Consider the following 72,089-nt stretch of genomic DNA (forward strand, 5'->3'; position numbering starts at 1 on the left):
TTTAATGTTCGCTCGCCAGGACGCTGAAATTTTGGTGATTCTCAAAAGTTTTGGTGCTTCAAAATTCTATCGAGTGTGTTTTAAAATTCCGACGCAAAAATATTTCGTTAAAAAAATTTGAGATAAAAAATATAAACAATAGTTTGAAAAGGTCCATTCATTGAAATTAATAGGTTAACATATTCAAAACATAAAATTCCTTGGCCAGATTGCGTAATATTTGAAATTTATATCCAGAGCTTAAAGCAGTGAGCGCTACAACTCTATCTTTTAGGTATTTCACATCACATTCATGTGAAACAATGGTACTTAAATATTGACAAATCAGAATTGAGGTTATCCTTTATTCAATTTGTTGAAATAATTTTTTAACTCTCAAGAATATAAATAGAAAATACAGTAAAAGAGAAGAAAGACAAGCTTAAAACATAGTATGCAGAGAAATGTCTTCTTCTTTTCTCAATTTTCTTTTCTTCCTTTATGGTTTTGTATTTGCTTTAATTTGAAGTAGTCGCTTGAAAAGATTAAGTATATGCATGCAATAAGGAAAAGTTAGAAGAAAATAAGTTAATTTTGTTACAAAAAACAGAACAAAATAAGATAACACACGAAGAGCAAACTTGTTCATTTCTAGGTTATAGAATAATTTTGCCCCTGTAAATACGTTAAAGAGATGATTTGCAGTACTGGAAATTAGTCGAGAAATATACTCCATGTTTCAAGCGGAAGTTTTTTGAAATTTTCTTAAACTGCCATTTTTTACATTATTTCTTTTCGTGCTATAATAAGAGAGAGAGAAATTTATCTAGGTAAGCTATAAGCTAAAATTAAATTTGACAGCAATTTTTTCCCAACACCAGCCTCGATGTTTTCAATCAAATGACTATCACCCCCCTCCCCTCCCCCCTCTTTATTGATCTTTCATTATTGATCATCATTAGAACCGTCAATATAGGCTTGGCCCGTGATTTAACAGGATTGGACTACAACTTTTGGAACCCATTTAAAAATGAGGTTTTTAAGCCCGACCCGAGTAAGTCCGTGGCCCGTAAGGCTTGACTGAAGATGGGTCGGGCCGGCCCGTGAGCCTAATAAAAATACATATTAATATATAAAATATAAAAAGTATATGACACAAAAAATAAGAAGAAGGGTATCCCAAGCTTAAAGTTTATTAAGCTCATCATATTAAAATATCAAAGTCTTAAAACGTTAATTAGTTTTAAAAATTTAATTATTCTTAATATTTAACTAATTAATATTGGATACGTATTGTAGATGTAGATGAAAGTGAAGATATTAAGACAACCTTCTCACAAGCGGATTCAAATGTGTTTGATGAAAATGATATGTTGGATATCCCATAAGCGTCATGGACGTTCTCTTGAATAATTTGTTTTGAGTTTTGAGTTTTGATTTTTAGTGAATGAAATAAAGTCATGTCTTTTACTTTTTTAGTATTTATTGTGATATATTGGAACAGTATAAAAAGTTATTAAATTTTGTGAAATTTTTCCAATAAGATTTTTTTAACTTTTAAATTTTTATCTTTTTTAGGTTAGAACTTAAATAAAAATATAAAATTATATTTTTTAAAAATGATGGGCCGGGTCGTGGGGGCCCACAGCCCACATAGGGCTGGGGTGAGCTAACCATTATAAGGCCCATCAAAATGGTGGGCTAGCCCAGCCCAGCCCGTCAATTGCTAAAACCTACGTGGGATGGGTTGGGCTAGCCCGACCCCGCCCATATTGACAGCTCTAACCATCATAAAAAATTCATGAATATTATATCAATTGTTTTACTTTATGTTAGTATAATAGCATTTTATTATTTAAATAAAATATGCCATAATTCTCACTACTCCATGATATAGAAAATGGCCATAACTCTTTTGTAACTCTTCTCCCATGTTTTACCACTAATTACATAATAATTTAACCATTATCCCATATTCTCCATGATTTCATAACTTATTACCCCACTTTCTTCCAATTTAATTCAAGAAGAATTCCTACACCTATAAATAGGAGTTTTTCTTCCATAATTTGGTGTGAAAAACAATTGTAGAGTGTTTCAATAAAGTGAGGTCAAAGTTGTGAAAGGAGAACAAGAGAGTTTTTTACTTTTGTTGAAGTAAGGTGTTCATCTTGGTGGAGCTTTGGACTCAACAACTTGTCCATAATTTGTTCGAGTCATACGACGTGATCGGGCTGTTGTATCCTGGGGGAGACAAGTCAAGAGGATTATTGCTCGACCAGTGAAGACTTTGTTGCAGTTGTGAATCTCCTTAAAAAGAACGAGATTTCCATACCTTCACCAACAATTTTAAGGAGATTCATTGTGGCTACAGTTGAAATATCTGCGGATATCAAGGTGGGAGATCTCAACAAGTCATTCCTTTTCAACGGTACTCATTTCAAGAGATGGAAGGGTAAAGTACTTATTTATTTGGATCCAAGCAAAGTAGACAACTCCTCTATGAATGATGATGAGCTAATTGCCCTTCAAGAAAAAATTGACAAATACAACGATGATTCATACAAGTGTCGATATTATCTTCTTAATTGTCTATCTGATAATTTTTATGATTATTATGATACAACTTACTCTACTGCAAAGAAAATTTGAAAAGTATTGCAGGGTAAGTATGATACCGAGGAGACAGGTGCGAAAAAATATGCTGCAAGCAGATTTTTTCGTTTTCTAATTTTTTCATTTTCAAATGGTGGACAACAAATCTATAGTAGACCAAGCTCAAGACTTCATAATAATCGTTGGAGAGTTCAGGTCCGAGGATATTAAAATTGGAGACAACCTTATTGTTTGTGGCATAATAGATAAACTTTCACCTTCATGGACGGAATTTCAAAAAACTATATATGCGCCACAAACAAAAGAAAACTTCACTTGAGACGTTGATAATGCAGATTCGCATGGAAGAAGAGGCAAGAGGCCAAGATGTACTTATGAAATCGGAAGAGAGCACTCTACAACCCGTCACTACTAAGGTAAATTTAATTATTTCAAATAATATTACTTCTGAAACTCACAAAAATACTTCTTTGAAGCCGAAGAAGAAGACTTTTAAGAAAAATTATCTTAGACCTCCCAAGAAGAATAATGGTGCAAACAACCAAGCACAGAATCAACAAGTTCAAATTGCGAAACCATACTTTGTCTGTGGCAAGAGTGGACATATTACTCGATTTTGCAAATTTCGGAAACGTGGTCCTACACCACAGGCAAATGTACATGAAGAGCCACTTGTGGTGGTGATAACAAATATTAACATGGTAGAAAATATTGATAGATGATGGGCTAATTCTGGAGCAAACCGTCATGTTTGCTATGATAGAGATTGGTTTAAAGTATACACTCCATTTGAGGAGCCCAAAACCATCATGCTTGGTGATTTTCACACAACCCAGGTCCTTGAAAAGGGAGAAGTCGAGTTGAAGTTTATTTCAAAAAGAGTATTAACGTTGAAAGACGTACTTTATACTCCTTCAATGAGAAAAAATTTGATGTCTAGTTTTCTTCTTAACAAGGCATGCTTCAAACAAATTATTGAGAGTGATCAATATGTAATAGTAAAAAAAGGTATTTTTGAGATGAATAAAACTTCTTCTAGTTATGTTTATATGCTTTCTTCTACTAATTTTTGGCATGCTCGTTTTTGTCATATTAATAATCATTATGTGGGAATCATGAGTAGTTTAGGATTAATCCCAATGATAAAAAAAAAAATTAAAAAATGTGAGGCTTGTAGTAAAGCTAAAATAAATAAAAGGCCTCATTTTCAAGTTGAAAAAAAAACTGAATTGTTAGAATTAGTTCACACTGATATTTGTGAACTTGGAGGAATTTTAACTCGTGGAGGAAATAGATATTTTATCACTTTTATTGATGATTTATCTAAGTACACATATGTTTACTTGGATGAAAAATAAAAGTGATGCGTTTAAAATTTTTAAAAATTATCTCCATGAGGTTGAAATCAATTCGGTAGAAAAAAAAAAGAATTAGAAGTGATAGAGGCCGTGAATATGAATCTAATGAATTTAATTCTTTTGTTAGATTATTGGAAATAATTCATGAAACTACTCCACCTTATTCTCATGCATCAAACGGTGTGGGTGGATGAAAAAATAAAACTTTGGTAGAGTTCACTAATGTCATGCTTATTTAGTCAAATACATATTTAAATTTGTGGGGTGAAGCTATTTTGGCTGCATGTTATGTGTTGAATAGGGTGCCTCATAAGAAAATAAAATTGACACCATTTGAGTTGTGAAAAAATCACAAGCCAAATTTGGGTTATCTTAGAGTTTGGGGTAAAAAAGTTATCACTTGTACTTTTCTTGGTTATGCTTCTATTAGTACAACCTATAGATTTTTAAATCTTGAAGAGAATATAATTATAGAATCAGGTGATGCTATTTTTCATGAAAATAAATTTTTATTTGAGTCTAAAAATAGTGGGGGTCAAAGAGATAAAGATAATTTTTTGTCTATGCCTAGTTCTTCTACTTCTAGTTTGCAAAATAAAGAAAATGATGCTTTTGAGTTAAGAAAAAGTAAAAGAGCTAGAATAGAAAAAGATTTTGGTCCTGATTTTTATGTTTTTAATATTGAAAATGACCATATTACTTTACAAGAAGCTTTATTGTCACCTGATGCTATTTTTTGGAAAGAGGCTGTACATGATGAAATGGAGTTACTAATTTCTAATAAAACTTGAAAGTTGGTTGATTTACCACCAGGTTGTAAAACAATTGGGTGCAAATGGGTCCTAAAAAAAAGTTAAAAACCGGATGGATCCGTTGATACGTATAAGGCTAGGTTAGTTGTTAAAGGTTTTAAGCAACTAAAAGGCCTAGAATATTTTGATACTTTTTCTCTAGTAATTAGAATTACACCCATTAGACTTTTAATTACTATTGCTGTAATTTTTTATTTGCATATTTATCAAATGGAAGTAAAAACTACTTTTTTAAATGAGGACCTAAATGAAGAAATTTATATGGATCAAACTGAGGGTTTTATAGAAGCAGGCCAATAAAGTAAAGTGTGTAAACTTACTAAATCCCTATATGGATTGAAATAGACACCTAAAAAATGGCATGAAAAGTTTAATTCCTGCATGATTGAAAATGGTTTTAAATCAAATGAGTGTGATAAGTGCATCTATCATAAGTCTTGGAATAATTCACATGTAATTGGCTGCCTCTATGTTGATGATTTGTTAATATTTAGATCTAACATGAATGTTATTGGAGAAACTAAAAGCATGCTTAGTAGCCATTTTGACGTAAAAGATTTGGGTGAGGCAAATTTCATTCTTGGAATGAAAATTACTAGAACATGTGATGGAATGTTTCTTGACCAGTCACATTATGTTGAGAAAATTTTGAAAAAATATAATTTTATTGATTGCAAGCATGTTGTAACCCCTTTTGATTTAAGTGTTCACTTATTTCCTGTACAAAGTGACAATGATGTGATAAATCAAAAGGAATATGCTAGCTTAATTGGAAGCTTAAGATATGTGGCTGATTGTACTCGACCTGATATTGCATACGCAGTAGGAGTACTTAGCAGGTTTACAAGCAAGCCAAGTATTGAACATTGGCATGCCATAACAAGAGTTATGAGGTATTTACTTTGTACAAAAACCTATGATTTATTTTATAAAAAATATCTTGTTGTATTCGAAGGCTTTTCTGATGCAGATTGGAACACTTTATATGGTGATTCCTGTTCTACTACATGTTATATTTTTTTACTTTGGGAGGTGGTGGTATTTGTTGGAAATCGAAAACGCAAACAATAATTGGTAACTCTACCATGGAGGCTGAGCTAATTGCTTTAGCTTCAGCTAGTGAGGAAGAGAATTGGTTGAGAAATTTATTATTTTAAATTTTTTATTTTAAAAAATTTAAAATAATATTTTAATTCATTGTGATAGCACCGCTACAATTGGTAGAGTACAAAACCGTTATTACAATGGTAAATTCAGACATATAAGGAGAAAACACAGTATTATGAGATCATATTTGACAAGTGGTACCATACATGTCGATTATGTTAAATCTTGTGATAATTTTGCAGATCCACTGACTAAGGCCTTAGCAAAAGAAAGGGCCTGGAGCACATCGAGGGGCGTGGGATTAAAGCCCATAAACTCATAAGTAGTATATGGGAAAACCCAACATGAGGACTAGAAATCATATAACGAGGTTCAATGGGAAGAACGAATCATATGATGACTTGGTTTGAAATGCACTATTTTTATTATTGTTCCGTCCCTTTAATGTGAGTGCATTTATCCTGTAATGGTTTGCGAGGTTGAGTTTTATTAACTCTTAATGAAAATCTGTAGATCGTATGAGTGGAGTATTAGAGTTACAGGAGCACCCTTGACAGATTTCACCTATGCGAGTGTGGAAGTAGGCCGCTTCCTATGAGAATTGGGCTTGTTCTCAAAAACACCCATGAAAACCGGGATAGCACAAAGCCGTAATGTGCTGATTAATAAAACTCATGTCAACACCTTCATTATTATGTGTAAGCAGTGATAATATATTTTTCTAAAGCAGTCATAGTTCAAGTCTGAGTCCACTACTGACTCTAGAGTAAAGATCATTGTTTTGCTAAATGGAGGTTCAATGCAGAGCACACCTTCATTATGCATGATAGTTTTCCTTCAACTAGTAAACTCTCTTATTTTAATATTAAAATGAGCGGGGGAATGTTAGTATAATACAATTTTATTATTAAAATAAAATATGCCATAACTCTCATTACTCCATGATATAGAAAATGGTCATAACTCTTTTGTAACTCTTCTCATATGTTCTACCACTAATTACATAATACTGTAACCATTATCCCATGTTCTCCATAATTTCATAACTTATTACCCCACTTTCTTTCAATTTAATTCAAGGAAGAATTCCTACACCTATAAATAGGAGTCTTTCTTCCATAATGTGGTGTGAAAAATAATTATAGTGTAACGACCCGGCCGGTTATTTTGGGAGTATTAGCCCCGATCCCCTATTTATTTCTCCCTCTATTTCATTATGAGGTTACGTGACTTGCCGGGATGGTTGGTTTTGGTTTCGGGTGAGTTCGGAGTGAAGTGGGACACATAGTCCCTAAATTGGAAGTTTAAGTCGTAAGAGTTGACCGTAGTCTGACTTGTATGAAGACGACTCCGGAATGGAGTATTGAAGGTTCTAATAAATCTATATGGTAATTTTGGTCTTAGAAGCATATCCAGACGTTGATTTGGAGGTCCGTAGGTCATTTCAATGTGTTTTGGCGAAAGTTAGAAACTGGTGGAATTTTGAGAAATTTGACCGAGAGTGAAATTTTTGATATCGGGGTCGGATCCTGATTCTAGAAGTTGGAATAGGTCTGTAATGTCAATTATGACTTGTGTGCAAAATTTGGTGTCCATCGGAGTAGTTTTGGTATGATTCGGCGTCGGTTTCGGAATTTGAAACTTCATAAGTCCATTAGGCTTGAATTAGGGTGCGATTCATATTTTTGATGTTGTTTGATGTGATTTGTGGCCTCGAGTCGATCCGTTATGTATTTTGGAACTTGTTGGTATGTTAGTACGGGGTCCCGGGGGCTCCGGATGTGAATCAAATCATTTTTGGACTTAGGGAATTTACTGATGTTGGTTGGTTCTGGTGTCTTCGCACCTGCAGAGGGATTGGCCACAGGTGCAGGCTCGCAAATGCGAGCCATTGGTTGCAGGATCGGATTTGGTCTAGCCTAATTAAGATCGCAGGTGCGATCATGTGTCCGCATGAGCGGACTCGCGGATGCGGAAGTCCCTTCGCAGAAGCAGAATTGGGGAAACAACCTTGTGCTTGATCGCATGTGCGATCCATTTCCCGCAGAAGCGAGTCCTCATCCGCAGAAGCGAAAGCCCTGGATTTAAGTTGGGACCGCACCTGTGATGGTTTTTCCGCAGGTGCGGCGACGCAGAAGCGACCCAAAAGGTCGCAGTTGTGGAAGTCGCTTGGCAAAAAAGGGAAAAACCGAGGGTTTGATTTCATTTTCACTTTGGGACTTTGAGAGCTCGGATTGGGGCGAAATTTTGAGGGATTTTCAGAGGAAGGATTTGGGTAAGGATGCTTGACTCGTTTTTGATTAATTCTCATGTATCTACTGTTAATTATACCTTTTAATTATGATTTTTGAGTTTAAAATTTGGGAAAAAGTATAGAAATTCTTAGACCAAGTTTTTGGGTTTTGAAAGGCTACATGAGGCCGGATTTGAATAATTCTTGTATGGTTGGATTCAATATCGAATGGTCATTCAGAGTTTATAATTTTGGTCGGGTTCCGAGACGTGGGCTCGGGTCGACTTTTTGGAGCGATTTTTTCAATTCTTGCAAAAATCATTATTTTATTATTTAAACTAGTTTCCTATAGTTATATTTATAGTATGAAATTATTTTGGCTAGATTCGAGACGTTTGGAGTTAGAAAATCGAGTGAAAGGCTTTCTAATTGATTGATTGAGCGTGGTTTGAGGTAAGTGACTTGTCTAACCTTGTGTGAGGGAAATTCCCCTTAGGATTTGGTATTTTGGTGATAAATTGTCATATGTGAAGGCCATGTACGCGAGGTGACGAGTGCGTACACGAGCTAAATATTGAAATTCTGGGTTTTTCTACGTGATTTCCTTTTCAAGCCTTAATTGAGTTACTTTAGCACGTTATAGTCATCATGTTTAGCCTAATTTCACATGTCTACTTGTCTTAACTATTAATTGCAACTTGTATCACATGTTTAGTTGAATTACTTGCTTTTCTTGATTTTCGTATTCATTACTTAATTGTGGAACTCCTTACTTGAAATTGTTGTCCTTGAAATATCTTGTTGTTGAGTTTGGTGTTGAATTGCAAGGTCGTGGTTCTTTTAAGGCAAGGTGTAAGTTGTGAAATATCATTTACTTAGTTGTTGTGTCTTGGCTTTTGTATTATTGTTGAGGTGATTGTTTGGTTGTTTGCACGAGGTTTCTGCCGAGCTGTTGTTATTGTTGCACGAGATTTTTGCCGTGCGGTTGTTATTGTTGCACGAGTTTTCTGTTGTACCGTTGTGATTATTGATACGAATGCGGTGGTATAAGGTCTGGGTGTTGAAACGTATGCGGTGAGATAAGATGCGCTTGATTGTTTGATTATTGTCGTTTCCTTAACATGTAAATTTTTTGTTTTTCTTTCATGTCGAATTAGCTTTCCTTGATTCCGTGCTGTTACTTTCCGTAAATTCTTTAGTGTTTCACTTCCTTGTTATTTCATTATGTCATTATATTATCTGTCTTGTTTCTTATTATCTCTAGTAGGGCCTTAACCTGACCTCGTCACTACTCTACCTAGGTTAGGCTTGGTACTTACCGGGTACCATTGTGGTGTACTCATACTACGCTTCTGCATATGTTTTGTGCAGATCCAGGTACATCATATCAACCTAGATATTAGTGCATTGTGTTGCTACTTTAGAGACTTCAAGGTACATTTTTCCGCGTACGCAGGCCTCAAAATCCCCTTCCACCATGTTTCCTTATTTCTTTATGTTTTTGATAGACAGTGATGTATAGGATATTTCTACATTGTATCTAGAGCTTGTGACTTATATCTCACCGGTTTTTAGGAAATTGTACGTATTGAGCTTATAGTCTATTGATGAAATTGTTGAAGTTTTGAAATTTTAAGTTTTTATTTGATGTTTCCGCATATTGTTAGGCTTACATAGTCTTAGAGACTAGGTGCCGTCACGATATCATACGGAGGGGATTTGGGGTCGTGACATGTTGGTATCAGAGTTATAGGTTCATATGTGTTATGAGTTACAAGCAGGTTTAATAGAGTCTCACGGATCGATACGGAAACGTCTGTACTTCTCTTCAGGAGGCTATGGAACTGTTAGGAAAAGCTTCACTTATTTGATTTCTTATCGTGCGAAATCTTTGACTTCAGATTCTAAATTTTTTTCTTTCTATTCTCTCACATATGGTGAGGACACGTACATCCGGATCAGATGACTAGAGACCCGCACCCCCTACTAGAGCCACGAGAGGCTGGGGCTGGGGTAGAGGCTGATGACGCCCACGTGGTGCAGCCAGAGCACCCGCACGAGATGCTACAGAGGAGCCACCAGAGCTCCAGTTGGAGGGCAGACACCTGAGATGCCTGTTACTGCACCAGCTCTCCAGGAGACTCTCGCTTAATTTCCGAGCATGTTCGACACTTTAGCTCAGGTAGGGTTGATACCACTTGCTCTTGCTACATCTCAGGCTGTGGGAGGAGCACAGACTCCCGCTGCCCATACCCAAGAGCAGCAGATCAAGGTTGACCAGATCCCAGAGGTCATACCAGTGTCGCCGGTCGCCCCAGTTCAGCCTGAGGTTAGGGCATCAGTTTCTGAGGAGGACCAACTCAGGATCGAGAGGTACAAGAAGTACCACCCTCCTACTTTCAGTGGCTTGGCGTCAGAGGATGCCCAGGTTTTTCTTGAGGAGTGACACCGTATCCTCCGTACTATGGGTATTATGGAGTCTAGTGGGGTTGCTTTCACTACGTTCCATCTTAGGGGAGCGACTTATCGGTGGTGGCGAGCATACAAGTTGGGTAGTCCGGCCGAAGCAGCTTCACTCACTTGGACTCAGTTCTCGAATATGTTCTTGATGGAGTATGTTCCCCAGAGTCTTAGAGATGCATGGCGCACAAAGTTTGAGTAGTTGCGCCACGGTTCTATGCCTGTGTCGGAGTATGCAGTTCGGTTCAGTAATTTGGCTAGGCATGCACCAACCTTGGTTGCTACTGTTAGAGAGCGGGTCAGTCGATTTATCGAGGGGCTCAACCCCAGTATCGAATTTAGCATGGCCCGAGAGTTGGAGATGGACATCGCATACCAGCAGGTAGTGGGGATTGCTAGAAGATTGGAGGGTATGCTGACTCGGGAGAGAGAGGAGAGGGAGGCCAAGAGGTCTCGAGATTCTGGCACATACAGTGGTACTCGTGCCCCATTTGCAGCTCGTCGGGGTAAGGGCTATATGAGTCACTCTGTTCAATTCGCACTTCCAACTTCCAGCGGTATTTCGACCACTCCTAGGCATTAGGCTCCCTATTATGCACTGTCATTGTCTAGTGCACCTCCTGCATGGGGTGCTTTCAGCGGTCAGTTTAGCCGGTCAGGCCCGAGCCAGCCACAATAGCCACGTCCCCCAATGTCTTATTTTGAGTGTGGTAACACTTGTAGTGTAACGACCCGACCGGTCATTTTGAGAGTATTAGTTTTGATCCCCTATTTATTGTTCCCTTTATTTCATTATGTGATTACGTGACTTTCCGGGATGGTTGGTTTTGGGTTCGGGTGGGTTCAGAGTAAAAACGGACACATAGTCCCTAAATTAGAAGTTTAAGTCGTAGGAGTTGACCGTAGTCTGACTTGTATGAAGACGAATCCAAAATATAATTTTGATGGTTCCAATAGCTCCGTATGGTGATTTTGATCTTAAGAGCGTGTTCGGACGTTGATTTGGAGGTCCGTAGATCGTTTCGGTGTGTTTTGGCAAAAGTTAGAGATTGGTGAAATTTTGGGAAATTTGACCGGGAGTGGACTTTTTGATATCGGGGTTAGATCTCAATTTCAGAAGTTGAAATAGGCCCGTAATGTCAATTATGACTTGTGTGCAAAATTTAGTGTCAATCGGAGTTGTTTTGGTATGAATCGGCGTCAGTTTCAGAATTTGGAAGTTTATAAGTTCATTAGACTTGAATTGGGGTGCGATTCGTATTTTTGATGTTGTTTAATGTGATTTGTGGCCTCAAATCGGTCCGTCATGTATTTTGGAACTTTTTGTATATTCGAACGGGGTCCCGGGGTCCCCGGATGTGAATCAGATGAAAATCGGATCATTTTTGGACTGAGGAAATTTGCTTATGCTGGGCTGGTTCTGGTGTCTTCGCACCTGCATAGGGATTGGCCGCAGGTGCACGCTCGCAAATGCGAGTCATTGGTCGCAGGAGCAGATTTGGTCTAGCCTAGTTGGGATTGCAGTTGCGATCATGTGTCCGCAAGAGCGGACTCGCGGATGCGGAAGTCCCCTCGCAGAAGCGGAACTGGGGAAACGACCTTGGGGCTTGATCGCATGTGCGATCCTTTTCCCACAGAAGCGGTCTCGCAGAAAAGAGCCCCCATTCGCAGAAGCGGAAGCCCTGGATTTAAGTTGGGACCGCACCTGTGATGGTTTTTCCGCAGGTGCAGCACCGTAGAAGTGACCCAAAATATCGTAGATGCGGAAGTCGCTGGGCAGAAAAGGAAAAAATCGAGGGTTTGATTTTATTTTCACTTTGGGACTTTAACAACTCGGATTGAGGCGAGATTTTGAGGTATTTTCAGAGGAAGCATTTGGGTAAGGATTCTTGATTTGTTTTTGATAACTTCCCATGTATCTACTGTTAATTACATCTTTTAATTATTGTTTTGGAGTTTAAAATTTGGGGAAAAAGTGTAGAAATTCTTAGACTAGGTTTTTGGGTTTTGAAATGCTAAATGAGGTCGGATTTGGATAATTCTTGTATGGTTGGATTCGATATCGAATGGGCGTTCGAATTTTATAATTTTGGTCGGGTTCCGAGACGTGGGCTCGGGTCGACTTTTTGGAGTAATTTTTCCAATTCTTGCAAAAATTATTATTTCATTATTTAAACTAGTTTCCTATAGTTATATTTATAGTATGAAGTTGTTTTGGCTAGATTCGAGCCGTTCGGAGTTGGAAAATCGAGGGAAAGGCCTTCTAATTGATTGATTGAGCGTGGTTTGAGGTAAGTGACTTGTCTAACCTTGTGTGGGAAAAATTCCCCTTAGGATTTGGTATTTTGGTGATAATTTGTTATATGTGAAGGCCGTATACGCGAGGTGACGAGTGCGTACATGAGCTAAATGTTGAAATTCTGGGTTTTTTACGTGATTTCCTTTTCATGCCTTAATTGAGTTACTTTAGCACGTTATAGTCATCATGTTTAGCCTAATTTCACATGTCTACTTGTCTTAACTATTAATTACAACATGTATCACATGCTTAGTTGAATTACTTGCTTTTCTTGATTTTCGTATTCATTACTTAACTGTGGAACTCCTTACTTGAAATTGTTGTCCTTGAAATATCTTGTTGTTGAGTTTTGGTGTTGAATTGCAAGGTCGTGGTTATTTTGAGGCAAGGTATAAGTTGTGAAATATCATTTACTTAGTTGTTGTGTCTTGGCTTTCATGTTATTATTGAGGTGATTGTGTTGATTGTTTGCACGAGGTTTCTGCCGAGCTTTTGTTATTGTTGCACGAGGTTTATGCCGTGCGTTTGTTATTGTTGCATGAGTTTTCTGTCGTACCGTTATGATTATTGATACGCATGCGGTGGTATAAGGTCTGGGTGTTGAAACGCATGCGGTAAAATAAGGTGGGCTTGATACGCATGGCTAGTAGGGGAACTACTAGAAGCCATGCGGTGTGATAAGGTGAGCTAAAATGCGGGGTGCTATTTCGAAAAAATAATTTTCAAAACTAAATGTAACGGCCCCCCGGTGATATATGGAAAATGAGTTATTTTATGATTTGGGACTACGAGGCGGTATCTCGGGAGTTTCCCTGTTGATCTTACTTATTTGTTGTATTGTTGGTTGTTGTTTCCTTAACATGTAAAATTCTTATTTTCCTTTCGTGTCGAATTAGTTTTCCTTGATTCCATGCTGTTACTTTCCGTAAATTCTTTACTGTTTTACTTCCATGTTATTTCATTATGTCATTATATTATTTATCTTGTTATCTCTAGTAGGGCCTTGACCTGACCTCGTCATTATTCTACCGATGTTATGTTTGGCACTTATTGGATACTGTTGTGGTGTACTCATACTACACTTCTGCACATGTTTTGTGCAGATCATTATATTATTTATCTTGTTTCTTGTTATCTCTAGTAGGGCCTTGACCTGACCTTGTCACTACTCTACCGAGGTTAGGCTTGGCACTTACTGGGTACTGTTGTGGTGTACTCATACTACACTTCTGCACATATTTTGTGTAGATCTAGGTACTTCCTATCAGCTTCGGTAGTAGTGCGCTGTGTTGCTACTTTGGAAACTTTAAGGTACACCTGTCCGCGCCCGCAGGCCTCGGAGTCCCCTTCTACCATGTTTCCTTATTTCTTTATGTTTTTTATAGACAGTGAAGTATATGATTGTTTAGCATTGTATCTAAAGCTTGTGACTTATATCTCACCGGGTTTTGGGAAATTGTACGTATTGAGCTTATAGTCTATTGATGAAATTGTTGAAATTTTGAAATTTTAAGTTTTTATTTGATGTTTCCGCATATTGTTAGGCTTACCTAGTGTTAGAGACTAGGTGCCATCACGACATCCTACAGAGGAGATTTCGGGTCGTGACATTTAGAGTGTTTCAATAAAGTGAGGTTAAAGTTATGAAAGAAGAAGAAGAGAGTTTTTTACTTTTGTTGAAGGAAGGTGTTCATCTTGGTGGAGCTTTGGACTCAATAACTTGTCTAGAGTTTGTTCGAGCCATACGACGTGATCGGGCTGTTGTATCCTGGGGAAAACAAGTCAAGAAGATCACTGCTGGACTAGTGAAGACTTTGCTGCAGTGAGCTGGAATCTCCTTAAAGAGGGCGAGATATCCGCGCCTCAGCCCGAAGATATTTTATTTTGTCCCTCAAATATCAACTAATTAGAATTTTTGGTCCTTGTGATTTTTGAGTAAGCACATTCAACCTTCAATTAATTGATATATGTACTTTTGATCCCTCTGATTGTAAATCTTCACAAATATAAGAAATTATTAAGTGTTAAACTGTTTAATCGAAAATGTGTGAATCTATATTGTTACTCCATATTTGAAGATAATATAATTCGAGAAGTTATCTAAATATCATATATTTATTATATAATATATAAAGAGACCAAAAATATACATTTTAATTAACTTAAGGTTATATGTGTTTTGCCTAATTTTACGAGAATCAAAATAAGAATTTATCAATAACTAAAAGATCGAGAATGCGAATCCGTCACCTCTATTTGTTTTGTTTTTGGTCTTCTCATTTCTTTTACTTTTTTTACTCATTTAATTTTATTAAATCAATACTGACGAAGATTTTTGAATATCTAGAAAACATTTCTGACTTTTTAGTGTTTATAATTTATCTGAACGTATTGTAAAATTGAAAGCAGTTAACATCTACAAAGAAATTGACATCGTTTTTCTCTCTTAGTTGAATTAAAGTACGTTTGAGACATTTTATCCATTGAAATAATGATTGTAAATGTAAACTCTTTGAAATTTTATCAATAACTGCACCAAAAAAGCAGTCTGGTGCACGAGATATTCCTTATTCATGCAAAATCCGAGGAATAATTGTACCTCAAGTGATGTGATGTAGACAACTTAATTACTCTGATATAAGTATTAATGGTTGATTACATGGCTCAAAATTTTATCAATAACCACAATGTAAATCTATCCTCTCTTTTTTTCGTTCAATGACTCGCTTTAAACAAAATTGAATTTACAAGACAAGACAAGTTCTTTTTATCTTAATTATCAAAGTGAAATGATCATTAAGTAATCTAAAAAAGTAATATCTTTTCTCACTGATATTCACAATCTTATTCAATTATACCTTCTTATAGTTGACTTCCTCTTTCTTTTTTGTCTTATTTACTCTTCAGTTCATTTTAGTGTCTGCTTTTGGCCTTGCACTCCAAAAAAAAAAAATTAAATATATATTTTATAATTTTACTCATAATAATAATAGCACTTCAAAAAATTTTGGGAAATAATTTGGGAATAAGTAATTAATGATAAGGGTAAATACGAAAAAATCATCTTTCTGTTAATTTGAGAAAACCGACAAGTAAAAGTGAAAATAAAATTTTAATATAGTGGACGAGTAAAGCCAAACGGATGGAGTAATTAGTAGTAACCACATTACTATAAGTAATCTGATTATTGTAATGTATAATAAATTACATTAAAGACCCAATATTAGAAAAGAAAGAAAAAGCTCTTCCTTACATTTTAGTGCTAACCGATTTCTAATTTTCTATTATCTTACTTTTCTCATTAAAATATAAGACAAATGAAGTAACTTAATCCCATTTATTTTAAGCAAAACTGATGCAGATTGCCTATTTATATGCACGTTAAAGCAAATCATGACTAATTGGGAAGATCAGCTAAATTGCAGCAATCTTACTATAATAGCAAATGACTAAATTATTGCATTAGTTTGCGAAGTTAATCATTCCCTTATCTCCAAATTTACAACAACAATTGTAATCTCTATTGGGATTATCCTTTTTTCATGGCCTTAATGTTGTTACGCTCTTAAGATTTTGGCTATAAATTTCACGCCAAAGCACTCCATTATCCAGGCAAATCAACCACAGAGTTGAAACTAATTTAGAGAAATATTGTTAAGCCTAAAATGGCAAAACGTCAAAATTTTTTATGTTTGGTCATCGCCGTTTTTGTTAGTTTTATGGTTGTAGCATTTGAAACTAAACAGGTAGAAGGAGCTTTGAATGGCGATGGATGGGGAAATGCCCGTGCTACATTTTATGGAGACCAAACGGGTGGCGAAACTATGCGTAAGTTATACTTGTACTATACTTATATTACAATAATTACACTAAAAATATTAGTTAGTATAGTTATAAAAGCCAAATGATTTCCAATCCATGAGATGGATGGCATGATGAACGCCAATTTCATAATTATAATTTTCTTTTCTTCTTCGAAATGAAATAAATTTTCCATCTAAATAGAAATCGAGAAACACGAGTGAAGCTTGACAATTGATAAAACGTTTTTATTAATGATAGGCTAGTGGTTTTGGTTACACACGAGTATGTAAGATTACTATCGACTCGTCTGAATGTCAAAGTTAAAAGAAAGAAATAGAAAAATATGATATTATATTAAAGGAATGTTGTCATGTATGTGTAAAAAATATTTGCAACTTTATAAGTTTGATTTGTTCACGACATAGATATTAACAAATATTTGGATAATATTGCAGAGGGAGCTTGTGGCTATGGAAATTTATTCCAGCAAGGATATGGCTTGGAAACAGCAGCACTAAGCACAGCACTTTTTCACAATGGGGCAACCTGTGGAGCTTGCTTTGAAATAATGTGTGTAAATGCTCCTCAATGGTGCAATGCAGGGGTAAAAATTACAATAACAGCCACCAATTTCTGCCCTCCAAATTACACAAAAACTGTAGATGTTTGGTGCAATCCTCCACAAGAACACTTTGATTTGTCAGAGCCAATGTTCTTAAAAATAGCCAAATATAAAGCAGGGGTTGTCCCTGTAGTTTATAGGAGAGTCAAGTGCCACAAAAAAGGAGGGATCAAGTTTGAGATCAAAGGAAATCCTAATTGGATTCTTGTTCTTGTTTACAATGTGGGAGGTGTTGGAGATGTTGCCAATATCAAAATCAAAGGATCTAAAACTGGTTGGATTCCTATGTCGCGAAATTGGGGCCAAAATTGGCAGACTTCTGCACAATTGGTAGGACAGAGCTTGTCTTTCCAAGTACAAACTAGTGATGGCCAATGGGTTCAATCTGATAATGTTGTTCCTGCTAACTGGCAATTTGGTCAGAATTTTGAAGCGACCAATAATTTTAACTCGTGATGTATTGTGGAAAATGATTCCTTTTGAATCAATAGAGGGTTTATCGATATTTTTCTAAATTTCTGCCTCATTCTCTATAGCTTTTAGTGTAATAGATTTATTTATGACCGCAAGAGCTAGAGTAAGAAACAAAATGAACACAATACCTCGATTTAACCCATCTATCCACATAAATACTCCCTCGGTTTATTTTTACTTATCCATTTTGGACTTTTTACGTCCCTTAAGAAATATATATTATGTATTTTACCATATAATCTCTAATAATGATAGCATTTCAAAGTCTTGGGAAATAATTTTGGAAATGAGTAATTAATATAAGGGTAAAATAATTTTTTTTTTTTTATCTTTCTCTTGATTTATTAAAATGGACAAGTAAAAGTAAAAATATATTTTTAATATATCGGACAAGTAAAAGTGAACAGAGAGAGTAATAAATTAACTTGTATTTATAGAGAGAGTCTACCCATAACACGCCAATAATCAATTTCGCTTTACTTATCCACAAACATTATTTTATTAAATTAATAATCAAGCCTTATATGTTCATTGCTTCATTAGTGATACAAGGAATTCCAAGTTTTTGGTGCTAGATCCTCCTATACTTATGCTGTTTCTAGCCATTTCCTTCAACTTAAGTGAGTTTGCTCTTATGCTGTCATCTGATAACAAATCCTCCACTTTTCTCTTAATTTCATATCCGGAAATGATCCCTTTCTCATCTGCATTCAACAATAAGCCTATTTCCCAACCATCAGAAATACAAGTCTGTGTATACAATTGATCTCCAAAATAAGGCCAACATAGAAAAGGTACTCCCATACTTACACTCTCCATTGTGGAATTCCAACCACAATGAGTCACAAAACAGGCAATTGAAGGGTGAGCCAACACCATTTCTTGAGGTGCCCACTCGACAATCTTCCCGCGCTTAGCCACTCTCTCTGAGAAATCACTCGAGTACAGAGCAAATGAACCATTTCCCAGGCCTGACCAAGCCACCCATAAGAATGGTCGATTCATAAGCTCGAGGCCTAATGCCAATTCTTCAACCTGTTGTTGGCTGAATCTTGAAGTGCTGCCAAAGGCTACATAAATAACTGATTTTGGAGCTTGTTTGTCTAGCCAGGTTAAGCAACTTGAATCTTCTGAATAAAGGCTTCCAGCAGACTGCCCATTGGCAAGTAAAGGACCAACAGGAAAAATATTGGTAGTCAAAATTGAAGCTGAAGGGGCAAGGTCAGTGAACCAGTTGCAAATAATCCAGTCCGAATTTATCATCCATTCAAAAATTTCTTTAATTGATACAAACATTATTTTTTGTTTATCCGCGCCCTGCGGATGGTACCACGTAAATTCAGCAGTGCTCATGGCTGGTAAATTTGGCACAACTTGAATATTCTCATTCTTTAATGGAGTTCCTGCAAGAGTTACAATCTTCCCAAGATTAGATTCATAAGTGCCTCAGCCTACGTTTGTCATGGCACTACGTTTAGAGCCGAGTCCAAAATTTAAACTTAGATGACTTCAACCTTTATATTCTCACCACTAATTTGCAATTACGAGTCCAGATTTTAATATATATATATATATATATATATATATATATATATATATTTATGTTCCGTATAAAAAATGTTTTGATTCAGTCGATCATACATTGCTTCAGTTTAAATTGTTACTTCTCAAATCTCTTTTGTTATGCTTATGTCCATGGGCAGACGAGCAATACTAACAATAAAAAGTTTAGGATTATATATAAGGGACATTAGCTTACCATCAGTGTCAATGACTTTTGCTTCAATAAGCTTAGATATATTGAGCCCCAAGGCCAAGCATCCTGGTGTAGAACAGAGATAAACAGCAGTCTTGATCCCCATTTTCTTAGGAATTTCCAGCAGAAATCCTAATGGTGAATCAAGTATAACACTAGTAACCTTGTCACTGGCCTTGTTGAGCAAGTCCTCCAAATGAGCAGGCATAACTTTCCTAATACTCTCAGACAATATTTGTAAATCTTTCCTATCATTCTCGGGATCAAGTCCATCTGGAACTGAGACTAAACAAATCATTCCTTCCCCAGAATCTGGAATTTCATGGGACAGAGTCGCGGACGAGAACTCTGTACTCACAAATGAGACCTTCACCCCATACTCGGCTATACGATGTGAAAGTTTGATGAGGGGCGCTGCGTGGCCTTGTAAGGGACAAGTCATTACCAAAACATGGCCATGACTGCCAGAAACTTTACAGCCATCGGCGTCCATTGACAATTTCTAACTTCTAAGTACCACCTCTGCGATAAATTTGTTTGATTTTATACACTTTGTATGAGATGACGACTTAGACTCGTACACAGCCATGGTTTGTTATAACAGAAAGAGAGCACATATTTCTTTCCCGAGTATATAGCTGATTTAACTCACTTAATATACCTTGGTCAGTTACCTTACACTTATCCTTCCTGAATCTATAGCTGATTGCCTCTTTCAATGAACTACTTCACGGGTCTTTTGATAGCAACCCAACCCATTCGTCAGACTCCAATTAAAAGTCCCAATTTTCCCCATATTTCTCTCTTTCATTACAAAATTCTTAGGGGCCCATTGATTTTGATGCTTTAAGGAACAACACTACATTACACCAACAAATAAACGATTCAACTGTAAATAGCCCAGATTAACACTACAATGAGTAAAAGTACAACACGTTTAAGCAGGAACAGAGCAATTCCTTTGCTTGGTGTAAAAAATTGCAAAAATTTCAAATACAGTTGTAGAATATGCAAGGCACATATCGATTTACCAGGCAGAAGCAACTTCGCTGTAAAAATCTCGGTCGACGATCTTTGAGTTACCCGTATTTGTCGAATGGAATTTATTCCATGAGATGCGGAGGATTTTTAGGGAGGTAAATTTGGGAAAGTTGCCTACGAAGCTAATTAAGAGCCCTTTTGGATTATTAGCTGGTTAAAAATAGCTCAAAAGCACTTACAGCCGAAATTGATAAATACATTTTTTATCAAAATGTACTGATAAGTGACCGTACTCTATCGAATAATAATATAGCAAGATGTCCAACGCATAGAAATTGGTTAATTTATTCTATATATATTTTTTGTTTTAATTACTATTTATAATAATCAGAAAGAGTTGAGTTGTGAGTTAACTAACTAAAAATGCGTAAATAAAGCAATGGAAAAATATTTTTTTTTTGTTTCACAAATATAAAAAGATGTTGGGATACTGACTTCACTTAATATTTCTATAATATAGTAAATATATTTATTCTTTAATTTTTATTTCTCTCAAATGTATAAATGTCTCTCACGATTACACTTATATATTATTACTTAAGTTGAACAATTAGTTGCACTCCTTTCGGTTATACAAATTAATTATCAAAATAGTAATATTAAAGAACCAGAAATAAAGGCTTGAACTGAAACATGCTCTTTTTAGTAAGTCCATTTCGGTTACCCTACTCATTATAATAGATTACTACAGTATTTGCCTCTCTCGATAACAAATAAATATAGAATTAATTATAACATAATATAGATAGATATCACTACATAAATATGAACATCTATCAATAAAGCAGATAAACATAAAATAGAATTTAGCTCAAGCATATGAAATTATAGAATAATATCTATTATTATATAGAAATATTAAGATGTGTCATTCTCCCAACACAAGAAAAGTTAATTCATATTGGAGTTAATACCGACAACGGAAATATTCTTGCCCATTAAATAAGAGAATACAAAGAAATATTCAAGAAGAATATTTTTTCTTATTTAATTAAAAATAGGAATTAGAGTAATTTTCGACACTATTTTATTCGAAACTAGAGACTAAGCCAATATAATGGCTAAAAGATGAAAAAGAAGAGAAACTAAAGAAGAAAGAGAAAGGAAATAGCGGTATGCTTAAAATTTGATTTCGATAGTACACTTCTAACTTCTAAGCTTTCTTTCTCTGCCCCCTTGATTTCACGATTGATGCCTCTTTTTATAGGCAAACCATGACAAAATTTTCAATAAACTTCTAAATATGACCTTGTTATGCTTGGTTATGAGCTTCGGTTGTAGGTTAGTTATGTTGTAGTCGGTTGTGAGTAGATTATTCTTTGTCATGGTAAATCACATTTATACAATGTCTTTCTTTAGCACTGTATTTCACTCTGCTTTAGCTTGTCCGTTTTTCTGCTTTTTCCTCTATAATCTTCTTGCTCTCGGGCCAATTCTTTTTTAACCTTTCCTACATGATTTAGACAAAAGTAGGGAAGAAATATGATAGTTTTTTGTGTTTTTACAAAGAAACTAAATGTTTAAAATCAAGTAAAATACACTTATCGAATTCTCCCACATTTGAACTTTTACTCGTTCTCGAGGAAATATTTATATATATATATATATATATATATATTCACACATTCACAACTTTGCAACAATTGATGATTCCACTTGAAATTTCAAATCATTTTGAACTTTGTGAAACTTGCTTTGTTTATATCTTCACTTTTACTCTACAAGTATCACCGTTAGACATCTTTGAGTTTTAGAAAAAACAAGAATACTAAATCAGTTATTTACAATAAATCATAGGCTTGTCTTTCTTGTCAATCGCGACAAGAGTGGGTTGCTCTAGTGGTGAGCACCCTCCACTTTCAACCAAGAGGTTGTGAGTTCGAGTCACCCCAAAAGCAAGGTGAGGAGTTCTTGTAGGGAGGAGCCGAGGGTCTATCGGAAACAGCCTCTCTACCCTAGGGTAGGGGTAAGGTCTGCGTACACACTGCCCTCCCCCAAACCCCACTAGTAAATTATATTAGGTTGTTGTTGTTGTCTTTCTTGTCAATCGCCATCAATGCTGAATTTAGAATCTTTTAGGACTTTTATTAGCTTATAATGTTAATCTATGGGCTGATAGGATACAAGAAATTTTTTTAAAGTGACTTTTTCTTTTTCTTTTCTTTTTGGTGGCTTGATTTTCATACATAGATGACTTTGTTCAAGACTTACAGTCAAAGTAGATGCCTTGATTTTCTTTAAACAATCAAAGCTGCGTCACAGCAGAAAACTTACATTAGCAAAAATGGAGGCATAAAGTTAGAAGTCTTCATTGTTCTATGAACCTAAAATATTCAAGATATGTTGCCAAGAAATGAGCAAAAGTTATTCATGTGCAAATTATTCTGAAAATTCTCTCGCTTCACTCTTTTTTTTTTCAAATTAAACAAAAGTGTACTAAAATAACATAATAATAATTTTCTTTTTTAAGGCAAAGTACTAAAATAACGCAAAGACAAGAAAATAAGCCATTTTTGTTGTAAATGTGCAGAGTACCAAAATAACTTACATTAAAATTTCATTCAAGGTTTCATTACAACCAACAAGTTAGACTATGTACAAGCTATTTCCATAGCTATCAAAATGATGTTACCTGTTGCAACCTTCTTCTTCATACTAACATGAAAACATAAACCAACAGGTCAACTTCTAGCTGCCTCTCATGGCTAGTACAACAAAAATTTAGTACTTATTGCTATAACACCAAACTATCAACCTTAGATCTGCCATTTCATGGCCTATTTACACACAAAAAAAACTTCACCTATCAGCATGTCAAAGTACTCCATTCTATCATCCAACAAAAAAGCATTAAAGAAAGTTTTTTTTTCTTTCTAAAGTTATGTTGAAAAAAACTTTCTTCTTCTCGTGAACAAAATCACAAACATCCACCAACCAATTTCTCCAAACAAGTAAAGTGGAACCAGTCAACAACCCCAAAATTATTATAGAGAAAAGATCACTAGAAAATTACCATCTCCCACACCTAAACTGTTCATTCTCCTGAATGAACAAAGCTTAGTTCTTAATTTTCATGACCATTACCTTGAAAGAGATCAAGTTATGTATTGACATCAAAGTCATTTACTTGTTGAATAGGAACCGACGAACCGTCAGTAGTAGCTACTCCATGGTTAGCTTCCAGATTAGAAAAAACAGAGAGGCTGACTGCTAAATGCCACCGGACCTGGTGTAGATCAACTTCCCCTGTTTAAATCCATCATTGTTGTGGGAAGTGGTGTTGGTACAAATACAGATGGTCCCTGATAGAAATTTGCACCTGCAACATTAAAGCTACCACCACCTGGAGCTGTAAAATGAGGCAAAAAACTAGGAATATCAGAACTTTTCATAATGTTAGCAATATTGCACATCACAGTTGCTATTGTGTAGATTATGGGAGAGGTATATGCAAATTGATTTTGCAAAGTTTGGCATATGAGATTTTGAGTATTTCTAGCTTATGTTAATTCTTTCATGATATGTTCAACATGTGCTGACAATACTGCTTCACACACTGCTTTTTCACTTCTGAAAATCTCCCAACTGTTCATCAATTCAGTCTGCCTTCCTAACAATTCTTGCATACTAGCCAGAATATCGGGGACGGGGATAGTTGGGGTGGTTCCAACTTCTGAATTAAGAGGTTGTGCTGGCTCATTCTCTGCTTGGTCTCCATTGCCAACAAGCCTTTGTTCCTGTTCAATTTGGGTTGGACCAGTAGGAGGCCTCAAACTATGGAGAAGGTCGTTACCGATAAAGCATGAATTTTCAGTCTTTGGTAAACCACTCAAATCCACATCAACAAAGAAACCAAACGAGTGATAGTTGAAGGAAAATACAAGCATTCACAATCCGGCTTGATCCGACAATTAACCATAGCATCGCTAACCAATCTCCCCACATTCACAGGCAATTCATGCATAATCGCATGTATCAAAAGAACTCTTTCTATATTGTAGTTCGAGGTATTCAAATATGGGATCACGCCAGAACTGACGAATCTACCCCAAGCTCTTGCTAATTCAATCATACATGAACAATTAATACTCAAAGGGCGTTCAGCAGTTCCCGAGTAAACTTTAAAGCCATTAGGACACAACTCGCCCAACACATGTCTTACAAAATCTACATCCCGATCATCCATAAATTTCTTGGTTTCACTATCATCAATGTTTCTCAAGTTAAAAATATCATTTATAAATTCAGCATCAAAGTGAATGATTTTACCTCTCACTGTTGAAGTACGACTTACTGGATTAAGATTGCTGTAGAAGTCCAGAACTATGTCTCGATTGTAATCTCCTGGGCACTGAACAAAAGACCTCCAACCAAAAGCAGCAACAATTTGTAAGATTTATTGTGCCTTTAAACCATTAGAAGGGAAAAGCATCATCTCATATTCTTCAACCACTGTTCGATTTGCCGCTCTAAGTCTCCATGATGCCGGGTCAAGGATTTCCCTTCTAGAGTTATTGAAACTATTTGAAAGAGTTAATTGTGCAAGATTCTTTTCAAGTGAAAATCAAGTGTCTAACCAGATGGGTGTATTTGGAAAATTGAACAGAGAAGAAACAAAAGGGTCCAAAGATAGTGAAAGTAGTTGAAGATAAGAAAAAGAGAAGAAATATTTTTTATTTTATTTTATTAGGTGATAGTCATGGCTAAGAAATAACAGAGAAGGGTGGTGGATACTGTACAATGGTGGTTGGGGCTGAAGCAAGAGAAACGAAGGGGGTTTTTCATTGTTGGGAACGCTGTTTGGTTTTGAGAGAGATAAATGTGAGGTGAAAATAATTTTGTACACCTATTATTTATTTACAATCTCTTACTTTTTAGATTTTTTTACCAATCCACCGTAACAAGATTAGTTTGTTGTTTTGATAAGTTTCACTTTTCTTCTTTTTTTCATTAAAGCTTGATTTTTGAACAAATTTTTATCTTTTTTTTTTTACTTTTTTTTAAAAACTATGTAATAACAACTTGCTGAAAGTTACATAAACATAAAAAAATAGAAACTTCTTTTATTTACTTAGTAAATTAAAATAATAACCAACATACATGAAGAAAATCTTTTTTTTATCTTTACTTTGTGACTAATACTTACATTACAATTAGTATACAGTATATATACATTATATTTTTAATTAAATTTTTTTATTTAGATATAAAAGTACTTGTATATATATTGTTAATAAATTACAAAAATTAAGAAGACCAATAAGAGAATAGTTCTGAGTTTAATGGCGTCAACTCGACTTATTATATATGTTGAAACCTGTTTGTCAAATGTTCTGGTGACATAAGGCTTCAAACGATGGCCGTTCACTTTGAATTTATTTTTCCCATTCATGTGTTGTATTTCAATGGCACCATAATGGGTTACTTCAGTTATAACGTACGGTCCTGTCCAGCGTGACTTGAACTTTCCTGGAAATAATCTCAACAACATAAAACTATCTCCAACTTTAAAGTTTTTATGGCGAATGAGCTTGTCATGCCTTTTTTTTTGTCTTTTCTTTATACAATTTAGCATTTTCATATGCTGTAAGTCTAAACTCTTCCAACTCATCAAGCTGCAATAGACGATTTTTTCCTGCATCTGGCAAGTTTAAATTTAATAATTTTATAGCCCAATATGCTTTATGTTCTAACTCTACACGTAAATGACAAGATTTTTCAAAAACTAGTCTATAAGGAGATGTGCCTATTGAAATTTTGAAAGCAGTTCTGTAAGCCTACAAAGCGTCATCTAACTTTAGAGACAAGTTTTTTTGGAAAGAGCCAACTGTTTTTTCTAAAAAAAATTTTAATTCTCTGTTGAGTACTTCTACTTGTCCGCTTGTTTGAGCATGATATGAAGTTCCTGTTTTATGAGTAACTCCATACCTTGACAACAAACTAGCAAATTGTCTATTTATAAAATGAGTTCCTTGATCACTTATGATACCTCGCGGAGTTTCAAATCTACAAAAGATATTTTTCTTGAGAAAATAACAAACAACTCGAGCATCATTGTTTTTAGTAGCAATTGCTTCTACCCATTTTGAGACATAATCAATAGCTACTAAAATATATTCGCAACCACTTGAAGGAGGAAAAGGACTTATGAAGTCAATGCACCAAACATCAAATACTTCACACACAACGATAGAGTTAAGAGGTATCTCATCCCTTTTTAAAATGTTGCCGGTTCTTTGACATTTGTCACAAGCGGCAACAAAATTTCTTGCATCTTTGAACAAAGTATGCCAGAGAAAACCAACTTCAAGTACTTTAGCTGACGTCCTTCTTCCTCCGTAGTGTCCTCCTACAGCTCCATCATGGCAATAACTTAAAATATTATTCATTTATGTCTCAGGTACATCTCCTGATTATGTCATCTGCACAAAATTTAAACAAATAAGGATCTTCCCAGTAATAATGTCTTGCCTCTTTTTAAAGCTTTTTTCTTTGATCATAAAAAAAATCTTTTGGAATCCACCCTCCCGCTAAATAATTGGCAATATCAACAAACCAAGGAGGTCTATTGACAACCTTTGCGACTGAAAATATATGCTCATCAGCAAATTCCTCTTGGATATCTAGTATTTCAGTAGGAGGATTCTCTAAACGTGATAAATGATCAACTACATGATTTTTTTGAACCTTTTCTATATTTTATTTCAAAATCAAATTCTTGCATAAGGAGTATCCATCTTAGCAATCTAGGTCTAGCGTCTTTCTTTGCTAATAGATACTTTAAGGTTACATGATCAGTGAACACTGTAACCTTCTTTCCTATAAAATAAGAATAAAATTTGTCAAACGCAAATACTACTGCCAATAACTCCTTCTCGGTTGTTGCATAATTCATTTAAGATTCATTGATGGTTCTGCTAGCATAAAATATGGGTCTAAAGATCTTATTTTTCTTTTATCCCAATATTGCTCCTACTGCTATATCACTTGCATCATTTATGGTAGGCTATAATCTTGTATTTTAGTTGCTTGTTGCACTCTAATTTATTGCACTTTAATTGAGTTGGTGTAACGATCTGGTCGATCGTTTTGAGTATTATAATCCCGTTTACCCATTTACTGCTCAATTTATGCTTTACAGTTATTTTATGACTTATCAGGTTAATTGATTAGGGACCGGTGAGGTTTTAGAATGAATTGGAATACTTAGTTCCAAGGTTTAAAGCTTAAGTTAAAATAGTAACCAGATATCGACTTATGCGTAAACGATCCCGGAATAGAGTTTTGATGATTCCAATAGTTCCGTATGGTGATTTTGGACTTAGGAGCGTGTCCGAAAAATTATTTGGAAGTCCGTAGTGGAATTAGGCTTGAAATGGCGAAAGTTGAATTTTTAGGAAGTTTGAACGGGGGGTTGACTTTTTGATATCGGGGTCGGAATCCAGTTCTGAAAACTGTAATAGGCCCGTTATGTTATTTATGACTTGTGTGTAAAATTTGAGGTTAATCGGACTTGATTTGATAGGTTCCATTGTCATTTGTGAAAACTTAAAATTTTAAAGTTTATTAGGCTTGAATTGAGGTATGATTCATGGTTTTAGCGTTGTTTGAGGTGATTTGAGGGTTCAACTAAGTTTGTATGATATTTTAGGACTTGTTGGTATGTTTGGTTGAGGTCCCGGGGGCCTCAGGTGAGTTTCGGATGGTTAACGGATCAAATTCGAACTTAAAACCAATGCTGGAATTTTTGCTTCTGGTATTTTCGCACCTGCGGAGGTTTAATCGCAGGTGCGAAGCCGCATGTGCGCACCAGCCATCGCAGAAGCGAGCTTTCCGCAGAAGCGGAGCGAGCCTCGCAAATGCGAGCCCGCAGAAGCGGCTCCTAGCTCCCAGAAGCGGTTCCAGTGGAGGCTTGGCGAAACCGCAGAAGCGGTTGAATTCTCGCACCTGCGAGACCGCAGAAGCAGCTAAGTGAGTCGCAGGTGCGGAACCCCTGGACAGTATACATTTCGAAGGGGTTTCGAGTTTTGCCATTTTTGGACCTTCAAATACGGTTTTTGGGGCTATTTTTAGAGAGAATTCAAGGAAAACTTGAGGTAAGTCACTTGTGATTATTTCTACTCCATAATATTGAATTATCATCGAATGTCAATTATGACTTGTGTGCAAAATTTGGTGTCAATCGGAGTTATTTTGGTATGAATCGGCGTCAGTTTCAGAATTTGAAAGTTTATAAGTTCATTAGACTTGAATTTGATGCGATTCGTATTTTTGATGTTGTTTAATGTGATTTGTGGCCTCAAATCGGTCCGTTATGTATTTTGGAACTTTTTGTATATTCGAACGGGGTCCCGGGGCCCCCGGATGTGAATCAGATGGAAATCAGATCATTTTTGGACTGAGGAAATTTGCTTATGCTGGGCTGGTTCTGGTGTCTTCGCACCTGCAGAGGGATTGGCTGCAGGTGCGGGCTCGCAAATGCGAGCCATTGGTCGCATGAGCGGATTTGGTCTAGCCTAGTTGGGATTGCAGCTGCGATCATGTGTCCGCAGGAGCGGACTCGCGGATGTGAAAGTCCCCTCGCAGAAGCGGAACTGGGGAAACGGCCTTGGGGCTTGATCGCAGGTGCGATCCTTTTCCCGCAGAAGCGGTCTCGCAGAAAAGAGCCCTCATTCGCAGAAGCGGAAGCCCTGGATTTAAGTTGGGACCGCACCTGTGATGGTTTTTCGCAGGTGCAGCACCGTAGAAGTGACCCAAAATGTCGCAGATGCGGAAGTCGCTGGGCAGAAAAGGAAAAAATCGAGGGTTTGATTTCATTTTCACTTTGGGACTTTAACAGCTCGGATTGAGGCGAGATTTTGAGGGATTTTCAGAGGAAGCATTTGGGTAAGGATTCTTGACTCGTTTTTGATAACTTCCCATGTATCTACTGTTAATTACATCTTTTAATTATGGTTTTGGAGTTTAAAATTTGGGGGGAACGTGTAGAAGTTCTTAGACCAGGTTTTTGGGTTTTGAAATGCTAAATGAGGTCGGATTTGGATAATTCTTGTATGGTTGGATTCGATATCGAATGGACGTTCGGATTTTATAATTTTGGTCGGGTTCCGAGACGTGGGCTCGGGTCGACTTTTTGGAGCGATTTTTCCAATTCTTGCAAAAATTATTATTTCATTATTTAAACTAGTTTCCTATAGTTATATTTATAGTATGAAATTATTTTGGCTAGATTCGAGCCGTTCGGAGTTGGAAAATCAAGGGAAAGGCCTTCTAATTGATTGATTGAGCGTGGTTTGAGGTAAATGACTTGTCTAACCTTGTGTGGGGGAAATTTTTCTTAGGATTTGGTATTTTGGTGATAATTTGTCATATGTGAAGGCCGTGTATGCGAGGTGACGAGTGCGTACACGAGCTAAATGTTAAAATTATGGGTTTTTCTACGTGATTTCCTTTTCATGCCTTAATTGAGTTACTTTAGCACGTTATAGTCATCATGTTTAGCCTAATTTCACATGTCTACTTGTCTTAACTATTAATTGCAACTTGTATCACATGTTTAGTTGAATTACTTGCTTTTCTTGATTTTCGTATTCATTACTTAATTGTGAAACTCCTTACTTGAAATTGTTGTCCTTGAGTTTGGTGTTGAATTGCAAGGTCGTGATTCTTTTGAGGCAAGGTGTAAATTATTATTTCATTATTTAAACTAGTTTCCTGTAGTTATATTTATAGTATGAAATTGTTTTGGCTAGATTCGAGCCGTTCGGAGTTGGAAAATCGAGGAAAAGGCCTTCTAATTGATTGATTGAGCGTGATTTGAGGTAAGTGACTTGTCTAACCTTGTGCGGGGATAAATCCCCCTTATGATTTGGTATTTTGGTGATAATTTGTTATATGTGAAGGCCGTATACGCGAGGTGACGAGTGCGTACACAAGCTAAATGTTGAAATTCTGGGTTTTTCTACGTGATTTCCTTTTCATGCCTTAATTAAGTTACTTTAGCACGTTATAGTCATCATGTTTAGCCTAATTTCACATGTCTATTTGTCTTAACTATTAATTACAACTTGTATCACATGCTTAGTTGAATTACTTGCTTTTCTTGATTTCCGTATTCATTACTTAACTGTGAAACTCCTTATTTGAAATTGTTGTCCTTGAAATATTTTGTTGTTGAGTTTTGGTGTTGAATTGCAAGGTCGTGGTTCTTTTGAGGCAAGATGTAAGTTGTGAAATATCATTTACTTAGTTGTTGTGTCTTGGCTTTCGTGTTATTATTGAGGTGATTGTTTGGTTGTTTGCACGAGGTTTCTGCCGAGCTGTTGTTATTGTTGCACGAGGTTTATGCCGTGCGTTTGTTATTGTTGCATGAGTTTTCTGTCGTACCGTTGTGATTATTGATATGCATGCGGTGGTATAAGGTTTGGGTGTTGAAATGCATGCGGTGAAATAAGGTGGGCTTGATACGCATGGCTAGTAGGAGAACTACTAGAAGTCATGCGGTGTGATAAGGTGGGCTAAAATACGGGGTGCTATTTCGGAAAAATAATTTTCAAAACTAAATGTAAAGGTCCCCCGGTGATATAAGGAAAGTGAGTTATTTTATGATTTGGGACTACGAGGCGGTACCTCGGGAGTGCCCCTGTTGATCTTACTTATTTGTTGTATTGTTGGTTGTTGTTTCCTTAACATGTAAAATTCTTATTTTCCTTTCGTGTCGAATTAGTTTTCCTTGATTCCATGTTGTTACTTTCCGTAAATTCTTTACTGTTCCACTTCCATGTTATTTTATTATGTCATTATATTATTTATCTTGTTTCTTGTTATCTCTAGCAGGGCCTTGACCTGACCTCGTCACTACTCTACCGAGGTTAGGTTTGACACTTACTGGGTACTGTTATGGTGTACTCATACTACACTTTTGCACATGTTTTGTGCAGATCATTATATTATTTATCTTGTTTCTTGTTAACTCTAGTAGGGCCTTGACCTGACCTCGTCACTACTCTACCGAGGTTAGGCTTGGCACTTACTGGGTACTGTTGTGGTGTACTCATACTACACTTCTGCACATGTTTTGTGCAGATATAGGTACTTCCTATCAGCATCGGTAGTAGTGCGCTGTGTTGCTGCTTTGGAGACTTTAAGGTACACCTACCCGCGTCCGCAGGCCTCGGAGTCCCCTTCTACCCTGTTTTCTTATTTCTTTATGTTTTTTATAGACAGTAAAGTATATGATTGTTCAGCATTGTATCTAGAGCTTGTGACTTATATCTCACCGGGTTTTGGAAAATTGTACGTATTGAGCTTATAGTCTATTGATGAAATTGTTGAAGTTTTGAAATTTTAAGTTTTTATTTGATGTTTCCGCATATTGTTAGGCTTACCTAGTGTTAGAAACTAGGTGCCATTACGACATCCTACAGAGGGGATTTCGGGTCGTGACATTTAGAGTGTTTCAATAAAGTGAGGTTAAAGTTATGAAAGAAGAAGAAGAGAGTTTTTTACTTTTGTTGAAGGAAGGTGTTCATCTTGGTGGAGCTTTGGACTCAAAAACTTGTCTAGAGTTTGTTCGAGCCATACGACATGATCGGGCTGTTGTATCCTGGGGGAGACAAGTCAAGAAGATTACTGCTGGACTAGTGAAGACTTTGCTGCAGTGGGCTGGAATCTCCTTAAAGAGGGCGAGATATCCGCGCCTCAGCCCGAAGATATTTTATTTTGCCCCTCAAATATCAACCAATTCGAGTTTTTGGTCCTTGTGATTTTTGAGTAAGCACATTCAACCTTCAATTAATTGATATATGTACTTTTGATCCCTCTGATTGTAAATCTTCACAAATATAAGAAATTATTAAGTGTTAAACTGTTTAATCGAAAATGTGTGAATCTATATTGTTACTCCATATTTGAAGATAATATAATTCGAGAAGTTATCTAAATATTATAAAGAGACCAAGAATATACATTTTAATTAACTTAAGGTTATATGTGTTTTGCCTAATTTTACGAGAATCAAAATAAGAATTTATCAATAACTAAAAGATCGAGAATGCGAATCCGTCACCTCTATTTGTTTTGTTTTTGGTCTTCTCATTTCTTTTACTTTTTTTACTCATTTAATTTTATTAAATCAATACTGACGAAGATTTTTGAATATCTTGAAAACATTTCTGACTTTTTAGTGTTTATAATTTATCCGAACGTATTGCAAAATTGAAAGCAGTTAACATCTACAAAGAAATTGACATCGTTTTTCTCTCTTAGTTGAATTAAAGAACGTTTGAGACATTTTATCCATTGAAATAATGATTGTAAATGTAAACTCTTTGAAATTTTATCAATAACTACATCAAAAAAGCAGCCTGGTGCACGAGATATTCCGTATTCATACAGAATACGAGGAATAATTGTACCTCAAGTGATGTGATGTAGACAACTTAATTACCATGATATAAGTATTAATGGTTGATTACATGGCTCAAAATTTTATCAATAACCACAATGTAAATCTATCCTCTCTTTTTTTCGTTCAATGACTCGCTTTAAACAAAATTGAATTTACAAGACAAGACAAGTTCTTTTTATCTTAATTATCAAAGTGAAATGATCATTAAGTAATCTAAAAAAGTAATATCTTTTCTCACTGATATTCACAATCTTATGCAATTATACCTTCTTATAGTTGACTTCCTCTTTCTTTTTTGTCTTATTTACTCTTCAGTTCATTTTAGTGTCTGCTTTTGGCCTTGCACTCCAAAAAAAAAAATTTAAATATATATTTTATAATTTTACTCATAATAGTAATAGCACTTCAAAAAATTTTGGGAAATAATTTGGGAATAAGTAATTAATGATAAGGGTAAATACGAAAAAATCTTCTTTCTGTTAATTTGAGAAAACCGACAAGTAAAAGTGAAAATAAATTTTTAATATAGTGGACGAGTAAAGCCAAACGGATGGAGTAATTAGTAGTAACCACATTACTATAAGTAATCTGACTATTGTAATGTATAATAAATTACATTAAAGACCCAATATTAGAAAAGAAAGAAAAAGCTCTTCCTTACATTTTAGTGCTAACCGATTTCTAATTTTCTATTATCTTACTTTTCTCATTAAAATATAAGACAAATGAAGTAACTTAATCCCTTATTTATTTTTAGCAAAACTGATGCAGATTGCCTATTTATATGCACGTAAAAGCAAATCATGACTAATTGGGAAGATCAGCTAAATTGCAGCAATCTTACTATAATAGCAAATGACTAAATTATTGCATTAGTTTGCGAAGTTAATCATTCCCTTATCTCCAAATTTACAACAACAATTGTAATCTCTATTGGGATTATCCTTTTTTCATGGCCTTAATGTTGTTACGCTCTTAAGATTTTGGCTATAAATTTCACGCCAAAGCACTCCATTATCCAGGCAAATCAACCACAGAGTTGAAACTAATTTAGAGAAATATTGTTAAGCCTAAAATGGCAAAACGTCAAAGTTTTTTATGTTTGGTCATCGCCGTTGTTTGTTATAGTCTAGTGTACGGAGGAAACTCTGGCAAATTTTTTTCAAAGTCTCTAAAAGTAAACATTCGAGGACGAATGTTCCCAAGGGGGAATAATATTACACCCTATATTTATTTTTTTTTTGTACGTAAAACTGCGTCGTGAGCAAACTAATTTAGGACCCAAAAAAAAATGATATCATCTTTAAAAATATATAAAGTAATTTAATCATGTTACCTCGGAAGTTACAAATATTGAATATCATGAACAACAAGTACAAAGAGGGTTAGAAGGTTTAGAAACTAAAGGAATTGAAGAAAATAATGTTTCGTCGAAAGCCGACAAATTGGGAATGTTATAGCATGTACTTTTGGGATGAGACAAGGGTGTTTTACATGATAAGGAGGTTATGTTACGAGTTATGTTATTCGTATGATAGTCGTATGTTATGTTTTGAAGTCAAGCGAGTGGTGGAACAAAAGTCGATGAAAGTCATCACAAGTTACGTTCATAAATTTTACTGAAACTTTGGGTCAAATGTAACTGCGATTTTCTCCCAATATACTTAGAGTTATGGGGTGTTCTACTCATAAAATTAAATATCTACGAGTCTACTTTCCAACGCATTAAACCGTTTGTCAATACGATATCTGAGTAGAGAGATATGAGCATTTTTGCGAGACTGCGCAGACTGTCACCTACTTGCTTAAAAGAGAATCCAAAACTGGGCCTGTTCGGGTCGTCCAGAAATGGGCCAGTTCGGGTCGTTCAAAGAGGACTTTTTAAAGTCCTATCCCCTTCATATATTAGTCTGATAATAGGGCAAAATAATCAGACTCATTCTCTGCAAAACTCCTCCCAAATATTTCCCCCAAACCCCAATTGATTTTCTCCCCCTTTCAAGTTCTAATCGGAGGTAAAGCCTAGAGTTTGAAGAACCAAGATAGGAGTCGAGTTATCCAACAAATAAGGTAAGTTTACTGCTCTCTTTCATCCATTTTTTTCTGTTGTAGATATATAGTAAGTCGTTCTATATTTGTAAGAACTCACGGGACGGTGATCGGAAGCCGTGAGTTCGAGTTATTCACTTGTAGCGGACTGTTTTATGGTGCTGTTGGGCTGCGTGTTTTACTACTATTTTGTGAAGTTTTGGAGGAGGAAGGGTGTGGAGAAACACCACATAAATGCAGGATGTTGGGCTGGTCGTTCGTCATAACATTTTCGGGTTGTTGACACTACTACGGTGGTCGTTTTGTGTATGAAGAGATTGGGGTGTATTGGGCTATTTTGTAGTATTGTGTGGTATGTATAAGGTTGGAAAATAATGTATATATATTGTTATTGTTGTTTTTGGTGTTGTTGGTGTTATCTTGAATTTGGAGGAAGTAAGAATTATAGGGGAAATGCTGTCCGTTTTAATACAAAATAAGCATGTCGTTCGTTGTGCGATAGTTATACGTTTCATAACTTAATGATAGTATTATTATCATTGTTGTAGATTAAGGTGAGAAGAGGCGAGTTCAACTTGGTGATTGAAAAGAGTGTGATAAGGTATGTTAAGGCTAGGCCTTCCTTCATTTTGGCATGATCTCGTAGCTACATGTGTTAGTAATGAGACAAAAAGAGAAGTTCATATTCATGAATTTATTCACACTATTCTAATCTCATAAGTTACAATATTATTCCTTATCGAGACTCTATATTTAATTTAGTATTGTCTTCTTCCAGTCAAGAGAGCAGCAAGCCTATATATACAGTATTACAGTATTTTCATTACCATCGAGCTATAATCGATGGGCAGGCCCCTATTGGGCAACCTCTGATCAGATGGAAAGTTATATACCGAGCCTACTGTGGCCGAGCGCCTATGAGCGAGCCCAGCATGGTCGATATACCGAGCCTTATAAGGCCGGACAATTATTTTACTTACTATATTGAAGGAGTTGAGTCAGTATCAACAGGTAAGTATATCTCCAGATCATCTTTGACTCCCAATTACTTTCAGTTATTATATTATCAGTTCAGTTTCAACTTTCAGTTATGTTATCGCCTTATATACTCGGTACATTATTTTGTACTGACGTCCCTTTTCTGGGGACGCTGCATTTCATGCATGCAGGTTCAGATAGACAGACGGGTATACCTCCTCAGTAGGTGTTTCCAGAGTTCAGCCTGATCGGTAAGCTCCACATCCTTCGGAGTTATCGGGTCTAGGTTTTCGTGTACATCTTCTGTGTGTATGTATATATATTATGGGTAGGTCGGGGCCCTGTTCCGATCACAATATATCTATCAGTAGAGGCTTGTAGACATATCTTGTCAGTTAGTGCATTATGTTGGGCTTGTAGGCCTGGTATGTATATTTTGGTGGTTTGTCAGTTGTAGTAGTTATGACGGCCTTGTCGGCCCAACTTTATATTGATGTTTAGTCAACACTAGTTTCCATTCAATTTTATATTTTGCTTCGCAAATTGTCTTGCAAGGTGGCCCCTTGGCCAAATTATGACATTATATGTTCAGAGTCCCTTAGTCGCAATTTGGTACACTAGGTTAGTTGAGGCACCGGGTGCCAGTCTCGCTTCCAGGTCGGGGCGTGACAAAAATGATATTTGTATCACACTGTGTATCATTTGTGTATTACATATGTATCATATTTGTATCAATTGTGTATCACATGTATATCCATGTATACCTGTGTGTGAGATACATGCGTGATACATGTTTGATACATGTGTCGCAGAAGAATTTGTTGAACTCGATTTAATTACGAATTTTGATACAAAATCAGTCCAAATCACCACCAATCTTCCTCAAATTTTGTATATTGACTTATCTATATGTTTTCAATGAATTTCAAGTATACCCATTGAAAAGGTTCCTTTTTTGCTTAGATTTTTGGAATATTGTACTTTTTTTTGTATTTCATCACCTTATTTGCTACCTCATCCATAAAATTTCCTTTCCGTCTTGCATCTAATATTGTTAATCACGCTTAAAAATATGAAAGGTGATTTTTGCATGTGATTCTTTGAGAGAAAGAATCTTATTTATTTGGTTTTTCAATTTTTTATATGTGATTGGTTAGTTTTGGTAAGTCCATGACTAATGGCTAGAGGTTGGTAAGTTGAAGCTTATTTGGGACATTTGTGTAAGTTTTCCAAAATATGAAGGCCCTTAGTTAAATATATATCGTTTGTCTTTTTTACCCATTTAAAATAGAGTTTACACTAAAAATAGTCATTTAATTATTTTCCTAATATTTAGGTCTTTGAAGTTATCTAAAACATTACTTATTTTTTTTTTTGAACGATCACACAAAAAATCCCAATATATAGGGCATCAAAGTCAATTAAGTTTACCTTATTCCATTCAAACGATTTATTTATAAGGATTTCAATGTTACTTTAATATTTATTTATCTCCTTTATTAATTATTTTATAAATTTGGATACAAATTTTGTTCATGATATTTAATATTAAAATTTTTAAATCAAAAAATATTTAGTTATTAAATAACTCTTTATATGAAGTATATAAAAAATTATAATATTTTAAATTTTAAATCAATTAATATTTTACTTTAAATACATTATTTATTTATTTGAATTTTGTACCATAATATAATACCTTCCATGTTAATTATTTTTAATATTGAGAACTTTAAAATCAAATAAAATTTTATTTATTTAATTTTTATATAATATTTAAAGCTACACTCAATAATTACATTGACTTGCAAACATCATCTATTAAAAATGTATAGAATTTAATCAATAATTGTAAAATAAAATATAATTAATAATTATTTTTCTGTTAACGTATGCAAACTTGAAATAATAATAATGAATAATAGTAGATAAAATATATTCTAAATGAGTTATTATTATTATTATTATTATTATAATTATTATTACAATTATTCTAACAAATGACAACTCCCTATATTTTTTATATATTAGTTTATTATTGTAAATTATTGACTCAACATTAGTTATTTTTAAAACTTATATTTCCACTTATTAAATTTTTTCCGTAGGAGTTACATGCCAACCTCATTGTGCTAAATGTAATTTTTTTACTTAAATTAAGGCATACAATTAACAATAATTTTCATAAGATATTCTTACAAAACTTAAGGACTTTCATTGGTTGATTTGGGATCAACATATATAGTTTTAGAAAGTTATACATTTTAGTTTTATTATAACTCAAAGATGTTGTTTAATATAATACTTATATGAGTTTTTAAAAATTATTTACGTATTGACGTGGGGAACACACGCAACGCGCGTACCCTAATAACAGTTATTATAAAAGCGAGAATATCAGTTGAAATTATAAATAAATAAAAAAACATAAAACTTAAATTCTAGAAAAGCAATTGAGATTAGAAAAAGAAAAAAAGTTCATGGTCTTGGTTAACATATATTTGTGATACGGCACCATCTTACCAGATAAATTTTCATGGACTTTTTCAACCCTTTTATTTCCCTTGAATATTGGTTTATGAATTGTGTGATTATTATTGGCTTGCTAATTATATCAATACTGCTTTTCAATTCTTGATTTTATGCAAGTAAAGTAATACTTACTACTCCTATAATATAACGTGTCTGTTATATTATACTATATGGATAAGTTGCTTAAATTTATAATTTAAAAATATAGGTATGATCAGAAAAGTATTAATTTATGGGCAAATTTTACTGAAAGTGGTGGTGATTTTAGAAAAAAAAAAAATGAAAGACTGATAAACCGATATCATACATGTAGAAATTACAACGAGCAATTTGCTACCAAAGTATTCTAAGAATTTACTTTCTCCTCTAATACAATGAAGCATATTCTTTCAAATTCATCCGAAAGTAATTATTGTGTTTTGCAATGACGATAAAAAAAAATCTCTAATGGTGTATTGTATCTTTGGCAACACGTATTTTCACATAGTCAATTTTATGTTGCACTTTCAAGAGGACTATCAGTGTCACGAAGAGTAGTGATTATGATTGCAATGAAAATAGATGAAAGAAACATACACCAAGAATATCATCTATATACACTCTATAAGAAAGCATTAAGTGAGATACACTTCATTACATGTTTATACCTTATCAAATAAAAAAAAAGTAAAAGAAAAATATAAGTATCTAATTAAACTTTGATTGTACATCTTGACCTCGACAAATAAGCTACCAAATGACGATCCACATTAATCATTCACAAAATTTATTCTTATTATTTCATGTGTAAATCTTTACAAAAGATTTTTGTTTCAATGATATTAATATTATTTTGCAAAATTGTATATTATATGACTCAGTATACACGTGTAGTCGAAACTGTTTGCTTTTCCCTCCGTTTCAATTTAGATGAACTAGTTTGACTATGCATGAAGTTTAAGAAAAAAAAGAAGACTTTTGAAATTTGTGGTCTTAAAAGCTTAAGGGGTAAAAGGTTTGTGGGGTCGTGATATTTGTGTGGTTATAAAAACTTCTCATTAAGGGTAAAATAAAGAGTTTAAAGTTGAGTTATTTCCAAATTTAGAAATGTGTCATTTATTTTGGAACAGACTAAATAGGAAAGAACATCATCCAATTTTAAACGGAGGGAGTATAAGATTCAAATGTGTATAATTATTATTGTTGTTCAATATTCCACCGCGAGTTGTCTTCAACCTTTCATTTGCACAATTCAAGGCCAACCTCTATTAAGAAAAAAAGAAAAATTGAGTTGACAAAAAATAGTTTATATCGCCACTCGTATGACAAAATCGTAATAGAACCCAAGACCCCACCTCAAGCAATAACACCGAAAGCAAACCATTCAAAAGTCGTCGCCATTCCCTTTTTCTCTGAGTTTCATATAATCGTCGACTTCAACGCCTTTGGGTCCCTCCGGGGACCGGCAAACAAAAAGGTCTTCAACGCTGTTCCCTGAACCAGTTGAAGACCTTTTTATTCTAAAATTTTCCGATCATTTAACCCATGATTTCAATCTAATTCTCAAAGCGTTGTGTGCGTAAATATAATATTCGAGTGATAATGGGTTGCCGCAGCAGCAAGGCAGCTGATGCTAGCACAATTTCGCGATGGCGTTCCACTGGCATCGTTGCTTTACGCGACTCTAAATTGAAGGCATTTCCTTACCCCATTATCTCTCGCCTTTTGTTGCTGCTCCCTTTATTATTTTTCTCTGTTATATCTGATTAAAGTTAATTACACATCTCTACATGACTCTTCTTTTCTTAATTGCTTTATTTTCATTTTTTCTGATTACAATTACAGCTTATTGCAATCACAATTCATAATGTTTATCTCATGCTATTTTTAATGCATCACCTTTCTTTAACTATTTCTGGAAAATACGTTTTTGGACTTTAAATCCATTGTATGTTTGATTAGCGTTTGATGGATGATGCTTACTGTGATGAAATGCTAAAAAACAGTTAAATAAGGCAATTCATTTAGCCCATTTGAAAAGGTCAAATATTTTTGGTTTCCTGACTATCCTTTCTTTTTCTGTAAACAGACATTTCCTGATGAAGTTTTTGACCTGGAAAGATCTGTACGTACCCTCGACTTAACACACAATAAACTGGGTACTGCTCTTTAGTTTCTTGAGCTCATGATTTATATATTTCTTATCACTTTAGAGTATAAAAACAAATGCTACTAGAAGATTATTTTCATATACTTTTTATCTTATTTTCCTAATGATTGTATTCCTGGAAGCTAATTCTTACTCTTCTGTTGTGACAGTTGAAATTCCCATGGAGATCAACAAACTAAATAACTTACAACGACTTGTAAGTACAATATCCTGCTCTCCCTCTCTTATTTCGTTTCTTAAAATTGAACATATTCCTATTAATGATGAACATACTTCTTAAGTTGATTATCTGAATTAAGAGCAAAAAAACTTATCTCCAACTCTTTTCAGATTTTAGCTGATAACGTTATTGAGCGCCTTCCCATGAATCTGGGGTTGCTTCAGTCTTTGAAAGTGGCAACACTTGATGGGAATCGGATCACAAACTTGCCTGATGAATGTAAGTCCAGATATGTTAGATCACTCATGTTAAGTGGTTTCCTTTTTGTCTTTTTGTTCGTCTGCACTCTCTGTTCTAACTACATAAAATTACTATGTTCAGTGGGACAGTTGGTGAAACTTGAGCGTCTGTCTATCTCAGCAAACTTGTTGACAAGCTTGCCTGACACAATCGGGAGCTTGCGGAGTGTGAGTGATTTATTACACTTTATATGTTACCTGCTTTCTCAGTTCTATTTGATGTGCCAATAATATTAAGTACTTTTTTTAATTGTTTGGCTAAATATTTTTACTGTAAACGTGTTTAGGTGAAAAAAAATTACTTAAGTTTTGATCTTGCCAATGCCTTTGATTGGAGAACGTTCTGTAAATTGATATCCAGGACTATTTTGTTTAAACTGCATGTTTCTGTTAATGCATGCTCTTATGAAATAAAGCCTGACTTATTTCTCAAGTTATGCTATTAAGCCACCTTATTGTGACATTTATTAACTTGTTACACATCTTACTTAATATTTTAATTTGTTTCCCACTATCTTTCTCATTTTCACTGTTAAAACAAAGTAATTACTTTGTGAACTTCGTAGTTGTAACTTATCATTCAAATTCTTCTGGTTGTTGTTTTGGGATGATGAATTCGGGGCTAAGAATCAAGTTCAATTGTTCTATTGACTCTAGAACTGTTTATATAATTGCACATATTGTTATTAAAAGATTCTCAGCTACTTACGAGTTCTATATGATGTTGTTTCTCTGTCTATGTGTGAAGGTCGTACTGCTTAGATTGGCATCTTCTCAGTTCCTATTCACGGAAAAATTTTGACCATTAGAGTTTGATAATATCTTTTGGCAATGCAGTTGGTTTTGTTAAATGTTTCAAACAACAAGTTAAAATTTCTTCCGGAATCAATTGGAAGTTGCTTTTCTTTGGAAGAACTGCAAGCAAATGGTACCTTTATCTTTAGCTCATAATCCTTCTGATTTTTCTGTCTCTCTTTTTCCTTTGGTTTCCTGGGTGTCGGAGCTCTGTATGCATATCAATTGAACATTAGAAATTCTTTCCCATCTTACATGTGAGAAGACTAGCAATTGTAGTTACCATTTTGAGTTGATATACGATATCGTTTTCTACTTTTCTCCTTTTTCTCAAATTCACAGTTATTACTTTTACTGCTTTCTCTTGAGCCTATGATTGCTTCTGTCACAGATAACTCTATTGAAGAGCTTCCTGGTTCAATTTGCAATCTCATTCAACTAAAATCACTCTGTCTGAACAATAATAATCTCAATCAGGTAATTTTCAAATTCTCCTTTCTAGTCTCTCTCTTTCTCTCACACACACACGCGCGTACTAATGGACATGTGCAAAAGCATGGGAATCATAAGTAGATCTAAGCTTTTACTCTCTGTATCACGTAATATTTTTGAGTAAAATTGATATTTACTTTGTTATAGACTGAAATTTTCTTTTGATGCTTGTAGTGTTCTCTCTCTCTCTCTCTTTTCCTTACAAAAAACTATTTAGCAGAGTTGTATATAAGTATGTTATATAGCTCTTCATCAACCAGAAGACAAGCATGGAAAATCATTTTCTTTAATGAAGAAGCAGCTTTGCATAGGGATACTGTAATTGAAACATCCTCGTGTGTTTAACTTGAGATATGAAATAGTTGTTGTGCCAAATATATTTATTTGCAAAGTAATCTTCATCTGAAGTCGTTTGCTTAAACTTCTAAGTAGTTTCTTGTCTTTAAGGCATTGTCATCCTGGAATTTACTCTTCTACTAGCTTATGTTCTTATTTTACTGACATCTTTTAGCTATTTATATGTTGGTTCTCATTCTCTCAGATGCCTCTAAATTTATTAAAAGAATGCAAGGGCTTGCAGAGCATAGCCCTACATGGCAATCCAATTTCCATGGACCAATTTCAACAAGTAAGTTACTATTGTGCTCACTTCCGTGCATCCTGAAAAAAGTCACTAATGGAGATCTCCACTGACTACTTTTCTTTCAGATGGAAGGATTTCAAGAATTTGAAACCAGGCGTAAAAAGAAGTTCGACAAACAAATTGATTCAAATGTGATAATTAGTTCTAAAGGGCTTGACGAGGGTGTTGATTTGTGATACCAATGTTGCCGTATTTTTGTAAGGCTCTCCATCTTATTAATCTTGTCTTTATATCTTTACTTCCTATTTTGGTTTTAAAAAAAAAGGAAACTTCTCCAATCCTATACGGCTAGGCATTAGCCACATTTCGCGAAAAAGGGGTTGGCATCTGCTTGTAATGTCTGTTATGTCTGAATTTGACTACTTCATTGTAGTCAAATGCTCATGTCATTACTTGATATGCATGTTAACTTTGATCTTACCTCCGTACCATATTGCCTCTGCTATCAGTTACGCCCCAACCATATAGCTTGTATGACAGCTATAAGCTTATAGCGCTGCCACTGAGGGTATCCATGGTGGAAAACATGTTCAATCTAAAAAGAGTACGAAATAATTGCTTACGGACAATGTCCTTTGCAACATGATTCTGTTGTCTACCAGTTAATTTGATTGCCAAACTAGTTTCAATTGAGTATGATGAAATGCCAGTACTGCTGGCCAACTTGTTTTGTTGCAGTTGGTGGAAATGTGAGGCGTTGTAACTGTTTGACTTCGATAAATGGCTGTTACTGCTGACTGCTAAGAATATGCTCAGGCTATTCAACAGTTCTTCGTGGATTATTAACGTTGACAAACAGGGCAATGTATCTACACTGAGTTATGAGTTATAGTAATTGTAAATGTTCTGTATTTCAAGTTTTCCAATCACTTGTTTCTTTTTGTAAAATCTATGTATATATTTACTTAGATTAAACTTGGTTATAGGTGCAACATTTTGGAACAAAATATATCAGTTTTTATAACATGTGCATGACTATCTACGAAACCCCTATGTTATTTTTCATAAACTAGTAGTCGAACGCGCGCGATGCGCGGATAATTTGACAGAATATTAATTTTATAAAATTATGATCTAATATATTACATTATTTTAATAAATATGAGTTATTATTTTATTATTTCATGTAGTGTACAGAAATATAACAAAATCTATACAAAATCAAAGAATACACATTAAATAGTAATCAAATAAATCTCAGATTTCTGCATTATCCAGACCTTACACATTCACATTCTGCATATTCCACCATATAATTACATTCTTTGATTTGCATCTTAACTGATCGATTTTATTACAAAAAGATGCAAGATTCGTCATTCGGATTTAAATATTTCATATGGCTGAATTGAAATACCAAAATCAAAGATAATGTTGCGCCTTAGTTCATATTGTTTACCTCAGGAATGAGTAACATTTATATTTGTACGCGGGTTAAAGGATACGTGGTTTAATTCAATACGAATAATTAAGAATAACAGGTAAATGAGTTAAAGACAGAATAAATGATCAAACCAATCGCAATGTAGTGACCATGCCTGATCTTAGATTGAACAGTGAAATTCGTCCTCGATTGGATCCTCGGTACAAGCTCGATCGCGAGTGAAGAAAAGAATAAATGAATAATGCCTTGAATAATAGCTAGAAGACAAAAGTAAACTTTTATTGCTTTGATTTGCGTGTCACAATGTGAGAATGAAGAAAGCCTCTCATTTATATAGTAGGGGAATTCAGTCCTAGTACAAGTCTAAATAAGGTAAAAACCTTATTTTTCCGGTAAATGTTGATCTACAATTGATACTGAACGGGATTCGCGCCGTTATATCCGATTGAGGGCGAATATTACGGACCCTACTCGTCATGCATAACCGTTCACCGCGTCCCCCGAGGTCTAGAAGATATACTTGGTCCGGGTATGTCATTTCACCGTGTTCAATCTCAGATACATCATTCATTCCTCCTCGATTTCGATACGAGGGGCTCCTGGGCCTCGATTATAATCACGTCGAGTCGTGCTTTCCCTTTGTTCCCTCATCTGGGAATCGAAAAAAACTTTGCCCCCGATTTTACCCATACACAGATAGTCCCCTCGTTTTCTGGAGAGTAGATTTATTGATGCCATGGGAAGCGATAATTTAACCTCGGTTCCTTCTTCCGTATGCTACAACCGACTTGACGGGTAAGGAAAACGTCCCATCAGTCACATCGTTCTGACTTCGGACACGTGTTAGCCGCCGGTTAACCATCCTCGAATATGAAACGTCATGCATTGATTACCTTTTCTCAATAAAAGCTCCGACTCGTTTTTCATTTTTTTAACTTTCCGATTCTAGAGCTCCTTCATTTACCTTCGAATTCTTCACTTAATTCTAACCCCTTCAAATCTTCATACATTGTTTCCTATATCTTCATATCTTCATCTTCAAATCTTCATACTCTTTCTTTAAATCTTCATATCAAACATTCATACCTTCATCCACATCTTCAAATCTTTATCCTTATCTTCAACCTTCATCCTTACCTTCAAGCCTTCATATTTTTCAGAATCTGATGGCAAAAATTTCCAAATCTGTGCCTTAACAGACCGTCCCTTCAACTTCCAACCTGACCATAGATGTCGAGGTGGCCGTTCCTGAGGTGGCTCGGAGCCTCCTTTGAAGAGCTTCATCCCCATGGGCTGCTCCATTGAGAACGACTTCAAAGTCGAGAAGGCCTCCAGTCAACAAGACCGAGGCGAAGGAGTATGGAGGTACATATGCTCCGTTACTGAGGACACATTCCCTACAATTCAGGACTGCAGATGGGAGCGCAAGGAAGTGGTCGTCCCCGGGCCCAACGAGGATATTACCACTCACGAGGAGGGGTAACTGAGTGTTTACACTTACCCCTTCACGCTCGCCCCGGTGGACCCTATAATCCTCGGCTTCTGCAAAAGGTACGAGGTCTGTCTTGGGAAGATTCACCCGTCCTTTTGGAGGATCATAATCCTCCTCTGCCACTTCATCAACAACACTGAAGCACCTCGATTTACCTTCGACCACCTGCTTCGTCTCTACAGTCTCCGAGTTTTTCGGGGGGGGGGGGAAGGGTGGGTTGATCAAGCTCCTTCGTCGTGCAAGCAAAGCTCCATTCTCAAGCATCGACGAAGATCGAGATCGAGGTTGGCAGCGTAGGTTCGTTCGGGTGAAAACCGAAGACCTCATTCCCCCCGAATTCTTACCGTTCCCTGAAGAAGGGGAACTCATCTCGTAAGTTTTCTCTTCTTCCTGAGTACTTGGTACTTCCTTTGTTCTGTTTTCTAATTGCATGTGCCTACCATTGTGCAAGGGTCGCCCAAGTTCCCAATGCAGTCCCCCGTTTAAACTAGTGAATCGAGAGGATCTGGAAACAAATATCTTATTTTGAGCGCGAATGGCGCAAGCTTTCAAAGGGCAAGTGGGAGGCACGTTCCCATGGTGAGTCCTCCTCCCAAACAATTCTATTTTCATACTTTAACTTTTATTTCTGCTAAGTCTTTTTCCCCTTTACAGGTTGCCCAAGACCACTGAGCTTCAACCATTGGATGAGGACGAGGCCCCGTCCTCGCTTGCTGAACCCTCAATTTCGGGACAACCCGGAGCTGCTACACATGAGGAGAAAAAGTAGAGAAAGAGGAAATCCTCCGGCTCCCTGGACGCTGAGGTCAAGAAGAAGAGGGTAACTGTCTAGGTCTGGAAAAGCAATAGAAAAAGTACCAAAGATAGGGTACCAGACTCCGATTCCCTCTTTCGGCTTAGGGATTACCCTGAGGACGATGATCTAGAATTTGACGCTCATTGGTCGACCATCGATGAAGGAGAACAGGCAAAAACCAGAGAAGGTGGCTGAGAGGCCGATCTCCCTCTAGCTCGAAAGCCAGAAGGAGAATCAGAGTCCACGGAATCCCGAGAAACCACCCCTGCCACGAAGAAAGTCGTCGGTGTCATCGACATCGCAGAGTCGTCGTCTCACACAGAGTCTATGTTCGACGAGACTCAAGCCGATAAAGAGAAATCAAATGAGACGGCCTGGGGCTCAGATGATGACCTTGACAAGTTTTTCGACGTCATGGACATGAGCGTTGGTGGATTATTCCGGGCTTGGTCACCTAGAAATCCCAAAAGAGGACATGCCGTCGGGAGCTAGCGAGTCGAGCTCGAGCCCGAAGCTAGTGAGGTAGTTCTCTGCCCCGAGTGTGGATCCCGACATAAAAGAACGGTCGTGTTTACTCTCCCGGTGGACGTCCAGGAGCAGTCCTCTCCAGTGGGTGTGATCCAGCTATCTTTGTTGGCTGGCGACCAAGGAGGGCCAGGCAAAGATGAACGAAGTAGGCACATTGAGACTCTTCAACAAGGCACAACATGCACTGAACCGGGTAAGTTGTCTATTCCTTCTGCCCTTTGTGAATCTTTCTTAGTTTCTGCATGCTCTTACGTTCTTATCGTTTGTTTTTCAGGCTTCGGTGCTCCACCATGGAAGATTCCTTCGGTCTTGAATGGAAGTCAGCAAGCTCGAGTTCAAGCTCAAAGATCAAGTCCAGTAGAAGGACTTGTATAGGGTCCTCAATGAACAAAAAGATGAGGCCCTCAAGGATCTCCCAATTTTTCGAGCCGAGCTGGAAAAGGCATATAAGGAGGCCTTGTCCGTGAAATGGGAGCATGCAGAACTGGTCGAGAAGGTAAGGATTTTTTAGTTTAAAAACAAGAGGTTATGCGTAGTGACTAATGACGCAACCTCGCAAGTCCAAGAGAAGATAGACTTGATTGATCAGCTTCGTGCCGAGATGAATGAGGTCAAAGCTACGGTTGAGGCACTGAGGAGCAAGATGGACCTTCTAGCTTCAAAAAAGGAGGCTACAATGGAGGAGTTAGCATCGGTCAAGGACAAGCTCCGGGTGGAAAAGGACAAGGCCGACAACTGGTCTCGGCTAAATGACAAACTCCGGGCACAACTAGATTTAGCCGCCTCTGAACGGGTTTCCCTTCGTCGGGAATATACTGTGCTAAAGTCCAAATTGGAAGCAACCTCGATTGATTCCTCTAAAGTCGAGGAAATGCTGGCCCAGTATAAAATTGATATGGAGATAGCCAAGGCCCGCTTAAGAATGAAGACCGAGTATGTAAAGAGGATGTCTTGGAGGGAGACCCTCGAGGAGGTTCACGCCCAGGGATTTGACCTGTTGGCCAAGATTGAAGTAGCCAAGAGGCTTGAGGCTGAGGCAAAGGAACTTTATGAGCCCGAAGGTTCCGGTGCCGAGTCGAGCTCCGATGAAGATCAGGCAGAGATGCCTTAGTTCTTTTTTCTTTTGTTCCGTTTTTGTACATTTTCTTTCTTGTTCATTTTGAGGCCATTTATCATTCCTTTGTAAATATTTTTTGAGATATATATAAAATATTTCCCTTTGGCAACACCGTGTTTTTACTTTTCATCATCTATTTGCAGTTTCTTATTTGTGTATCGTCCCTAATGCCTTAGCATAGAATCAGACATAATCTGGAGCATCCGTTCTCTGGAAGCCTGAATGGGGCCCAATTTCGATGGTAACTCTGTATTGCTCGTGGCTTCGAATTTTGATAAAAATCAAAGGCCTTTAAGATAGTTAAGTGTTTCAATCATATGCGACGATATTTTGCCTAGGGTAACCGTTTAACATATTTTAATTATACGTAAGGGCCTTACTTTATGAGTACAGATTTCAGACATCTCCGAGCCGTTTTAGGGCGGCTGTGACCTTTCATGTTCGGGCCCTGCCTAATTGGCTCGGTGCCTCCGAGATTCGATAGCCTGGGCCATCCAATTTTTTATCGGATGATAGTCCCCGAGTCGGGTAACCCGTGGGCTTTGGGATTTAGGATCCGTTATGAAGCATCGATGAAGAAAAATGCATAGTAATAAAGCATAAAGAAAGCAAATATTTCTTTCATTGTTTTATATGTAGAGTACATACTCAGAGGTGCATAAGCTTTGTGTCGTGGCTAGAGTGGGCTATATGGGTATGATTCGTTTGACTGTTTGACCCTTACAATGAACCCTAACTACCAAAACTTGGCTATTAATATCAAGTGATTGCCCTTTCTAACGATCTTAACCTAGGGGTAATGGCCCCTAGTATTTGAGGCGAACTCGTGAGGGCTCGAATACTGATGGTTAGATGCAAATGATCAGTAACTCCGATTTAAGGCCGAATTTCGAAGCTAAGGTAACACTTTTTATTGTTGCCTCATTAAAAACCTTGCCGAAATACCCACTTTGGGGAAAAATCAGTTCAAGGAAAAAAGAGTGCAATACGTGCTTTTAGGTCTAATAGTCAGATTTGCCCTCGGCCGAGTACCTGCATAAGTTAGTCTGTAATATAATGAAATTAAAAAAATGGAATTGAGATCGTACCTTAGCAGTAGTACCGCTAGTACGTCATTTCATGACTCGAGTTTATACGAGCCTTTCCTGGTTAATCCGGCAACTCTATACGGTCCTTCCCAATTCGGGACCAGTTTCCCGTCGTTCGGGTTCCTGGTGAGTAGCGTTACTTTTCTCAACACCAAGTCCCCGACTTGAAAATGTCGAAGGTTGGCTCTTCGGTTGTAGTACCTCCCTACTCGCTGCTTATGGGTGGCTAACCGGACTAGGGCGGCTTCCCGCCTTTCATCAAATAATTTCAGGCTCGTGGTCATGGCCTCACTGTTTGACATTTCGGTAGCATACTAGAACCTGAGGATTGGTTCTCCTACCTCGACTGGTATTAAGGCTTCCGCTCCGTAGACTATAGATAACAGGGTCGCTCTGGTACTCGTCTTCGAAGTTGTACGGTATGCCCACAAGACTTCGGGTAAGATTTCCATCCACTTCCCTTTTGAATATGTCAATCTCTTTCTCAGGTTTTAGAGTATAAATTTGTTCGTCGATTCCGCTTGCCCATTCCCACTAGGGTGGTAAGGCATCAATAATATCTTCTTGATTTTGTGGTCTTCCATAAACATACTTACCTTGCTGTCGACGAATTGTTTTTCGTTGTCGCAAACAATCTCAGTCGGTATTCCAAATCGACATATTATGTGATCCCAGATGAAGTCGATGACCTCTTTCTCTCGGACATTCTCGAACGCCTGAGCCTCGACCCACTTGGAAAAATAGTCGATCATGAGTAGTCTGTATTGGGCTTTACCGGCCGCCCATGGCAGGGGACCGACGATATCCATTCCCCATTTCATAAACGGCCATAGAGACATGACCAGGTAAAGCATCTCTCCCGGTTGATGAATCATTGGGGCATGTCTTTGAAACTTGTTGCATTTCCATACGAAGTCTGTTACATCCTTCTCTATTTCATTCCAGTAGTAACCGACTCTGATTAGCTTCCGAACCAGGGATTCTGCCCCCGAGTGGTTCCCGCAAGTACCCTCGTGGACCTCTCTCATGGCGTTTTAGGTCTCCCCCGGACCTAAGCACCTATCTAGTGGGCCAAAGAAGGATCTTCTAAATAATTTCCCTTCGACTAAGAAAAACCTGACAGCTTTGGTGCGCATGGCCTTCGATTCCTTAGGATCTGATGGCAATTTCCCTATCTTCATGTAGTCTATATATTTGTTTCTCCAATCCCAAGTCAAACTTGTCAATTTAACTTCGGCATGACTTATTCTACCACCGAGTTCATCAGCTGTACCACCGCCCCGAGTCGAATTCATCGGAGTCGACAAATGACCCCAAGGTGGCTAGTGCATCAGCCTCACTATTTGGATCCCGAGGTATGTGCTGCAGAGTCCATTCCTTGAATTGGTGTAGGGTCGCCTGCAATTTGTCCAAGTACCTCTACATCCGTTCCTCTTTTATTTTGAACATTCCGTTGACTTGATTTATGACAAGGAAGAAAGTCACATTTGGCTTCGATCACTCCATCCCCCGAGGCACTTAGCCAGTTCTAGACCTACAATCATAGCTTCATACGCGGCTTCATTGTTAGTCAATTTTACAGTTCTAATGGACTGTATAATTACGTTACCCACATGTGGTTATAAACTGATACCGAGTCTGGACCCTTTCACATTGGAGGCACCATCTGTGAATAGGGTCTAGATCCTTGAGCTAGTCTCGAAGTGAGCAGCGATTCCCTTTCGACCTCGGATATCAAGGCCGGCATAAAGTCGGCCACAAAGTCTGCCAAAATCTGAGATTTTATGGAAGTACGGGGTCTATACTCGATATCGTACCCGCTAATCTCTACAGCCCATTTGGCTAGCCGCCCTGATAGCTCGGGCTTATGCATGATATTCCTCAGCGGGTAAGAGGTTACGACACATATGGGGTGACATTGAAAGTATAGTTTTAGTTTTCTAGAAGCGCTCAGTAAGGAGAGCGCTAATTTTTCTAGGTGAGGGTACCTTGTTTCGGCAATTCTACTAACATAATAAATAGGAAGTCGTGTACCTTCTTCCTCCTGGAATAGGGAACCCCTTACTGCCACCTCAGAAATCGCCAAGTAGAGGTACAATTGTTCATCTGCCTTCGGAGTGTGCAGTAAAGGAAGGCTTGATAGGTATCGCTTGAGTTCTATCAAAGCTTGCTGACATTCCGGAGTCCAAGAAAAAGTGTTCTTCTTTTTCAATAGTGAGAATAACTGATGACTCTTATCCGACGATCTCGAGATGAACCGGCCCAACTCGACTATCCGCCCGGTCAGTCTTTGAACTACCTTGACATTGTCAACTATGGTGATGTCCTCTATGGCCTTTATTTTATCGGGGTTAATCTCTATTCCTCGATTAGATACCATGAGTCCGAGAAACTTGCCCGAGCCGACCCCAAATGCACACTTCTCCTGGTTTAGCTTCATGTTGTACTTCCTTAATATGTCGAAGGTTTCCTTCAATTGTTTCAAATGGTCCTCTACTCCGAGGGACTTTACCAACATATCGTCAATATAAACTTCCATTGATTTTCCTATTTGTTCTTCGAACATCTGATTTACTAGGCGTTGGTATGTGGCACCGACGTTCTTTAATCCAAATGGCATTACGTTATTGTACTAGGTCCTGAACTTGGTTATGAAAGAAGTCTTTTTTTTATCGTCCGGGTCTATCCGAATTTGGTTGTACCCGAATTAAGCATCAAGAAAACTAAGTGTCCCGTGTCCGGCCGTTGCGTCAATCATTCGATCGATGTTAGGCAAAGGGAAAGAATCCTTCGGACATGCCTTGTTTAGATCCTTATAATCTACATGCATCCTCAGTTATTTCATTTTTTAGGTATTACCACTACGTTAGCTAACCAATCTAGGTATTAAACTTCCCGGATGGAACCTATTTTCAGAAGTTTGGATACCTCGTCCTGGATGAACGCGTGTTTGATCTCGGACTGTGGCCTTCTCTACTGCTTAACCGGATGGAACTTCGAATCCAAACTCAACTTGTGAATGGTTACCTCCGGTGGGATCCTTATCATGTCTAGATGGGACCAGGCAAAACAATCGGTATTAGCTTTAAGAAAATCATTAAGTTTTTTCCTAAGCTCAAAGGTTAACCCCGTGCCCAGGTATACCTTTCGATCCGGTAGGTGGTCGATCAATATAACTTGTTCCAACTCCTCGATTATTGATTTAGTGGCGTCGGTGTCATCGGGTGCTGTGAATGTTCTTGGGACACTGTAATCGCCATCATCGTCTACTTCTTGCTCTTCCTGTTTTTCCGGTTTGACTAAGGCTGGTATCATTGATTGCTATTTAGTTTCTTCTTTTTTGGTCGGTTTTGTGCTTCTTGATGTTGAAACCGCGAGCACCAGGATCACTTCATGGAAAACGAACATTTCCCTTGTGTCCAGCTGTTCTACGTAGACCATTTTGACTACCCCGAGGTAGGAAATTTCAATGCCTGGTGTAATGTCGAAGGTACCGCCCTCATGTTGTGGACCCATGGCCTTCCGAACAAAGCGTTGTACCTCATATACCCTTCGATCACGTAGAACTTTGTTTCTTGGGTTGTCCTGACAGTGTTTACCGGTATAGTTATCTCACCTTTCATGGTCTCACATGCCATGTTGAATCCATTCAATACCCGGACCGCCGGTACGATTTGATCCTATAACCCCAGTTGCTCTACGACCCACGATCTGATGATGTTAGCTGAGCTACCTGTATCAATCAACACACTCTTAGCTCAAGATTTATTGATAAGTACATATATTACCAGTGCATCGTTGTGAGGCTATACGATATCATTGGCGTCTTCGTCGCTGAACGAGATATCTTATTCTGAGACGTAATCCCGGGTGCATTTTTCCCTTGTAATATACACTTTAGTGCGTTTTATCATCAACCCTTGGGGGACATCGACTCCCCAATGATCATGTTCATTACGTGCTGAGCCTCCTCTTATTTGACTTGCTTGTTGGCGTCCCTATTTCTGAAGTGGTTTTTTTCTCGCTCGCTTAGGAATTCTCGGAGGTGCCCATTGTTGAACAATCAAGCAACTTCTTCCCTTAACCGTCGGCAATCTTCGATCCTATGACCGTGAGTGTTGTGATACTTACACATCAAATTAGGATATCTCTGGGCAGGGTCAGACTGCAATGGTCGGGGCCACTTGGTCTTTTTGATGCGCCCTATGGCCGACACAATGCTTGTAGCGTCCACGTTGAAATTGTACTCCGATAATGTAACGGCCCTCCCGGTCGTTTCGAGAGTTATAGCCCCGTTTCCCCTATTTTTGCTTCTTTTATGCTTTACAGCTGTATTATGTCTTACCAGGTTGGTTGGTTCGGGTCCGGAGTTGTTTTGGAGTGAATTGAGACACTTAGTCTCTTAATTGGAAGCTCAAGTTGGGAAAGTCGACCGGATGTCGACTTGTGGGAAAACGACCTCGAATTTGAATTTTTATGGTTCTGTTAGCTCCGTTAGGTGATTTTGGACTTAGGAGTGCGTACGGAATGTGATTTGGAGGTCCGTAATAGAATTATGCTTGAATTAGCGAAAGTTGGAATTTTGGCGATTTAAGCCAACAGTGAAAATTTTGATATCGGGGTCGAATTGGATTTTCGGAAGTTGGAATAGGTTCGTGGTGTCATTTTTGACTTGTGTGTAAAATTTGAGGTCAATCAGACGTGGTTTGGTAGGTTTCGGTGTCGTTTGTGGAATTTGAAAGTTTAGAAGTTCTTTAGGCTTGAATCCGGGTGTAATTTGGTGTTTTGATGTTTTTTTAAGGGATTCGACGGTTCGACTAAGTTCGTATCAGGTTATAGGACTTATTGGTATAATTGGTTGAGGTCTCGGAGGCCTCGGGGTGTATTTGGGTGGTTAACGGTTTGATGAGAGTTGAGGAACTTGTAGCTGAAGCTACTTCTACTAGTGTAACCGCACCTGCGGAGTGGGAACCGCAGGTGCGAGCCCGCAGAATCGAAGGAGGAGCCGCAGATACGGCTAAGGAGGATCTGGGCAGAGGACGCAGGTGCGATGGCATTCCCGCACCTGTGATGGTCGTAGAAGCGGATTTAGGGGCGCAGGTGCGAGTTTGTACCGCAAGTGCAATGTAGTTCCCACACCCACGAAGAGCGCAGATACGGGCACTTGATCGCATGAGTGGAGGCAGTGTTTAGTTATTTTTCCATAGAAGCAGGGCTTTGCCTGCAGATGCGGCTCCGTGGATGCGGAAATGGAGCCGCAAGTGCGAGAAGTCTAGGCAAAACCTATAAATAGAACACTTTGAGATTTTTCACCATTTTCATCATTTTTGAGCTCAGATTTTGGGGATTTTGAGAGAGATGTCAGAGTAATCACTGAGGTAAGTTACTTGTGCCTATGTATCTTCAATAATGGTTTTTCCCCACTGATTTTTACACCTCGTTGGTGAGTGTTTGAGGTGAGGTTTGGGAGATTGGGGCTTGGGAATTGGAGAGTGAATTTTGGGGTTTTGGAAGGAAAATTGAGGGAGGATTTTGATAAATTTAGTATAGTTAAACTCGTTAGTGAATGGTCTTTTGAGGTTTTGTGACTTTAGTCGGGTTTCGAGACATGGGCCCTAAGGCCCGGGTTGAGCCGATTTCGGATTTTGGACTCTATTTTCGTAGTTTTCTTGTGGAATTAATCCTTTTAGCCAATATTGATTATCACATACTGTTTGTGGCTAGATTCGGGACATTTGGAGACCGATTCGAGAGGCAAAGGCATTTCGGAGTAGGATTTCTGCACGGTTGAGGTAAGTAATAGTCTTAAATCTGGTTTTGAGGGTATGAAACCCCAAGAATTGGCGTGATGTGAATATTTGGAGGTGACGCACATGCTAGGTGACGGGCGTGTGAGCGTGCACCATGGGGGATTGTGACTTGGTCCGTCCCGTGAGACTATAAAGTCGAATAGCCATTGTTATTACTTGTTTTTCCTTGTCTTTGAGCAATTGACTGTCTTTCATATTAGAAACCATTCTTAGGCCATATGATATCATTGTTGGGACCCGCAGCGGTCGAATACTTGTTGAATTGACTGCTAATTGCTGTCTTGTACTCAGTCACAGTCTTACTTGAATGTGATATCTCCGTTCCCTCTCATTTCTTGTTGATACTTGTTGTATTCTCTGTTTGGGCTAATTATTATGATATTCTGTGAGCCTGAGGGCTGGAGAGGTTAGTGATTGAGATAGGGCCTGAGTGTTGAGCTGCGAGCTGTGAGGTATATAGATCGGGTTGCACGCCGCAACAAGCCTTCGGGCTCTCTCTCTCTCTCTCTCTCTCTCTCTCTCTCTCTATATATATATATATATATATATATATATATATATATTATACATTGACTATGCATGCCACAATAATATTGGATCGGGTTGCACACCGCAACAAGCCTTCGGGCTATATATATATATATATATATATATATATATATATATATATATTATTGGATCGGATTGCATGCCGCAATAATATTGGATCGGGTTGTACACCGCAACAATATTGGATCGGGCTGTGTGCCACAACAATATAGCGCTTGGGCTGAAGGAGCCCCCACAGAGTTTGTACAGCCCCAGTGAGCGCATGTACCTATTGAGAGTGTGTATTGAGGGCTGAGAGCCGAGAGTATGAGCTGTTGAGATGAGTTGGGTGACTGCTGCCTTGAGAGGATGTACTTGCTTTTATTTATTGTTGCACTTAGTTGTTATCTGTTGTTGTTGTGAAATTTCTAGAAGATTCATATTTGTTTTACTTGAGCTCGAACTGATTTGACTTATACCACCATATTTGAAAGCATGTCCACTCTTTACTGAAAACATTTGAAATGGTCTGTATTTTTATAGTTCGTCACTGCTTCTCAGTTCCTTATTTAATTCTGTTACTTGCTGAGTTGGTTGTACGCATGCTACACCCTGCACTTCATGTGCAGATCCTGGTGTGTACGGTTCTGGCGGTCGCTGAGTTCATGCGCGAGCTAATTATCAGAGACTTACAAGGTAGCTGCCGGCGTCCGTAGTCCTTGTTTCTCCTTTCTTATTATCTTTTCTCTCTTGTATTGGGGCAGTTGGGGCAGTACGTGCAGATCCACCAGTTGCCCCAGATCAGGACCAGGTTCCAGTTGTTAATGCACCAGCTCAGGCACCACCTGTGCCTATCATGATTCCTGGCCTTCAGAAGGCCTTAGCTCAGATTCTGACTGGGTGTACTAGTCTTGGTCAGGCGGTCTCTGTTCCGGCCGCAGCAACCACTTCTCAGGCCGGGGGAGGTGCTCAGACTCCTGCTACCCGTACACCAGAGCAGGTGGTACAGGGATTCCAGACACCGGAGGAACTACCAGCCTAGCCGGTTGTAGCTGCTTAGGACTATGTGGTTCCTGCTATGCCTGAGGATGAGCATCGTAGATTGGAGAGGTTTGGGAGACTCCAGCCTCCATCTTTCAGTGGTGTAGAGGGAGAGGATGCACAGGGTTTCTTGGATAGGTGTCAGAGGATACTCGTTCACTACCTTTCAGTTTCTCCGGGGCTGCATTCAGTTGGTAGGAGGCTTACAAGAGGCGTAGGCCAGTTGGCACAATTCCCCTTACCTGGCAGCAGTTCTCCGTTATCTTTCTAGAGAAGTCTGTGCCTTAGTCCCGTAGAGACTGCGCAGACAGTTTGAGTAGCTTTGTTAGGGTGATATGTCTGTGATGCAGTATGAGATGCGATTCTCGGAATTGGCCCGTCATGCTATCTGGTTGGTTCCCACAGACAAGGAGAGGATCAGGAGGTTTATAGATGGCCTCACTTTTCAGCTGCGATTGCTTATGACCAGAGAGAGTGTGTCTGGTGCTACTTTTGATGAGGTTGTCGACATTGCTCGTCAAATTGAGATAGTTCACAGTCAGGAGAGGGTTGAGAGGGAGGACAAGAGGCCTCATGGACAGGGTGGATTTAGCAGTGCTCCTTCTAGGGGTCAGTTCCAGCACGATAGAGGCCATCCTTTCAGACATGCTCAGACGGCTCGTTCAGTTCACCGTGGTGCATCATCTGGCCATGGTTCTCACAGTTATCAGCAGGGCCGTTCATCCCTCGGTGCCCTCCCAGCGTAGAGTTCATCCCGTGCTCCATCAGGTCAGGGTTCGTCTATGCCAGGGCCTTCTACCAGTTATCCTAGTTCTCGGGGCTCCCTTCAGTACCCTGCACCAGCACCAGGGAGTTGCTATGAGTTTGGGGAGTTTGTTAACATAAGGAGAGAGTGTCCCCATATAGTGGGAGGTTCTGCTCCGCAGAGGAGACAGTCTATGTCATCAGCACTAGCCCTTCCACCACCCGCTCAGCCAGCCTGGGGTGGAGCCTAGTCAGCTAGGGGTCGCCCGAGAGGGGGAGGCAAATTAGGGGGTGGCCAGGCTCGTTTTTATGCCCTCCCTTCCAGACTAGATGCCATTGCTTCAGATGCTGTGATTATAGGTATTGTCTCAGTTTGCCGCAGAGATGCCTCTGTATTATTTGACCCTAGTTCTACTTATTCATATGTTTCCTCATATTTCTCTCATTTTCTGGATATGCCCCATGAGTTTTTAGTTTCATCTGTTCATGTATCTACTCCTATGGGTGATACTATTATTGTGGACTGTGTATATCGGTCATGTGTGGTGACTATTGGGAGTCTAGAGACTAGCGTGGATCTCTTGTTGCTTAGTATGGTTAATTTTGACGTGATATTGGGTATGGATTGGTTGTCTCCATGTCATGCTGTTTTAGATTGTCACATAAAGACCACGACGTTAGCGATGCCGGGGTTGCCAAGAGTTGAGTGGAGCGGTTCTATAGACTATGTTCCCAGTAGAGTGATTTCATACTTGAAGACTCAACGGATGGTTGAGAAGGGTTGTCTGTTCAATTTGGCTTTTGTGAGGGATGTTAGTGTAGAGACTCCTGCCATTGATTCTGTTCCGGTGGTGCGTGACTTTCCGGATGTGTTTACTGCAGACCTGCCGGGCATACCGCCTGACAGGAATATTGACTTTGGTATTGATTTGATGTCGGGCACTCAGCCCATTTCTATTCCACCGTATCGTATGGCACCGGCGGAGTTGAAGGAACAACGTCAGGAACTCCTTGATAAGGGGTTTATTCGGCCTAGCATGTCACCTTGGGGTGCACCGGTTCTATTTGTAAAGAAGAAAGATGGTTCTATGAGGATGTGCATTGACTACAGGCAGTTGGACAATGTCACAGTCAAGAACAAGTATCCTTTGCCACGTATTGATGATCTATTTGACCAGCTTCAGGGGACGAGGGTGTTCTCCAAGATTGATTTGAGGTCAGGGTATCACTAGCTGAGGATTCGGGATTCGGATATTCTTAAGACAGCTTTCAGGACCTGATATGGACATTATGAGTTTCTTGTGATGTCCTTTGGGCTGACTAACGCCCCAGCAGCGTTCATGCATTTGATGAACAATGTGTTTCACCCTTATTTGGACTCATTCGTTATTGTATTAATTGATGATATCCCGGTGTACTCTCGAAGCCAAGAGGAGCATACCCAATATTTGAGGATCGTGTTACAGAGAATGAGGGAGGAGAAGCTTTATGCAAAGTTCTCCAAGTGTGAGTTTTGGCTCGGTTCAGTGGCGTACTTGGGGTACGTGGTGTCCAACGAGGGTATTCAGGTGGATCTGAAGAAGATAGAAGCGGTACAGAGTTGGCCCATACCGTCCTCATCCACGGAGATTATGAGCTTTCTTGGTTTAGCGGGCTATTACCTTTATTTTGTGGGGGGTTTTTCATCTATTGCATTGACCTTGACCAAATCGACCCAAAATGGGGCTCCATTCAAGTGGTCGAATGAGTGCGAGGAGAGCTTTCAGAAGCTCAAGACTGCTTTGACCACGACTCCAGTTCTAGTTCTGCCATTAACTTCTGGTTCTTACATAGTGTATTGTGATGCCTCGCGGATAGGTATTAGATGCGTTGTGATGCAGGAGGGTAGGGTGATTGCTTATGCTTCATGCCAGTTGAAGACCCATGAGAAGAACTATCCTGTCCATGATCTTGAGTTAGGAACTATTGTTCACGCCTTGAAGATTTGGTGGCATTATCTGTACGGGGTTCATTGTGAAATCTACACTGATCACCGGAGTTTGCAGCGTCTGTTCAAGCAGAAGGATCTTAACTTGCATCAGCGGAGGTGGTTGGAGCTTTTCAAGGACTATGATATCACCATTTTTTACTATCCCGGGAAGGATAATGTGGTGGCCGATGCCTTGAGTCGCCGGGCAGAGAGTTTTGGGAGTTTAGCATATCTTCTAGCAGCAGAGAGACCCTTGGATTTGGATGTTCAGGCCTTAACTAGCTAGCTTGTCATATTGGATATTTTGGAGTTGAGTCGGGTATTGGCTTGTGTGGTCTTTAGGTCTTCTCTTTATGATGACCCCCATTGGATATCAGGGAGCGTCAATATGATGACCCCTATTTGCTCGTCCTCTAGGACAGGGTTCGGCGAGGTGATGCTAGAGATGTGACTGTTGGTGATAATGGCATATTGAGGATGCAGGGCCGGATATGTGTGCCCAATGTGGATGGGATTCAGGAGTTGATTCTTGAGGAGGCCCACAACTCGCGGTATTCCATTCATCCGGGTGCCGCGAAGATGTACCAGGATTTGAGACATCACTACTGGTGGAGGAGGATGAAGAAGGATATATTTGGGTTTGTGGCTCGGTGTCTCAACTGTCAGTAGGTTAAGTATGAGAATCAGAGACCGGGTGGCTTGCTTCAGAGGTTAGAGATCACAGAGTGGAAGTGGGAGCAGATCACCATGCTTCAGAGGTTAGAGATCACCCAAGTTTGATGCTATTTGGGTGATTGTGGATCGGATGAACAAGTCCACGCACTTCATTCCAGTTGGTACTACTTATTCTTCTGAGCAGTTGGCTGAGATTTACATCCGAGAGATTGTTCGCCTTCATGGTGTCCCAGTTTCCATCATTTCAAATAGAGGCACACAGTTTACATCGTAGTTTTGGAGGGCCGTGCAGCGAGAATTGGGTACTCAGGTTGAGTTGAGTACATCCTTTCACCCTCAGATGGACGGACAGTTCTAGCGCACTATCCAGATATTGGAGGATATGTTACGCGCTTGTGTCATTGATTTTGGGGATTTATGGGACCTATTTCTTCCGCTTGCAGAGTTTGCATATAACAACAGTTATCAGTCGAGCATTCAGATGGCTCCGTACAAGACTTTATATGGGAGGCGGTGTAGATCTCCGGTGGGATGGTTTTAGTTGGGTGAGGCTAGGCTCTTGGGTACAGACGTGGTCTAGGATGCATTAGACAAGGTGAAATTGATTCAGGAGCGGCTTTGTATGACGTAGTCTAGGCAGAAGAGCTATGCCGATAGGAAAGTCTGTGATGTGTCTTTCATGGTCGGGGAGAAGCATCTGCTGAAGGTATTACCCATGAAGGGTGTTATGAGGTTTGGGAAGAGGGGCAAGTTTAGCCCTCGGTTCATTGGGCCTTTTGAGGTACTTCAGAGGATCGGGGAGGTGGCTTACAAGCTTGCCTTGCCACCTAGCTTGTCGAGTGTGCATCCAGTATTTCATGTTTCTATGCTACGGAAGTATATCGGTGATCCGTCCTATGTTTTGGATTTCAGCACGGTTCAGTTGGATGGTGATATGACTTATGATGTGGAGCCGGTGGCCATTTTGTAGCAACAGGTTCAGAAGTTGAGGTCAAGGATACAAATTCAGTGAAGGTGCAGTGGAGAGGTCAGCCTGTGGAGGAGGCCACTTGGAAGACCGAGCGGGGGATGCGGAGCAGATATCCACACCTATTTGGGACTCCAGGTATGTTTCTAGACCCGTTCGAGGACGAACATTTGTTTAAGAGGGGGAGGATGTAACGACCCGGCAGGTCGTTTCGAGAGTTATAGCTCTGTTTCCCCCATTTCTGCTTCTTTTGTGCTTTATAGCTATATTATGTCTTACTGGGTTGGTTGGTTCGGGTCCGGAGTGGTTTTGGAGTGAATTAAGATACTTAGTCTCTTAATTGGAAGCTTAAGTTGGAAAAGTCGACCGGATGTCGACTTGTGGGAAAACGACCTCGGATTTGAATTTTTATGGTTTCATTAGGTGATTTTGGACTTAGGAGCGCGTCCGGAATGTGATTTGGATGTCCGTAGTGGAACTAGGCTTGAATTGGCGAAAGTTGAAATTTTAGCGATTTTGGCCGGCAGTGGAAATTTTGATATCGAGGTCGGATTGCATTTCCGGAAGTTGGAATAGGTTTGTGGTATCATTTTTGACTTGTGTGTAAAATTTGAGGTCAATCAGACATGGTTTGGTAGGTTTCGACGTCGTTTGTGGAATTTGAAAGTTTAGAAGTTCTTTAGGCTTGAATTCGGGTGTACTTTGGTGTTTTGATGTTGTTTTGAGGGATACGAAGGTTCAACTAAGTTTGTATTGAGTTATAGGACTTGTTGGTACAATTGGTTGAGGTCTAGTAGGCCTCGGGGTGTTTTCGGGTGGTTAACGGCTTGATGGGAGTTGAGGAACTTACAGCTGAAGCTACTGCTACTGGTGTAACGGCACCTGCGGAGTGGGAACCGCAGGTGCAAGGCCGCAGAAGCGAAGGAGGAGCCGCAGATGTGGCTAAGGAGGATCTGGGCAGAGGACACATGTACGATGGCATTCCCGCACCTGCGATGGTCGCAGAAGTGGATTTAGGGGCGCAGGTGCGAGTTTGGACTGCAGGTGCGATGTAGTTCCCGCACCCGCGAAGAGCGCAGATGCGGTCACTTGATCCCAGGAGCGGAGGCAGTGTTTAGTGATTTTTTCGCAGAAGTGGGGTTTTGCCCGCTGATGCGGCTCCGCGGATGCGGAAATGGAGCCGCAGGTGCGAGAAGTCTGGGCAGAACTTAAAAATAGAAGACTTCGAGATTTTTCACCATTTTCATCATTTTTGAGCTCGAATTTTGCGGATTTCGAGAGAGATTTTGGAGTAATCACTGAGGTAAGTTCCTTGTGACTATTTATCTTCAATAATGGTATTTCCCCCACTGAATTTTACACCTAGTTGGTGAGTGTTTGAGGTGAGATTTGGGAGATTAGGGCTTGGGAATTGGAGAGTGAATTTTGGGATTTTGGAGGGGCAATTGAGGTCGAATTTTGATAAATTTGGTATGATTAGACTCGTGAGTGAATGGGCTTTCAGGTTTTGTGACTTTAGTCGGGTTTCGAGACGTGGGCCCAAGGAGCCGGGTTGAGCCGATTTCGGATTTTGGACTATATTTTAGTATTTTTCTTGTGGAATTGATCCTTTTAGCCAATATTGATTATCTCGTACTGTTTGTGGCTAGATTCGGGGCATTTGGAGGCCGATTCGAGAGGCAAAGGCATTTCGGAGTAGGATTTCTGCACGGTTGAGGTAAGTAATGGTCTTAAATCTGGTTTTGAGGGTACGAAACCCCGGGAATTGGTGTGATGTGAATATTTGGAGGTGATGCACATGCTAGGTGACGGGCGTGTGAGCGTTCATTGTGAGAGATTGTGACTTGGTCCGTCCCGTGAGACTGTAAAGTCGAATAGCCATTGTTATTACTTATTTTTCCTTGTCTTTGAGCAATTGACTCCCTTTCATGTTAGAAACCATGAGTAGGCCATATGATATCACTGTTGGGACCCGCAACAGTCGAATACTTGTTAAATTGACTACTAATTGCTGTCTTGTAGTCAGTCATAGTCTTACTTGTGTGTGATATCTACGTTCCCTCTCATTTCTTATTGATACTTGTTGTATTCTCTGTTTGGGCTAATTATTATGATATTTTGTGAGCCCGAGGGTCTGGAGAGATTAGTGACTGAGATATGGCCTGAGTGCCGAGCTGCTAGTTGTGAGGTATATGGATCGGGTTGCACGCCGCAACAAGCCTTCGGGCTATATATATATATTATTGGATCGGGTTGTACGTCGCAACAATATTGGATCGAGTCGCATGCCGCAACAAGCCTTCCAGCTATATATATATTATTGGATCGGGTTGCACGCCGTAACAATATTGCATCGGGTTGCACACCGCAACAATATTGGATCGGGTTGCGCACCACAACAATATACACTTGGGCTGAAGGAGCCCCTCCGGAGTCTGTACACCCCCTATGAGCGCATGTACCTATTGAGAGTGTGTATTTAGGGATGGGAGCCGAGAGTATAAGCTGTTGAGATGAGTTGAGTGACTGCTACCTTGAGAGGCTGTACTTGCTTTTATTTATTGTTGCACTTAGTTGTTGTGAAATTTCTTGAAGATTCATATTTGTTTTACTTGAGCTCGAACTGATTTGACTTGTACAATCAGATTTGAAAGCATGTCCGCTCTTTACTGAAAACTTTTGAAATGGTTTGTATTTTTATAGTTTGTCGCTGCTTCTCAGTTCCTTATTTAATTCTGTTACTTGCTGAGTTGGTTGTACTCATGCTACACCCTGCACTTTATGTGTAGATCCAGGTGTGTACGGTTCTGGTGGTCGCTAAGTTCGTGCGCGAGCTAATTATTGTAGACTTACAAGGTAGCTGTCGGCGTCCGCAATCCTTGTTTCTCCTTTCTTATTTTCTTTTCTCTCTTGTATTGGCATTTGGCACAGGTTGTAGTAGACTCTGTTTTTAGATTGGTTGTTTGATGCTCATGACTTAGTGACACCCCGATGTCGGGCTATCATTCCGCACTTGTGTTTTGGGTTTTTACCCCGTTATTATGTAAACCTTCAGTTAGTTTAATTGCTTTAGCTCACTTCTGTTATATAATTAAATCATATTGAGAATTTCGGCTTGCCTAGTTCCATGATAGGCGCCATCATGACTAGTTAGGTATTTTGGTCGTGACAGATAATATTGGTGCTTCCCTACTCACAAGCAACTGGTCAAACCCATTATTTATCATCAGGCCTCGACCACTCGGTCCTCGATCATTTCTCTTTTCATTCCTTATCAGGAGCGCCCAAATCCGTTTTCCCTCCGATCCGCGCTATATGGATGATATCGATCTCAGACCGGACTTGGCTCCTGATCAATGGCTCTCTTAGATCTGTCATTGGTTTTGATTGGGTAAATAGATCCCGAAGGGGCCCCGAGTTGATCAGCTTCGACCCTGATCTTCATTTGGTACCTATTATGGATGTCGGCCCAGGTAACCGCTGGGTACTCAACAAAATTTATTTTTAGCTACTGAGAGGCCACAAAACTTCGGGGGTTGAGCACTTGAGTGAATGACTGAATGGCCCAATCATCGGCAACCGGTGGAAAATCCATCTGTTCCATCTGGAATCTCGACACGAACTCCCTAAGCATCTCATTATCCCTTTGTTTGACCTTGAAAATGTTAGACTTCTTTGTTTCTTCCTTGATGGCCTTGGCATGGGCCTTCACAAATGCATCTGCAAGCATAGCAAACGAGTTGATGGAATCTGGAGGCAAGTTGTGATACCATATCATAGCTCCCTTGGACAAGGTTTTCCCAAATGTTTTAAGCAATATCGACTCAATTTTGTATTCTTCTAAGTCGTTCCCTTTGATCGCACATGTATAGGAGTTTACACGCTCATTTGGATCTGTGGTCTCATTATACTTGGGAATGTCGGGAATTTGAAACCTCTTCATGATTGGCTTTGGTGCTGCGCTTGGGGGGAAAGGCTTATTAATAAACTTTTTGGAGTCTGGCCCCTTCAATATCGGAGGCGCTCCCAGGATCTGATCGACCCTGGAGTTGTACGTTTCCACCTTCTTGTCGTTGGCCTCAATCTTTTTCTCACCTGACTCCACTCGTTTTGTTAATGCTTCGAGCATCTTCATCACCTCGAAAGTTTTCCCGGGTCTCAGCTCACCCGGTTCCACGATAATTTGTTCATCCCTTCAAGTATTTTTTCGGGACTGTTCGACTACGACCTTGTTAGGGGCATGAATTTGGTTCTGCAACTGTGTTATTGCCGCTTGTTGAGCCTACAACATTTCGAAGATCAACCGCAGGCTTACCCCATCACCTTCACCCTCAGGCGCTTCTCAAGCCGTTGGCGAGGTCCCCCACGGACGCTATTTTTGGGATCAGTTGGTAAATTGATATTGATGGCCACCTTCGAGTTAGCATCGACCGATTCGGCGGTTGGGACACCATTGGGATCAACAAAGGCACATCATTACTAGGTATCACGATACTATTCTCGCTGTGATTGTCAGACTCAGCGTCAACACTCAAGTGAGCAGACTGAGAGTTTGACATCCTTAAGCTAACCTGGAATTAAAGTTTCAAAGAACAAGCGTAAAATAGAGTGTATGGAGATTCGTATCAAATCAGCACTAATATCCTTAGCCCCACGGTGTGTGCCAAACTGCTTACCCCAAAAATGAGTAACAATTAAATTTGTATGCGGTTTAAAGGATACGTGATTTAATTCAATACGAATAATTAAGAACAACAGGTAAATGAATTAAAGATAAAATAAATGATCAAATCAATCGCAATATAGTGACCAAGCCTGATCTTAGAGTGAATAGTGGAATTCGTCCTCGATTGGACCCTCGGTACAAGTTCGGTCGCGAGTAAAGAAAAGAATAAATGAATTATGCCTTGAACAATAGCTAGAAGACAAAAGTAAACTTTTATTGTTTTGATTTGCGTGTCACAATGTGTTAGAATGAAGAACCCCCCCCCCCCCCTATATAGTAGAAAAATTTCAGTCTTAATACAAGTCTAAATAAGGTAAAAAACTTATTTTTCGATAAATGTTGATATATAGTTGATACTGAACGGGATTCGCGCTGTAATATCCGGGTGAGGGCAAATATTACGGCCCTCTACTCGTCATGCATAACCATTCACCGCGCCCCCGAGATTCAGAATCTATACTTGGTCCGGGTCCGTCATTTAACCGTGTCCGATCTCATATACATCATTCATTCCTCCCGGGTTTCGATACGAGGAGCTCCTGGGTATCGATTATAATCACGTCGAGTCGTGCTTTCCCTTTGTTCCCTCATCGGGGAATCGGAAAATATTTTACCCTCGATTTTGCCCATACACACATATAATCTCTAATCTTAATATAGCTATACATTCTATTCGTTCACTATGCAAAAGGGATGGAAACAAAACCTAAAGGTGTGATTTGGGTAGCAGAAATCCTTTTAATTATTACGTGAAACTATTCGCGCTTCGTGTTGTCATCAAAAGAAATATGACAGAATATTAATATGTATAATTTTTAGTAAAAAGCCCAATCTTTACTAACCAAAAAATATTTAAGGAGGATGTCATCTTTTTTCTATTCTTTTAATATTTATTTAAAATTCTTCGCCAGAAATAACATGTCAAATTGTAATCCAAGTTAAATATGAAAGTTGAAAATAACCTGGCCCATTTGAATCAGTATATGTAAACATGAAGAATAAAAACAAAAAATAATAAAAAAGAGAAATGATAGTAAAAATTGGGGAGATAAATATAAGATGCATCCGGTTCTTCTTCTTCTTGTAAGGTTTTTTATTTTAGAATTTTGTTCCAAAGCAAGGTTATAGACTTTTTGATCTTTTTCTCAAATAAAAATAAAAGAATAAACTAAAAAAGGAAAGGAAACCAAAACAAAAGAAATAGAAAAAAATCATTTAAATGTATCATGTTATTGGTAGGACTGAATTTCCCAGTTACTAATAATTTTCTTTGTATATCTCTACACTATTTTCTTCTCCTATTCCAATTGTAGCAATCCAAATCAATAAATTTGTCTTTAAGATCACAAAGTAACTACCCATGTCCTTCTTTTCCCCTATAGTATTCTTGATAAGTTATATGTCCTGCTATATTTTGATGATCTGACAAACTTAACGTTAAGAACCAAATGGGGAACCTGTTCCACATCCTCTGAGTGCTCAAGATCAACAAGTCTCAAGTATGGGACATGCTCCAACTTTCAGAGTCCAAGAAACAACAGAGGGAACATATCGATATCAGTTTCCTTGCTGACAGTACCAGTCAACTCCCCACAACTGTAAAGTGACTGCAACTGTTCCTCTGCACACACGCAACAGTAGAGCAATCACTTTATGAGGAATGCCTTTGTACCAAACATGCTTACATCATTCAAATGATGTCACTTATGTAATATTAACATGAAGGAAAGTCAAAACAACACTTGCACACTTTAGAATTCATCAAGCTTTATCTCAAGTGTATTGCCAACCTGCAAGTGACATTCAAGGCGTCAAGAACAAAGAGCAACATAACGAAGGACCAGTTTCCTGCATTGAGTCATCATATATCCTTAGTTGTATAGCACCTTTGTTAAAGTGATTTACTTGTAATTCCTACTTAGTTTAGTTAGAAGCATTGTGTAGGAGACTTTTGTAAAATCATAAACTATGTGTTTGTGTCTTGACTAGAGTTAGTCGAGTTATAAGCTTTGTAATAGAGTTATTACAAAGGAGCTTGTAATAGAGTTGTTACAAGTTAGTGAGGGATTAACCTAGGTTACAATAGTTTGTAATCTGAAGTTTGCTCAGTAGTGAAGTTAGAATCCTACAAGGGTAGGTCATAGTTTTTAATCCCGTGAGCTGGGAGTTTTTCACGTAAAACTCTATTGTGTCATTTACTTACTGTTGTGTGCGTGCGTTCTGTGAAAACTGATAGGGAACCTGGTTCTCTATATAGTTTGGTGGACCCTTAGTTTCTATCAATTGGTATCATAGCATGTTTTTTTCTACCAGGCTAAAACCTAGAAAGGATCCTCATGGGTGCTCCACCAAACTTTGAAGAAGGTCAATCAACCTACAGACCACCACGATTTAATGGCCAATATTATAGATGGTGGTAGACAAGGATATATGATTTTATCATGGCTGAAGACTCAGAACTTTGGGATGTCATCTGCGATGGTCCTTTTGTTCCTATGAAGACCATTGGAGAACCAGAAGTGTCAGTTCCCAAGACTAGGAAAGAATACAACGATGCTAACTCAAAGGCTATAGAGAAGAACTTCCGAGCCAAAAAGATCCTCGGCTGTGGTATTGGACCAGGTGAATACAATCGGATTTCTGCCTGCCAATCTGCCAAGGAGATCTGGAAAGCTCTCCAAATAGCACATGAAGGGACTACTCAAGTCAAACAGTCGAAGATTAACATGCTAACTACTGAGTATGAGCTATTCAGGACGTAGGACAATGAGTCCATTCAGGACATGCACACTCTCTTCACTTCTATTATCAATGAGCTCCATTCTCTGGGAGAAATCATTTCAAGAAACAAGCTTGTCAGAAAAATACTCAGCGTATTACCTGGATCCTGGGAAAGCAAAGTAAATGCTATCACGGAGGCAAAGGATCTGCAGAAGCTGACCATTGATGAACTTATTGGCAATATGAAAACTTATGAAATGAATAAGAAGAAGGACAATGAGAGAAGAGAGCCCAAAAGGGAGAAGAACCTGGTCCTCAAGACAGACAAAAATAACTCAAGTGGTGAGGATGCTGATATGGCTTACCTGACAAAGAGATTTCAGAAAATGGTTCGCAGAAATGGAGGTATTCCAAAAAGGGGAAGCTCTAGCAAGCCAAGAGGCTATTACCTATGTTAAAAGTGTGGGAATCCAAGACATTTCATCAAGGATTGCCCCTCCTCAAGCAAGATCAATACAAACACAACATAGGCAAAGCAGTCAAAAGGAACCCGATTCCTGACAAATGATTTAAGAGAAAAGATGTAGCTGACAATGTTGTGAAGCAAGCTCTTGTTGTATGGGGAGACTCGTCCAGTGAATCTGGAGAGGATGATGAATAAGGTCACAAATCCATGATGGCAGTAGAGAGTGAAGCAGCTGAATATGATTCTATCTTTGCATTGATAGCAAAACCAGACAATGATGAAGATGATGATGATGAGGTAAACTTTCTGGACGTTCAAAGAAATTTGAAGTCCTACTCTCAGAAAAAGCTTATATCTTGGCAAATGTTTTAATTAATTCTTATCATAGTCATATAAATGATAAAAATGCATTAACTGTGGAATTAGGAGAAATAGAACATCAGAGGGATGATCTAGTGGTTGTTGTGGTCGATTCAAAAGAGACCATTGAGTGCATAAAAAATGATAAAAAAGCTCTAACTGAAAAGATTGCTAGCATAGAACATGAGAGAGATGGCTTATTAGTAGTAGTCATGGACCTAAAGGAAACAATCGAGGAACTAAAAAGGGAAGGTAGGCATGAGATCACCCAAAAGGTAAAGGAAGTTGCAAGTGAGGCACACATTAAGCTTGAAAATGAACTCCAAACTGTGAAATCTAGTCTGTGTGCAGAACTTGAAAGAAACAGGCAACTTTAAGAAGACCTATGCAGAGTTAAAAGTGATCTCGAAAAATCTCTGAATTGGACCTGGTCCTCTGATGCAATTGCTGCTATGTATACAAGCAATGGTGGGAATAGTTAGGGAGTCGGGTTCCAAAGAGAAAAGACTCCCTACAATTCACATAACAAGTATGTTATTGTCCCTGATAACTGGCTTTGTACTCACTGTGGCAACACTTGTCACTTTAAAGAAAACTGTAAGGCTAGAATTCAGTCCCAACAGAAAAACAAGGTGTTCGTTGAAAAGGTAACTACTGCTGAGGAACCTGGTCCCTCCACTAAAAAAAGTATATTGCCTGCCTGGACAAGAAGAAGTCTGATTCACCTTTTTCCTCACTACAAAGGACCCAAATTTGTTTAGGTTCCTAAATCTAACCCTTGATTTTCTTGTGCAGGGAGCAGTGAAAGGAAGAAGCCAAAAATGGTACATGGATAGTGGCTTCTCTAAACACATGACTGGAAGCACAAATGATTTCCTTTCACTCAAAGCTCTGTAAGGAGGGAGTGTGTCCTTTGAAAATGGTACAAAAAGATACATTCTGGGAGTTGGAAGGATTGGGAAGTCTCTTGTTCACTCAATTGAAAATGTGTACTATGTGAACGGCTTGAAGTACAGTCTGCTGAGTGTTTCCCAAATCTGTAACAAGGGAAACAAAGTGAAATTTGTGTCAAAAATATGCACGGTCACAAATCTTGTGACTGGTGAGGTGGTCCTGGTGGCTAAAAGATACAAAAATATCTATGTTGCAGACTTTGAGTCCTTGCAAAATGGGGATCTCACTTGTCTGAGTGCTGTTGATGATAATGCTGATCTATGGCATAGAAGATTGGGTCATGCAACCTTTACATTCCTGAACAAAACCCCGTATGAACTGCTGAACGGAAGGAAGCCCAAGCTAACGCATTTGAGGACATTTGGCTGCAAATGTTTTGTTCTCAACAATGGTAAGGAAGCACTTGGAAACTTTTATGCCAAAAGTGATGAAGGAATCTTTCTAGGCTATTCATCACAAAGCAAAGCTTACAAAGTATACAACAAAAGAACTCAATGTGTTAAGGAAATCATACATGTAATCTTTGATGAATCTCACCACCTATGTGGGAAAGATTCACATGATAAGATGGATCAATACGGAGAGCAGTCAAATGTTCCTGGAGAAATCATTGACATGGAAAATGGAAAGGCTGACGTGTGTCATGTCAAGGAGTCAAATGATGATGGTTCAGCTATACCTCCAACTGATGTGGAGGAACCTAGTCCCTCAATCACAATAACTGAAGCTGAGAACATAGTGGTAGATGTTGTCCAGGGAGCTCCAGATGCTGAGCTGAGAAGTGGATCTCACGCCAACCAAGGATCACATTCAGAAGTACCTGGATCCTCTCGCAATGAGATTCAGGTATCTAACTGGAAGCACAAAAGTTCACATACTCTTCAAAATATGATCACTCATGTTGACTCCGGGATTCAAACTAGATCAAAGTCAAGAAATTTACTAACCTTCTCTGCATTTCTTTCTCAAGTTGAGCACAAAAATATCAAGGAAGCATTGAAATATGCTGACTGGATTACTGCTATGCAAGATGAACTTCATCAATTTGAGAGAAATAACGTGTGGCACTTGGTTCCTCGACCTGCTGACAGAACTATCATAGGAACTAGGTGGGTATTTAGAAACAAACTTGATGAGTTTGGGAACACAACAAGGAATAAAGTAAGGCTAGTAGTTCAAGGGTATAATCAAGAAGAAGGGATTGACCATGATGAAACTTTTGCTCCAGTTGCTCGAATGGAGGCCATCAGAATTCTTATTGCCTTTGCATCTCATATGGAATTCAAATTATTCCAAATGGATGTCAAAAGTGCCTTTCTGAACGGCTTTCTAAAAGAAGAAGTTTTCGTCAAGCAACCACCTAGCTTCAAATGTCATGAGCATCCTGAGCATGTTTTTAAACTCGACAAGGCCTTATATGGGCTAAAGCAGGCTCCTCGTGCATGGTATGAAAGGTTGTCCAAATTTCTTCTAAAAAATAGCTTTACAAGGGTAAAAATTGACAACGCGTTATTTCTGAAGAAACGGCGGATGAACCTGCTTATTGTGCAAGTTCATGTTGACGACATCATCTTTGGTGCAACAAATGATTCTCTATGTGAAGAGCTTGCAACGCTCATGGGAAGTGAGTTTGAAATATGCAAGATGGGAGAATTG

The 72,089-nt window shown here is 38.3% G+C and overlaps 4 protein-coding genes and 1 long non-coding RNA gene across 6 annotated transcripts; 3 read left to right on the plus strand and 2 right to left on the minus strand.

The window, feature by feature from the left end:
* Window positions 1–16,507: 16,507 nt before the first annotated feature.
* LOC138907198 (expansin-A23-like) lies at window positions 16,508–18,058 on the plus strand. The gene is made up of 2 exons (XM_070197567.1): window positions 16,508–16,692; window positions 17,124–18,058. Exons 1-2 carry the CDS (start codon window positions 16,530–16,532, stop codon window positions 17,744–17,746), a joined length of 786 nt encoding a protein of 261 aa, XP_070053668.1. The 5' UTR covers window positions 16,508–16,529; the 3' UTR covers window positions 17,747–18,058.
* A 119-nt stretch (window positions 18,059–18,177) lies between these two features.
* LOC104096181 (UDP-glycosyltransferase 83A1-like) lies at window positions 18,178–20,705 on the minus strand. The gene is made up of 2 exons (XM_009602507.3): window positions 19,524–20,705; window positions 18,178–19,167 (listed from the first exon to the last, which is right to left on the minus strand). The coding sequence occupies exons 1-2, from the start codon at window positions 20,011–20,013 to the stop codon at window positions 18,293–18,295; spliced, it is 1,365 nt and encodes a 454-aa protein (XP_009600802.1). The 5' UTR covers window positions 20,014–20,705; the 3' UTR covers window positions 18,178–18,292.
* A 2,388-nt stretch (window positions 20,706–23,093) lies between these two features.
* Window positions 23,094–25,432, minus strand: LOC138907199 (uncharacterized). The gene is made up of 2 exons (XR_011414976.1): window positions 24,831–25,432; window positions 23,094–23,910 (listed from the first exon to the last, which is right to left on the minus strand). It is a non-coding gene; the product is annotated as an uncharacterized lncRNA (long non-coding RNA).
* Window positions 25,433–39,972: 14,540 nt separating this feature from the next.
* Window positions 39,973–44,033, plus strand: LOC104102767 (plant intracellular Ras-group-related LRR protein 7-like). 2 transcript variants are annotated; one of them, XM_009610582.4, is made up of 10 exons: window positions 39,973–40,203; window positions 40,598–40,667; window positions 40,828–40,874; window positions 41,009–41,117; window positions 41,220–41,305; window positions 41,975–42,065; window positions 42,324–42,409; window positions 42,966–43,052; window positions 43,133–43,264; window positions 43,718–44,033. In XM_009610582.4, the coding sequence occupies exons 1-9, from the start codon at window positions 40,111–40,113 to the stop codon at window positions 43,241–43,243; spliced, it is 780 nt and encodes a 259-aa protein (XP_009608877.1). In that variant the 5' UTR covers window positions 39,973–40,110; the 3' UTR covers window positions 43,244–43,264; window positions 43,718–44,033. The 2 variants fall into 2 exon arrangements, with proteins under 2 accessions (XP_009608877.1, XP_009608876.1); XM_009610581.4 differs by having other exon boundaries at window positions 43,746–44,033.
* A 24,340-nt stretch (window positions 44,034–68,373) lies between these two features.
* On the plus strand, window positions 68,374–68,694 carry LOC138908462 (uncharacterized). The gene has a single exon (XM_070199129.1). It carries the CDS (start codon window positions 68,374–68,376, stop codon window positions 68,692–68,694), a length of 321 nt encoding a protein of 106 aa, XP_070055230.1.
* The last annotated feature ends 3,395 nt before the right edge of the window (window positions 68,695–72,089 follow it).

This window comes from Nicotiana tomentosiformis, chromosome 3 (assembly GCF_000390325.3).
Source record: "Nicotiana tomentosiformis chromosome 3, ASM39032v3, whole genome shotgun sequence".
NCBI classification, from domain to species: domain Eukaryota; kingdom Viridiplantae; phylum Streptophyta; class Magnoliopsida; order Solanales; family Solanaceae; genus Nicotiana; species Nicotiana tomentosiformis.

Coding starts and splice junctions, on each gene's coding strand:
- LOC138907198 (XM_070197567.1), top strand. CDS start 16,530: ATGGCAAAACGTCAAAATTTTTTATGTTTGGTCATCGCCGTTTTTGTT. Junction 16,693..17,123: donor AACGGGTGGCGAAACTATGC/GTAAGTTATACT, acceptor ATAATATTGCAG/AGGGAGCTTGTGGCTATGGA.
- LOC104096181 (XM_009602507.3), bottom strand. CDS start 20,013: ATGGACGCCGATGGCTGTAAAGTTTCTGGCAGTCATGGCCATGTTTTG. Junction 19,168..19,523: donor AAAAGTCATTGACACTGATG/GTAAGCTAATGT, acceptor TAACTCTTGCAG/GAACTCCATTAAAGAATGAG.
- LOC104102767 (XM_009610582.4), top strand. CDS start 40,111: ATGGGTTGCCGCAGCAGCAAGGCAGCTGATGCTAGCACAATTTCGCGA. Junction 42,066..42,323: donor GGAAGAACTGCAAGCAAATG/GTACCTTTATCT, acceptor CTTCTGTCACAG/ATAACTCTATTGAAGAGCTT. Junction 42,410..42,965: donor ACAATAATAATCTCAATCAG/GTAATTTTCAAA, acceptor TCATTCTCTCAG/ATGCCTCTAAATTTATTAAA.
- LOC138908462 (XM_070199129.1), top strand. CDS start 68,374: ATGGCTGAAGACTCAGAACTTTGGGATGTCATCTGCGATGGTCCTTTT.